Source organism: Passer montanus, unplaced genomic scaffold (assembly GCF_014805655.1).
Source record: "Passer montanus isolate IOZ18808 unplaced genomic scaffold, ASM1480565v1 scaffold39, whole genome shotgun sequence".
Classification (NCBI taxonomy): Eukaryota; Metazoa; Chordata; class Aves; order Passeriformes; family Passeridae; genus Passer; species Passer montanus.
Window position 1 is genome coordinate 8177127 of NW_024368707.1, and position 72089 is coordinate 8249215.

General features: G+C 43.1%; 2 protein-coding genes across 3 annotated transcripts in view; both read right to left on the reverse strand.

The window, feature by feature from the left end:
- The window catches only part of PLCXD2 (phosphatidylinositol specific phospholipase C X domain containing 2), a 25131-nt gene extending 23535 nt beyond the window's left edge, over window positions 1-1596 (reverse strand). The window contains exon 1 of one of the 2 annotated variants that reach the window (XM_039718137.1): window positions 1243-1596. In XM_039718137.1, coding sequence (XP_039574071.1) covers window positions 1243-1504 — 262 coding nt within the window. In that variant the 5' untranslated portion in view covers window positions 1505-1596. The remainder of the gene's footprint in view (window positions 1-1242) is intronic. The other variant, XM_039718136.1, reaches the window with a different exon arrangement.
- Window positions 1597-17489: 15893 nt separating this feature from the next.
- On the reverse strand, window positions 17490-44423 carry CD96 (CD96 molecule). Its single transcript, XM_039717749.1, is given in 14 exon segments — window positions 17490-17534; window positions 18697-18748; window positions 19801-19888; window positions 19891-19923; window positions 21007-21096; window positions 25589-25663; window positions 29079-29132; window positions 30303-30424; window positions 32602-32716; window positions 37213-37435; window positions 38888-38997; window positions 42963-43241; window positions 43244-43387; window positions 44357-44423. Coding segments are annotated over 14 exon segments (1497 nt in total).
- Between the last annotated feature and the right edge of the window lie 27666 nt (window positions 44424-72089).

Consider the following 72089-nt stretch of genomic DNA (forward strand, 5'->3'; position numbering starts at 1 on the left):
AGAGAAGTCTTTCTTTGCCGCAAGTTTCAAAATCTGCTGGCATTAGAATTTTATATGAACACTGAATTTACTTTCTGTCTCACCTCCTTGTTCAATAGAACAGGAGGCACATGAAATGTTTTTGCTACTGTCAAGATAGGAAAGAGCACCATTTTTGATTGAAACCTGGCATTTTAACTGTCCTGATTCAGGTAACACAGCAGTCAGGGCATAGGAGGTGCACAGTTCTTTCTCTACACACTTCACAGGCATTTGAACATGTAGAGAAGTGGTTATGTTCTGACACAAAAAGTTACTCTGTTTTTAGGGAGCTATCTCTGAATGTCTGCTATATAGAATCAGAAGAAGATTGGAAAACACTGCTGAGATTCAGAGAGCCCAACCCAAGCCCTAACACCACCTTGCCAACTGGACCATGGCACTGAGTGCTACAATCCACTCTTTACTTAAGACCTCCAGGGACAGTGATTCCATCACCTCCCTGGGCAGCCCCATCCAATGCCTAATCACCCTTTCTGTGAGGAAACTCCTTCTAATGCCTGTCCTGAACATCCCCAGAAACAACTTGAGACTGTATGGATGCTACAATACATACCCAAAGCGCTAGTGACAAGCTAAAGCAAACAAAAATCAAGCCTTTTCCAGAGTGTAACACCTAGCATCAGAAGGAGCTACAGTAACCATCCCTAAAATCTTCCCTATTGACATTTACAAGGACGAGTACTTTTTGCCCTTTAGAGACGGAAAATCAGTCTAAGTAAGTTTCAGGTTATCTGTTGTTGTCGTCATTTATAAGCTAATCTGTCCGTAAACCAGGCTATAAAAGACATGCCATATAATGGTCTGAAGATCACATAGTTCCAAGCCCTCCGACACGAGCAGGAACACTCCCCACGGGCGCAGGTTGCTCAGAGCCCCATCCCAGCAGACCTTCCACTTGACAAACCTCCAGTTGCTGGGTCAACGCAGCCAAGCCATTCTCCCCACCCGGCTTCAGCCTTACTTAAAGCAAACGCTCAGGTCACAGCTACCTTTTCTACAGGCAGTGAAAGCAGCGGGTCCATGGTTAGCATCTCACAGCAGTATTTATGGGAGATTAAGCCCGCCATTCTCTGCTGCCACGGACAGGGCTCCTTTCAGCCCCAGCACGTTAATACGGGGGACGCGACGCCGCGGCCGAAGCGGCTCCCCCACCACCGCCCGGGCAGCCCCGGCCCCGCACACCCTGTCCCGCCGCCCTACCCGGGATGGCGAGGTTGGAGAGCGGCAGGGAGCGCAGCGCGGGCGGCAGCGAGCCCATCCAGTCGGCGTTGCCGTCGGCCATGGCCCCCACAGCGCCGGCCCGCCAGCGTTCCTTCATGGCTGGCGGGCGGCGCGGCCGGGCCAGCACCGCCGGAGCAGCAGCGGCACCCGCCGCCCTTATGTAACCGGGGTGACGCCACGGGCCACGGCGGCTCACCATTGGCCGCTGCCCCGCGTCCCGGTGGGGTTGGTGGGCTGGCATTGCGGAATCTCGGCCGCGGGGTACGGCGGGGTTCTGCTTCCCACCGCCCGGCTCCCACCGCCCTGCTCCAGCAGGGACAGCTCGGGGCACACGGCACAGAATGGCGTCCTGACGGGCCTGGTGTGCCTCCAGTGTGCCACCCTCTGCGTGCAACCTGCTCCAGTGCCCTGCTACTGCACGGGAAGAAAGTTCTTTCTCGTGCTCAGCTGGAACTTCCTGGGACTCCGTTTCTGCCCATGGCCTCTGGTCCTGTTGCTGGGCACCACAGAGCAGAGCCTGGCTCCATGCTGTTGGCTCCCTCCCTTCAGATGCTGATAGACATGGATGAGGTCCCCTCTCAGGCTGCTCCAGACCAAACAGGCCCAGCTCCCTCAGCTGATGTCCCCTAAAATGCATCCATTCCCTCTACCATAGCACCTGAGAAGCCACCCCTGACACAGAGGGCCAGCACCTTGGTTTTATGATGCTGGCAGGTGAGTTAAGTGTGTTTTCTGGAGTGACTTACACACTGTGGCAAGAGCCAACACAGCAGCAGAAGGTTTAAGGAGCAAGATAACACAGGATCAATCCCCCACCACCTGCTCTTCCACAATTCCCTTCCCCTGACAGCCTCACACTTGACCTTTCACTGCATTTCGTTGTTGGAGAAAGAATTTTCTGGATTTGCCATGATACACAAAATTGATCTAAGATACACTTTTCCTCCCTTACGTTCTTATGTGACTTTGAAGAATAATGCTTTGTGAGCAAGTTTCCTTAACTGCTCCTTAAAAATATGTATAAACATACTATTTCCCTACTCTTTCCATAGGATATAGACATGACCAGGTATACAACACTGAGACCTACTCTATCACATTAGTGAAAAAAAAAACCAACCCAAAACAAAACCCACAAAACCACTAATGTAATTCTGAAATATTATTTTTCACTATCAAGTTACTAAAGGCTGAATACAAAACACTAAAGATATGTATTTTGGAAGTCGTCTGTTTTGTCTGTAAGGAAGTATCTTTTATTTAAGCAGGTACTTTTCATTTGGTATATTACAGTTGGCAAATTATTCACAGAATAATTGATATTCTGTGAATATCAATTCAGTGAAACTGCTGATTGAACTGTATATTTAAAGTATACATAAACTCAATGTATTTGTAAATACACATTAACTATATATTTCCATAGAATTGTTATAGGCAACAACCAGATCAGGCCAAATCAATAATTTGAGAAAGCCAGATTAAAATAAAAAGGAAATAAATTTTATTTAGCAAATCGAAATACAATCTGCCAGCCACAATCAAAGGGACAGTGTCGAGCCCGGGACTTGACACTGGGTGAACACAGTTCTGACCCCCTCTTGCATCAGACCTGTGGAGTTCACAAAGTCCATCTGGTGAGCCATGGTTATATACTGTTTTTCTTGCCCAGAGCTAGGTTTCTTTTGTTTCTTTCTCTGAATATTCACATGGTCCTCATCCCCTGTCCAGTGTTAGAAGAATTCTATCTTTGAGCTGACAGAACGGTGTCCAGGGAAGGACTCAAATATTCATGTAGTCCTCTGTCCTCCATCCGGTGTTGGAGGAATCCCGTCTCCTGCTTGGACAAAGCTGCCTTGGGACAAACAATACTGCATCCAGGAACCAACACCGCCGCCCTCCAAGCCATACTCTACAACCGAGTCGGAGATGTCGGCCTAATCCTGCGCCTTGGGACAAACAATGCTGCGTCCAGGAACCAACACCGCTGCCCTCCAAGCCATACTCTACAACCGAGTCGGAGATGTCGGCCTAATCCTGTGCACAGCATGACTAGCATCCACTATAAATACTTGAGAGATCCATCAACTCTCCTCTACATCCCAAACCCCCACACTCCCTCTACTAGGCCTCATCCTAGCTGCAACCGGCAAATCCGCCCAATTTGGCCTACATCCCTGACTACAAGCTGCCATAGAAGGACCAACCCCTGTATCCACCCTACTTCACTCCAGCACAATAGTAGTAGCCGGAATTTTTCTACTCATTCGAACCCATCCCCTATTCAGCAACAACCAAACCGCTCTAACCCTCTGCCTGTGCCTAGGGTCCCTATCTACACTATTTGCAGCCACATGCGCCCTCATCCAAAATTATATCAAAAAAATCATCGCCTTCTCCACTTCAAGCCAACTAGGTCTAATGATAGTTACAACTGGACTAAACCTCCCCAAACTGGCCTTCCTCCACATCTCAACTCACACATTCTTCAAAGCCATACTCCTCCTATGCTCAGACTCTATCATCCACAGCTTAAATGGCGAACAAGACATTCGAAAAATAGGTGGACTCCACAAAATATTACCCACAATGTCTCACTATCGGCAACCTAGCCCAAATGGGAACACCATTCCTAGCAGGATTCTACTCAAAAGACCAAATCATCGAAAGCCTAAACACATCCTACCTAAACACCTGAGCCCTCCTACTAACCCTTCTGGCCACAACATTCACTGCAGTCTACACAATCAGTATAACTGTTGGAGTTATGGGAACTGAGCATTTGCATGCTAGTCCAGAGCTGTCCTCAGTTGTTATTGGCCTGATGATGGCTTGAGCCCTCTGAGACTCGCTCAGAATTTCTGTAGGAGCTATTCCCTTCACACTTGCTAATTTGGACTCTTATCCAGTGAACACTTGTGTGTGCTACACAGATTTGGGGATCCCCAAACCAATTTCCCAATGCTTGTGTAAGATTTCTAAAAACCTGGGTGCTTTCTGTAACATATTCTAAAGCGTGATTTGATATATATTTCCCTAAGTACAAATATATTTATCATATTTCTATGAGCACTAATTTAATACATTTATTACAATCTCCCACCTTCTATATAAACACCCAAAATTCATGCTTTATTGATGACCTTTATCCCACACGCGTGATTACAAAAAATAAAAAAATCTCTAACATTTAACCTTTTGGTAATTTAATTTTTACTCCAATTCTAAATCTCAGTCCCAATCTTCTTGAGGTATCTCATGGTATACACTGTAGACTGTCTCATTATTTCTTACTTGCTTTTCAAATTTTGCTAAAGCCTCAGCTGCCAAGCTACTTGATTCTCTCTCTTCCAGCTTCATTATTTTAGATACTTGATTAATTTTACCCAAAGCTGCCTCTGGATCCATAGGCATTGTAGCAATCTGCGTGCCTTGTACTACCAAATGAATTAACCTAATAAAACAGGGAATTAGACAAGGTAAAAATATGATCCCAGCCACTGAGCACGATATGACAAACACCAATTTCTTCCACCATGACCCATTGAACAAATTATCCCACCAAAATGCTTGGAGGATAGAATTCCATTTTTGCACTGGTACGTGTGCTACTCATTTAATTTCAGCTGCAAGGCCCCTGATGGTCACCCCACAGTCTTTAATTTCAATACAACATTCTGATTCATTGAATTTTCCACACACACCCCCCTCTTCTGCCAAGAGATATTCCAGTCCATAATATTCTATGATTCTTTCTGCAGGCCATTCTTCCTCTCCCAATTTATGATTCCCACCCATGATAGGGAATTTTTTCCTTAATTCTCTTTTATTTCTATTAAGGATCTCGAATAAGGGTGCCCCCAATGAGCTGCTCTCTGATCTGGGTAGGGTAAAGAACACTGGCCTAATAATTCCTAAAGTGCGTGATCGCTTCCAATTTTGAGGTAATTCACTGTATGCTTTTCTCTCACATATCCAATACATACCACCAGGGGCTTTCCATTTTATTTTTGTATTCCCTGGGTCATTCCAATACTGTCTTAACTCTACCAGGGATTGGTAAGGGCTAACTCCAGAGCCTTTATTCCAGCAAAGTTCAGTTCTGTCACTCCATTCACAGGTAGTTTCTTTCTTCTGACTCCAGTACTCGGCAGGAGGTTCTGGTTGCCAGATGCTGCTTTTATCATTTGAGTCCACCGTCAAAGTGGATATACATGGAGTGTACCCCACAACTCTGGTGTACTCTTTTCCCTCCTAGCTGATACAAAAAGTTCCCATCACCCTCACTTGTTGTTTCAGTACCCAACTGTTGTAGTAATACTTTGTAATACTTTGTCATAGTTTTGGTTTTGTATCCCCTTATTTTCCCAAATGGTGTACCCCTTTTTGTATCCCCTTCCTCTACCTGTGTAATCATTCTTCTGTGTTGAGACCATCCCCAAATCTCCACCCTGGCTCTCTGTCAGTCACTCAGCATCCCATCCTCTCTATCTAAAACTTTCGGTCCAAGTCGTCGAGTGATTAGTCCAAGGCCAGGGGTCAGCCCCCTAAGTATTATTTTATACACTATCCCTAATGTCCATTCCTAAAGTTGCATTCCTGGAGGGTCTTTATTGGTCAACAAATGTATCTACCTTCAGTTTCCTCCCCTTAAATGTAACTTTGAGATTCCTTTTGTTTTACTCTAAGCAAGGCACCCACTGAGGTGTGGGGCTCCCTGGGGAGCTCCAAATAAACCTTGGACAGCTGAGAGTTGGCCTTTTATCCTCTACCGATGTCTCCAGCGTCTCCTCTGGCACAAAGCCGACTAGCCTAGCTGCCCTCAGTACCCTTGGGGCACCAGAGAGTGTCCCCCCGCTGTCGGTCACTTCGGGGCTGCCCCCCCGTTGTCTGCTGACCCGGGGCTGGCTGGGGCTCACTGGGAGGCACCCAGAGACGGAGACAGCTTGGCGGACCAACGTGGCACTCTGAGACCATCTCCAGATCCCACGAGGCTCGGACATTCCTTCAGACTGTTCAGCAAAGCCTCTGGCTGGCAAGCTACCTCAGTGAGGGCACACTCAGTTTTAGTGAGTGGAACTCTTGGGGATGAGATCGGGAACTCCTGACACCCCAGGAATCGATTTCAGGTGGAGGTCACTGTCCCAGGACCCACCTCTTTCCTGTTCTACAGCTGGATCGGTAAATTTGCCTTTTTTCTTCTATTTTTTATACCTTGCAGTGGAGAGGAAGTTTTTTTCTCTATTTTTGGCAGGCTACCAGCTGCAGGCATTTGTTTTTTCTCCCCCGCCTGGGCTGGTGAATCGCTGTCAGCCACTTTGGGGCTGCCCCCCCGTTGTCTGCTGACCCAGGGCTGGCTGGGGCTCACTGGGAGGCACCCAGAGACGGAGACAGCTTGGCGGACCAACGTGGCGCTCTGAGACCATCTCCAGATCCCACGGACGAGGCTCGGACATTCCTTCAGACTGTTCAGCAAAGCCTCTGGCTGGCAAGCTACCTCAGTGAGGGCACACTCAGTTTTAGTGAGTGGAACTCTTGGGGATGAGATCGGGAACTCCTGACACCCCAGGAATCGATTTCAGGTGGAGGTCACTGTCCCAGGACCCACCTCTTTCCTGTTCTACAGCTGGATCGGTAAATTTGCCTTTTTTCTTCTATTTTTTATACCTTGCAGTGGAGAGGAAGTTTTTTTCTCTATTTTTGGCAGGCTACCAGCTGCAGGCATTTGTTTTTTCTCCCCCGCCTGGGCTGGTGAAAGTTTTTGAGATACAAAACTTTACATCACAGCCACAATGGGTGTCTGTTTTTCTGTGTCTCATAAAGGTCTTTATTATAATTTGTTAGAATTACTTAAGGGTGAAGGAATTGGATTTTCAAAAAGAGAGGTGAAACAATTTGTTAGATGGCTGTTTCTTCACCTCCCTGATGTATCAGCTGAAAATACCCCTGTTTTAGCATTTTGGGACAAAATTGGCAATGAGTTACCGAAAGCAGGGTAGTCAGGTCATAAATCTTTGCAAAAAATTTGCTTTTCTAGCTATGCAAATCAGAAATGTTGTAAAATCCAAATCAGAAATGCAGGAATAGCCATCAGGAAGGAATTTCAATGTCTCTGCTTCCCAAAAACCCGATTTACCGCCCCTCAAGCTATTTTCTCCCTCTGCTACCCCTCCTTCCTCCCCCTCAGCCCCCAGACAGGGCACTCTGAGGAAAACTGCACTTTCTAGCTTCCATCAGAAATTCCCAGCCCCCAACCCGAAGGGTTCTGGACAAACTCTCTGAGATTTTACCCTCTCCCGCACTTCCCCGGTTTGTAATGCCCCGTCCCAAAGACCTTCAGTTCCTTTTGAGCCTCCTGTGTCACCTCCGGAGGCTCCCCCACAAGTTTATGATGGTGGAAACCACACTGTGTTTCCTGGTTTTCCTCATTCTTCTCCCCACAATCCTTTCCTCTCCTCTAACCCTTTCCGGTCAGAAACCCCTCCCCTGAAACCTCCCCTCCCAGCACTCTCCCCCTTTCTCTGTCACCACCCCCTCAGGGGCTGGCCCATCAGCTGTCCCCTCCCTTTGTCCTTCCCACAGCCTGCCCTCCAGCTCCCCGGGCAGGGACGGGGAGGGAGCAGAGCCAGGGAGCTGGAACCGGGAAACAACCCATGTCATCTCTGCAGCTCCGGGCACATGCATATCAGACCTGAATGGGGGAATTCAACGGCACTGGACCCCGTTCTCTTTTCAATCCACCAAAGAGCTAGTCAAGGCTCAGAAAGAATTGGGTAGAGACAGTGAATATTTCAGGGGACTTTTCAAATTTACCCTTTCTTCATCACATTTAACCCCTGCTGACATTAAACAGCTTTTTTCCTCCCTGCTAACTCAAACGGAGTACATCTTGTGGGAGACGGCATGGAAAAAAAAAGTGACAGCCAATTTGCCAATTCTATGGGGTGATGAGACCACTGCCACTGATGTTGTTGGAAAGTTACTCTCATTAGACCATTTATGTGGAGAAAGCGAATGGGGTGATGGAGCAAGTCAGGCAGAAAGCATTCCCAGAAAAGCTCTCAAAGAAAGTGTTAAAGCAGCTGAGAAAGCTTTCTTCCGGTTGCATCCTGCTGCTCCAATTTATAATTATTTGAAAATAACAAAATCTCCATTTGAGTCTTTCATGAGTTTTGTGGAAAGGTTGAGAAAAGCTGTGGACTTGCAAGTTCAGAATGAAAGGAGCAAGGCTGGAAATCCTCAACGAGATTGCTAAGCAAAATCCTAACGAAAAGTGTAAAGCTGCCATCCTGAGCCTGCCCCTCGATCTGAACTCAGCCCCCGTATCATCAGAATGAGCTCTGTCCTTCTGCTGCTCCTGTTGTCAGCCATCCATCCGAGTCAAATGTGGATCATTTCTCAGCCTCAGGCGAACGTATGGACCACTCTTGCCAAAGTCCTCAACCAAGGTCACATTTGCCTGTCCGCCTCCTCCGTGTCTGACCTGATGTCTACCTGCCTTGTGGGGATTCCCTCTAAATCCTCTGAGTTACCACAAGCAATCACAAACCCTCTTTATCTAATGAGTCCCACCAGTAACTCCCCCTTTTCCAGTATATAATCTATTAGCCCCTTGGGCAAAATTAATTCGCAGACTGACAGTAGCAGAAAAAGAACCCCAAGAATTCGAGCTCCTTGGTTCTGCAAAAGCATTCTCTTGTATTCAGTTTATGTTTGTGCCAAGGAACCAGGTAAATTTGTATCAGGAAATCAAACAGTTTAAACAAAACTACACAGCAAAAAATTGGTGTAAGAAAATTTCCCAGGTGGAAATGCCATCTACCCCTGATAATAAGCCCCGTGTTCTTCCTAAAGGCTTTTTTCTCATTTGTGGTGACAGAGTGTGGGCAGGTATCCCCTCTTGTCTAACTGGAGGTCCATGTACCCTTGGCAAGCTGAGCCTGTTTACGCCCAACAAGACCCAAATCGTGGATTGGTGAACCAAAACCAACACCCACAATTCGGCCAGCAAAAAGAGAGACTTAAGAGATTTAGATCCAAATTGTGATTCATTGGTCCAAACCAAAAGGGGTTGCAATCACCGTGTTTTTGCCATGGGTTTCTGCAGCCAAGGCTCTAGGTGAATTACTGCAGCTAGAATGTTGGGTGGCTAAACAGGCCAACATTACATCAGCTGTGCTTTCTGACCTCCTGTCAGGTGAAGAAACAACAAGGCAGGCTACCCTACATAATCGCACCGCAATTGATTTTCTTCTCCTACTACATAATCATCGGTGTGCAGAGTTTGAGGGTCTCTGCTGCCTGAACCTGTCATCTAAGGCTGAGGACATCCACAAAACCATGGGAAAGATGCAACAGATGGTCCATAACATCAAGCAGGAAACAGCAGACTGGATGGACGGACTTTTCCAAGGACGGGGACTCTCTGGCTGAGTCAAATCCATACTAAAGTCTGTACTTTTAGTTTTGCTTGTTTTTTGTTTTTTGGTTTTTTTTTGTTTTGATCAGCTTTGGGATCATCAAGAGCATCATGACCAAACTGATATTCAAAGCTGCTTCTTTAGAGATCCCTCTGCTCCCGAGGAAGAAACAGAAACTTTTGCAATACAGCCTTGGTTTGCCAATGCTTGAGATCAGCCCAAGATGAGTTTTGAATTTTTAGACTTAAGGTGCCTCTTCCTTTTTTATTCAAACTAAAAGAGGGAGATGTTGTAGTGTGCTTTTATATTTTGTAATACTTTGTCATAGTTTTGTTTTTGTATCCCCTTATTTTCCCATATGGTGTACCCCTTTTTGTATCCCCTTCCTCTCCCTGTGTAATCATTTTCCTGTGTTGAGAGCATCCCCAAATCCCTGCCCTGGCTCTCTGTCAGTCACTCAGCATCCCATCCCCTCTATCTAAAACTTTCAGCATAAGTCATCGAGTAATCGTCGAGTTGTCGTCCAAGGCCAGGGGTCAGCCCCCTAAGTGTTATTTTATACACTATCCCTAATGTCCATCCCTAAAGTTGCATCCCTGGAGGGTCGTTATTGGTCAACAAATGTATCTACCTTCGGTTTCCTCCCCCCCTTTAAAGGTAACCTTGAGATTCCTTTTGTTTTACTGTGAGCAAGGTGCACACTGAGGTGTGGGGCTCCCTGGGGAGCTCCGAATAAACCTTGGACTGGCCCCCTGCTGAGAGCTGGCCTTTTATTCTCTACTGATCTCTCCAGTGTCTCTTCAACTAAGGGAGTGGTTATGTTATGTAGGAGCTCCAAACAGTCGCTATCCCTGCAAGTGTATCTCCTTTAAATATCTCTTCTTCTGTATGTTATTCACTCTTGTGTGAAACAACTGCTCACTTAAAAAATTTAAAAAGGTTTATTAAACCTTAACAAAATACAACAAAAGGACTACATAAGGAAAAATTCACAACGCTGGGAACTTCCCTTGTGGATACCACGTGTCCAGTTTGTCTTCAAGATGGATGCTCAGTCTTTTATGCCCCTGGGGGTTGCATCAGCCAGCCCTGGACCCTCCTGAAGTCTGTTAGTCATCTCTTCTTTGCCATTTATCAGTGGAGACTGCTTTCTTGTAACTTGACTGGAGATCAGATGTTGCCATGCCTCACCCCCTAAGCAACAAGCTTTTCCATTCCCAACTGCCCCAGGTAAGGGACACATGTGCATGCCTTCTCTCTACTTGTCCTAGGCAACCCAAAGGACGTAAAGATGGGGTGTGTTTGTCAGGCGTCTGAAGAGGAACAGGAGGGTGTGCTCTGACATGGGAGAAGGAATCTAATCACATCTGTCACAAAAGCAGGTCTTAGCAGTCCTCTGTCATCAGATCAGCTAGAAAAGAGGGGTCTACATCTGAAGCAGGAAGAGTCTCAAACCTTCTCTCCTCACAGCTGCCCTAAAACCTCTGAGCATTTGCCATCACTCTCTGTGGTACTGGAGAATGTGACAGCATCGGGGTGTTTCCATGCTACCACAATGCAGTGACTTTCTGCCTTGTGCACAAGTAGTTTCAGCACCCCTGGGCTATGATGTGCCGGATGAGCACACCCTGGCTCTTGTGGTTAAGGCTGTATCCAGATCTCCAACCTGCAAAGGACATTTAGACTGCGTGGGACACCACCAGCTCACAACCAGAGCGGTAAGGGAAGGAGGACACACATCCATTCAGCATTGTGGGGTGAGACTTCAGCTGTGAGCATCAGATGTGGTGCACAGACACTTGCCAGCAGTAATGTTATATATGATTTAGAATAATTTGTGCTTATGTGAAATATACAGGGAAGTTGTTCTGTATCAAGACTAGTAGGTTGTTGTATTTTTCCATGTTGCTGGAGCATTCCCATATGAATCACATTCAGCAATGAGGATAGCCTGACTAAAATTTTACTATCAATTTTTCCCCATAGATTATACAGTCACATTTGTGCCTTATGTGGATTTACAGAGAACTCAGCTATTCCCTTTGCCTGGGTGCAGAGCACAAGCCAAGTCACAGGCACCCCAAACAACCTAGCAGCTCAGATTCCACTCCCATCCTCCCAACCCTCCTGTTTCAAATGCATAGTAAAAAGATTAGCTGTGCAGATCAGGCTGATGCTATTTATATGGTTTTCACTGTTAGCCAATTCCAAACACACAAATGTGGTTTATTTCAATTTTAATATGTGCACTGCCATATACAGAATATAAATCCAGAACAACGAACTTTTAAAAGAGCTTTAAAAGAAACTGAAAATAAGCTGATAATGTCAGGTGCTACAGGGAGCTTAGCCTCTTTCTCCTTACCACATTGAGTACCCTGATAACACGTCCCATTCTTAAACAGGCCACATTTACACTGTTAGAAAACTTTCTGTTAATGTTTTAAAAATCATCCTTTTCAGCCCAAAGTCAACGGTGCCATGTAAATTCCAAATCCTTACAATGCAATTAATCAGCAGGCAAGAGATCAGTAAGTTATTGGAACAGCTTCTGTGTCTTCCGTGTATTTGAAAGGTCACTTTGCTGCTGATGAGAAGAAAACTGCAGGATTCATTTGCAGAGAGAGAAGCTAATTGCTAAACATTTCATGTAAATATACTCAGACTCTTCCAAGCTGTTCATTACCATTTTTACTGTCACTGCAATGGAATAATTTAACATCTCAAACCATCAGACACACTCAATCACAAAGCTCTGCAGACGTCATTGCATTTAAAACACCACTTCTTTCAAGTGCACCACAAGCAGTGGTGTTCATTTTCCATTTTACATCCAGTCAGAAAACCACTGTTACTGTCACAGTTTTTGCACTTCCCAAGCCCATTGCAAATACTTAGATTTCTATCATACAAAATATACCCTATGTAATATTTACTTCCCTTTTCTGCCCACCACTCATAGTCTCACTGTCAGTTCTATCAATATATTGCCTGCTTCTCTCTCTCCCTTTGTTTGCTGTGAGCCAAGCCCTGGCATCTGCGAGCCTTATGTTTGACAATAGTGAGCTATTCAATTCTTTGTTTACACCACACGAGGGTGTTTCAGGCTGTGCAGCATGCCAGAATCAATCTGGAAGACACCCCGTTTGGAAAGGAACCAAGGGGCAAACAGATACATCATTTTTCCACTGATTAAAAGTTTTATCAGGGCAAACTGGTACAGGAGAAAGGAAAGGAAAAAGATGAAGCATCATAAACTAGAAAACAGATGGAAGAGGAATTTTAAAGATGTAATCAGATGTTCCCTGAAATAAAATACTCTTTACTGTGAACTTCGCTATCTTTCCCTGAGCTTTGTCTTGTCCTTAAAGAATAATTTCAAATATAATATGATTTCATATTATTTCTATTAAAATCTCCTTAGACAGGATTAAGCAATCATTATCCCCCTACATAGCTTTTCAGGAGCTTTCCATTGGTCTATTGGTCAAAAGTTAATTGCAGAGTCAGGAAGAATTGCTTACTAACATAATAAATAAAAACAAATTTCTCCTTTGTATCCTGCTTCTTCTGGAGTCAAAGCATACACAGATCTTTCTAATGTTTGCCACTTCTAACACGTGGTGCCTGTAAATCCAGTAAAGACCATGCAAACAATACCCTGTGCTGGTTAGCAGGTATAAATTTTGTGCATAGCTTTATCAAGCAAACACAGACAAGACACCAAACAAAGCTGGAGCAATTCTCAAGGCTTTCAACACAGCTGCAAGGAGGAGAACATTCCTGAAAAGAGAAAACTCCATACATCTGTATTAAGATGGGCGAAACAGCCTATCCCAGGAAATCCCAAGTGACAAAGCCTATATCAGCCACTGTTATCTAAAGAGTCTGGCACTGGGATGGCTGGGGAGTCCTTGCTCTCCCACAGCCTGCTCCCTGCTCCCAGGCACTGCCACACCTCTGCCTGCACTCCAATTACTGGAGCACACCATGCAAACAAGTTTATAGGGGTGATTCTTAAATAAACAAGCCAAGCTTAATTAATTTACAGGACCAAAAGGTGCCTTGTAAGTGAAGCTGCTGCACTACTGTTTAAAAAGGATGTGTCATTCAGAGTGAGGCAAAAGGTAATTCAGGGGGATTAAGGCTTGGGATAGCTGTGAGGTGTGCCAGGAGCAGGGCATCCTCTAAGCTCAGAGCTGTCCTCTCTCTTGTCAGAGAGGTGGACGCCAGGCTGAGGACACCTGTCTGCTCCACACACCCTATGGGCTTAGGGGTGGCAGCCTTTCCTGGACCTCCATCAGCAGGACCCAGCACTACCTGGATACAACAGGCAGGAATGCACACCACGGAGTTCTGGGAAGGGTCACTCACTCCACTGCAATGGCCAGGCCTTGCCACTGACTTCACAAGGCACCTTAGCAACTGCTAACAAATACTGAAAACAAATTCCTTCCTTTTGTGACTTTCCCCCCTCACCCTGCAGCATTCACCATCTCCTCAGTAGCAGAAGAAAACCACTTGTGCATAAAACCATCTAGCTGCTTAGCTTTCCAGTGTGTTGCTTTTATGGCTGTATAATGCAGGTATTAAAGACCATATACAGCAGGCACAGCTAATTTCACAGTATGACATTACATGTTATTACGTGACCTCAGATTCTAACTTGGGTCTGCTTTACAGGTTTTATTATGTCATGGATTTACATTTAGCAATGTGGTTTTGGTTGGGGTAGAGTTCATTCTTTTCATAGGATCTGGTATGAAGATTTATGAGCTAGTGTTTTGGATTTATGATAGAAACAGTGTTGATAATGCAGAGATATTTCCATTACTGCTGAGCAGTGCTTACACAATGTCAAAGCTTTACTGCTTCTCACCCCACCACTGAGTGGGCTAGGGCTGCTCAAGGAGTTGTGAGGTGATACAGTTGGGACAGCTGGCCCCAAGTGACCACAGTGATGTCCCACACCATACGGTGTCATGTTTGGAATATAAAGCTTGGGATGAAGAAAGAAGAGGGAGACATTGAGAGTGATGGTGTTTTGCCTTCCCAATTCACCATTACACTTGATAGAGTCTGGCTTTCCTGTAATTGACTGAACATATGCCTGCCCATATGAAGCAGTGAATATTTTCCTTGTTTCTCTTTGATAGTGTGCAGCTTCTACTTTCCCTATGAAACTGTCTTTATCTCAGCCCATGATTTTTCTCACTTTTATTCTTCCAGTTCTCTCTGCATCCTACTGGTGCAAGTGATCAGCCAGCTGGGGTTAAACCATGACAAACATTTAAGACTCTCTTAAAAAATCTTTATCCACACAGCAAGCTTTGAATGTTTTCCACTTAGAGAAAAGTTTTTATCTAATACTTCCATAGCCACCTTCAAGCATCTGGTAACTTGATCCGGCCAAATAATTTCAGAGTTGACAGAACCCAAGTCCAAGCCAATGATTCCAGCTTTCATAGTGGGGCAGCAGCTGCCAAAAATAATCACTGAATCATAGAATGGTCTAGGTTTAAAGAAATCCCAAAGTTATCATCAAGTTCCAACCCCTTTGCCATAGTCAGGGACATTTTCCACTAGACAAGGTTACTCAATGCCCCATCCAGCCTGGCCTTGAACACTTCCAGGGATGGGACAGCTGAAGTTGCTGCAGTTGAGTAGGGTTTTTTTTGGTTTGAGTTGGTATTTGTTTGTTTGTTTGTTTGTTCTTTGGTTTGTTGTTGTGGGTTTTTTTGTGTGTGTGTGGGGGTTAATTTTTTTTTTTTCCTTTAAGGCAGGGGTCAGTTTTGAAGTAAATTACAATTCTCGAGTAATCGATATGTTCCATTCTTATCGTGGTGGGGAGCAGATAGAGGCAAACAGAAACATAAACCATCCTACACCAAATTTACCTGCAGAAAACCAGGACGACGGGGCTGGCACGGGGCGGGGGGGCGGGGAAATTTCCTCTCTGGGGTCCCAGTCTGTTGGCTGCCCCTTTCCCTGTTCCTTCTCTGAAGCCGGCAGAGGAGAGCAGGCGCCCTCGCTGTGCCCGGGAGGGACACCGCCGCATCGCCGGGCGCGGTGCTGCGGTGCCACCAGCTGGTGAGTGGCGGCAGCACGGCCTTTGGTTTGGTGGTTTTGGTTTTTTTTTTGGTTTTTTTTTTTTTTTTTTTTTAATTGTCTGTTGTTTGTGGGTTTTTTCCAATTTCCAATTTTTTAAGGCGAACAACCTGCCTTCTTCTGCAGTGATGGACCATGTGACAAAAGTTAAACTACTGTGCTTCGACAACACAGACAAGAAACGCTCAAATTAACATCGACCCTTCCAGGCATATAAGGTCGGTATAGTTTTGTAGGAAACAAAGTGTTTTCTATTCAGCACAGATGATGGATTTAGAACTGCTTGTACGACAACATAAATAATACAATGAACTACTCCAAAAAAGGTCTGTTAGATCATTCTTTCCAGTAAGCCATTAACTTAATCTAAAGTTCTAGGAAATGCAATGTTCTGAACCCTGACACTCATTGACCAGTGTTTAGCAGTAAATAAAGCAAATCCCATTCCTAAATCAAAATATCAGTTTTAAGCCTGACATGACTGAAATTAGCTCATTTGCATTAATTACAGAAATAGCATTGTGGTAACAATACATTTCCAAACAAGCTTAGAGGGATGGTTTCTTGGCTGCCTGAAGGTACCACAATTGCTGCCAAAAGCAGTGCTCCTCCTGCAGCTCTGGTGCCTTGCACTGGTGATCACACAGCTGCTGACCTGGCTGAGAGCTGTGCAGAGGGCCAAGCCGAGCCCACCCTCTGCACCATCATTTATTCATTAGTGTCAATATGAGGAAATCTGTAGCTTGGGCAGGACAGGAGGGGAAGATTGGGTCATCTTACACAGGCTTAAGCCATCTGGGAAACTACCGCTGAGGTCTTGGAAAATGTGAAGATAGCAAGTGATGGAAGCTCATTAAGACCAAAGAAAAAAAAAAATTATTACTTTTTTTTCCTTCACGTATACTGTAAATATAATTCCTGAAAAGCAGACTTAAAAGTATTATTTCAAATGCATAGCACTTCCAAAAGGACTAGAATTTTCCATTATCTTTAGGCTTGCTTCAGTCCTTAAGTCTCTGGACCAAAACTGACTTTCTTGTGACTTCACCAATGACAGCTGGGACTTCTTTGCATACACTTGCACCAGGGCTGGTGATCCTTCATCTCACCAAGCACCCTCCTAAATCCAGTGCTGCAAACCTGTGCCAAGAGATGCAGGTTATTTTCTGTCTGTGTATGGTGCTGATCCTTTCTTTTGGTTTCACAGTGATAGAAAATTATATGTTGGGTTATGTTAGTCCACAGTAAAAACAAATAATTGCAAGAACAGCACGAGTAGGTCTCAAAATCTTGTGTTCAGCCACTGTTTGCTGTGTAACTGTGATGTCCATATGGCAGAGATGTCATCTCTATACATTGAATAGATGGACAAGCTTCGACACTCTTCTGTCAGGATGGCAGACTCACATGTTAATCTGCTACCATAGACGAAACAACAAATTCCCAGTTCATCACCCAGTTCAAATTAAGCACATGTAATCTCACAGCGACACTCACTACGAACATAGTGCATACACAGAGATACACAGGATGAAAGGAGTGTCCCAAGGAATGCTCAGCTTCCAAAATTAATGTCATGTAGGAGCTCTGAATTTTAATATGGGTCATTATCACCAAGCTCCTGTAACCACTGTTCCAAAAGCAGAGCCTTTTAACTGTGCCATTCTTCTGTGTGCTACACAAGGGGTGCAGGTGGTGTTACAGGCTTTCCAGTTCGTGGCAGGATGGGGGAGTCCCATCAGACTGTGTACTTTATTGGAGGTGGCAGTGGCTTGAAAGATGGAGGTCTGTTCATACTGAAATAGAAGAGAGAAAATGCACTATCACACAAAAGTAGCATAAAAGACAGTTGTAAAATGGTCACAGGAGGAGGTGGATTGGCACTAAGTCATTACAAGAGCACCTGACATTAGCTCTTACATACTGCAACTTCCCTGAGTCTGTTTTATAACCCCAGCACATCCTACCGCTGAGGTCTTGGAAAATGTGAAGATAGCAAGTGATGGAAGCTCATTAAGTCCAAATAAAAATAAAATTATTACTTTTTTTCCTTCACGTATACTGTAAATATAATTCCTGAAAAGCAGACTTAAAAGTATTATTTCAAATGCATAGCACTTCCAAAAGGACTAGAATTTTCCATTATCTTTAGGCTTGCTTCAGTCCTTAAGTCTCTGGACCAAAACTGACTTTCTTGTGACTTCACCAATGACAGCTGGGACTTCTTTGCATACACTTGCACCAGGGCTGGTGATCCTTCATCTCACCAAGCACCCTCCTAAATCCAGTGCTGCAAACCTGTGCCAAGAGATGCAGGTTATTTTCTGTCTGTGTATGGTGGTGATCCTTTCTTTTGGTTTCACAGTGATAGAAAATTATATGTTGGGTTATGTTAGTCCACAGTAAAAACAAATAATTGCAAGAACAGCACGAGTAGGTCTCAAAATCTTGTGTTCAGCCACTGTTTGCTGTGTAACTGTGATGTCCATATGGCAGAGATGTCATCTCTATACATTGAATAGATGGACAAGCTTCGACACTCTTCTGTCAGGATGGCAGACTCACATGTTAATAATCTGCTACCATAGATGAGACAACAAATTCCCAGTTCATCACCCAATTCAAATTAAGCACATGTAATCTCACAGCGACACTCACTACGAACATAGTGCATACACAGAGATACACAGGATGAAAGGAGTGTCCCAAGGAATGCTCAGCTTCCAAAATTAATGTCATGTAGGAGCTCTGAATTTTAATATGGGTCATTATCACCAAGCTCCTGTAACCACTGTTCCAAAAGCAGAGCCTTTTAACTGTGCCATTCTTCTGTGTGCTGCACAAGGGGTGCAGGTGGTGTTACAGGCTTTCCAGTTCGTGGCAGGATGGGGGAGTCCCATCAGACTGTGTACTTTATTGGAGGTGGCAGTGGCTTGAAAGATGGAGGTCTGTTCATACTGAAATAGAAGAGAGAAAATGCACTATCACACAAAAGTAGCATAAAAGACAGTTGTAAAATGGTCACAGGAGGAGGTGGATTGGCACTAAGTCATTACAAGAGCACCTGACATTAGCTCTTACATACTGCAACTTCCCTGAGTCTGTTTTATAACCCCAGCACATCTCCTGCTATTCATTTGGCTTTCTTAGCTTCCACCTACAGTTTTATTTCATTCATGTTTTAAAAGAACCGAACATGGTCCTGATGAACTGTTCAAAATCCTTGCATGGGCCTTTTGCTCACACTGCTCTCTCAAAGTATATTTAAAGACTCATAACTTTTTTGGGGATCAATTTATAAATAAAGGTCCCACCTCAAATTAGTTTAAAAAAAATCCTGGTTTTATCTTTGATATACAGGATTTGCAGTTGAGTTTTAAGAGATTTTTCCAGAATCATAGGTGATTAATTATGTTTATGATTTTTTGAGTATTTTAATAATGTTAGTAAGATTCGAAATAATTGTCTCTTAGATATTGCTTTTACCAGTAGATCTTGGAGTGTTTTAGTAGGGAATCAAACTTTGGTAATAATTACATACTCAATGCTTCTTTGACTGGGATTGATTTTCGGGTAGCCTACTTTCACCATATATTATTCAAAACTCAAATAGAGCTGCCCTAGAAGTACAATTTCATTAAAACATGTCCTCAAGTAACCATAGGAAATGAGAGAGCAAAAGCAGCTGGCAGGGAGGCTAATAGAAATGGGGGGCTCTGGGGACAAAAACTGACTGTAATTTTCCCCTTACACCCTGAAGCTGCACTGCAGCTCTTTTCTTAAAGTTTATTTTAAAGATAACCCACAGAACAGATGAAAGGACTGAGAACATTCTACTTTACATACTGCTGTATGAGAAAAATGGCATTAGTGATCTATGTACTTAAAGGCTTTGTGTGCTATGCGTCGTCTCAAATGAAAAGGTGTAAATCCAAACAGCTGGGTTAGAGTTGGTGCTGCCCTCTGTGCCACCTCTCCCATCCCTGTGGCTCCATTCACTGGTACTCACAGCTCTTTCTGGTACTGACACCATTTCCTGAAGCCTAAAGGTACCAGAGCTCTGCAGAAGAGGAGCAGGACAGCTACGACTGTTGGCCGGGGAAGTGACTGGCTTTGGTGTTCCTCCTGTCACCTGTAAGGGACACATAGAGCTCATCTGAACCCCTCTGAAGAGGGGGGAAATCGGGGCTTGATGCCTGGGGCTCACTGCTCCCTCCCCTGCACAGCGCTGGTGTCAGTGCAGCCCCTCATCACCAGGCTGAGGATCCCAAACTCCGAGCATTGCAGCTTTGATTTATGGACTTAGCCCACTTTTGTTCTGACTGGGTGTGTGAGCTGATTTCAGCCAGCCACTGGCTCACTGGACAAGATTATTTAGGCGCAGCCCAGAGAGCATTTAATCCAAAACCCATTGGCTTTCTCTGTTCCCCTGTGAGCTGCTCTGCAAGAAGCTGCATGTCACAGTGCAGACAGGCACATCTGCCCACCCCAGCCCTCCTCCCAGTGGTTTATTTTTCACTGACACCAGACACCAGACCCTGCTAAAGCGTCTGGCCAAGGGCTCAGCTGCCTTTTGAGGTGAGCTCTTGTCAGCAGCAGAGCATCCCAGTCCCACTCCAGCTGCCTTTCCCCACTGCAGTGCTGGGATTCCCCTCCCCTTCCCCCTTCTGCACAGCCACCCTTGGGGGTGCTGACAGAGGTGACCTCAGGTCCTGGGTATGGAGAAGAAGGAGAGAAGGAGCACAGTCCTCCTCCAGCTGCCAGAGGGTGCAGCAGTGGCCTGGGTGCCAGAGAGATCCATGGGTGATACACCTCAGTGTCACCTCCCATTGTGCTGGCATCACCACCCTGTGCAAGGCTGGCCACACTGGTGTGTTGCCCAGGCTGGGTCTTACCCACCATGGCAACCAGTGCTGTGGCCAGTCCACCATGCTGCATGGGCCATGAGCTTTCCTTGGGGCACAACAGTATCACTGGCCAGATTTTGTTGCTGGAAGAAAGCATGCACTGGAATTTTGCTTGCAGATGGAGGGAGAAAGCTGGAATGCCAAAAGCCTGTGACAACCTGTGGTATGAGGATACAGCAGCTATGACTCCTCTTTTCATCTGTTTTCCCTTATTTTGGAATCCTCTGGTCAAATGTACATGATCCTCCAGGTTTCGTGCTTCTGTAGTGGCATGCTGAAAGAAGAGGATTTGTAGGATAATGTCTCACCAGTTCTGTTCAGCAGGCTGCTGGTAGGAAAGAAATCTTTTCTTCTGGTAACTGAAATTGTCTGGTCTGTGATGCTGTAGGATAGGTCACCTATAAAGATAAGGGCACAGAACATTTTTAGTAACTTAATTTTTTTTTTTAAATGAAAAGTTGTTTTGAGCCCTCTGTTATTCACCCAGATGAAAATTCCAAAGCAGAAATTTCCAGGATCAGGGTGTAAAAATTTTCTTGGCAAGATGCCTACATTTTTGTCTTATGACCTGGTGTTGGATCAAAAAAAAAGTGTGTTTATCAAATGAAATATTATAAGAAGGGAAGGGGAGGGGAGGGGGAAGAGGAAGGAAGGAAGGAAGGAAGGAGAGCAGTAGAGCTGTCTGTGAGAATTATAAGCTTTTTACTTCTTTGATAGTAATGAGAAACATAAAGATGTTAAGTGGCTTGGCAGCAACTTAGAGTCTGCCTTTGTCGTGACTGAGCAAAACCTCAGTCTCCTCTGTCAAGTACTGTTTGAACCACAAAAATCATCTATCATCTGTTTATAGACAGTTTTTTTTTCCCTTCCTACTGATGCTTAAGATCAGTGATCCATAAGGACACATTTCTGTTTTTTCTAGCCATCTCTGCATTCACAGCTTTTGAAATAATAGTTAAATACACAACTAGACAATGGCACAGCATTTCCAGAGCTCCCATGGCACTTCTGATGTGGGGATTCAGTGGTGGAATCATTCAAATTTGTACAAAAAGAAATAATGACCTTCAGTTATCTTACAAGCCTGTACATGACTACTTCATTAGGCTCTACTGTGGCTATTTTGGACTCTTTGACTTTCTCTGATGCACACAACGAATGAAACAACAGAAGAACCTTACAGTCTCTGATAAAAGTGCTGATTTATAAATCCAAGACAAAACCCCAGCTTTAAATGAAGTAAATAACTAACCAGACCAAGAACCAAGAAAATCTCTTTAGTGTGAGATGCTTGCTGGCTTTGGCTGAAATTGAGTGTTCAAGAGTATGTGTGTGTGTGTGTGTGTGTGTGTGTGTGTGGTGTGTGTATGTATGTGTGCATTAAAAAGATGTATGAAAATCAGTTCACTTTACGGCACTCTAAAAATTCACTGAGATTTTTGGATATTAATTCAGTTTTTTTCTACTTGCTTATTAGGTGTTTGATTTTATGTGAATAGGTATGACACATCTTACATTTGTAAAATGCATGGCATTTTACAAACTTATATGCAAAAAAAAAGGATATACACTTAGGGATCCGATAGCACTGTGCTCTATACAGCACATTGATGAGCACTATTTATTCTTATTTACATTATGGCTTATGTTAGAGCATCCCAAGACCACAATGATAATGGTAATCATGTTGTTGGAGCCCAGTGGCCCTGGGAGGGCACAGGGATACATGTGTATGCCTCAGCAGACTCACTGGTGCCTGTGTGCTCTGAAACTGCCCTCAACTACAGCTGCTGGACCAAGGACCCTTCAAGGCTATTATATCTTAGCTGGTGTTCAGGCAGGCACAGGTGTAGGGAAGCAGTGGCAGGGATATGGGGATGAGTGGAGCAACACAGACTATCCCCTGCAAATAGTAGAGTAATTCAGCATGCTTTTAGAAAAAAATGCAACCAGCAAGCTGTGGAAGAGCAGAATTATGAAGCATTAGAAGCTGTCAGAAGGTTCTGGTATAAATGCATTGTTGTGGGTGCTACCAAAAATACATTCACAAAATGGAAAGCGGCTGCTACATTTGTGCTTCAGCCAAAAGACAGCTCCCATGGAAATACAAAAGCACATTGACAGGTTCTGCCTGTTCCAAAAGCACAAAGGCAAACCAAGATGTTAAATAAACAAGTCACTTTGGGCTTTATACTGCTGAGTAGAGATTTTCTAAAGGGAAAGACTAGTGAAAAAATGTTCACCCTAGGGGTTTTTTAATTGATTTATTGATCTTTAATGAGGCTGTCTTTAAATGTTCTATTTGCCAGCCTTTATTACTCCACATTATCTCATTATTTCACTGCTGCTCTGCAATTTTATTTAGCTTCTCTGGCAATTTATTTCATCCATAAACTACCTTCAGCACTCACTACATTTGCCTAGCAACTATCTCAATTGTAATATTATGAAAAGAAATATGTCTAATGAAACCAGGATACGGAAATGTTTTTTCATTCCTCCTTTGCCACTGCAAATCCTTGGCAGCTTGGAAAACCCAAGCCTTGATCTTCTAACTCAGTGGAACTCAACAGGGAAATTGCTTCTGTGAAGTATTGAAAATCTGGTACACGTTACTCCACATGACTTTGGCCTTTGATCAGAGACAACTTTTCTATGCTTAGTAATAATTTTTGCATGGTAATGTGGTGACTCTCAACTAGCAGCTGAAAATAAGCACCACAGAACTAATGCTCTGAGAGAAGGCATCACAAATTGAGGACCTGCTGCTGTGGGTTTTGCAAGATGCTCCAGATTACTGTAGGTTTGCAACCCAGCATTCACTAAGCTGATGCCTCATTTGCACTTTGGCTACATCAACTCCTCTGTTGCAGTCCTGTGAAGCAAAGAAGATGAGTTGTCTACTCATGTGCTGTTGTCAAAGTCTTGCAGAATGCTGTGGCACTGGTATAGCCTTTTGCCTCTGTGGTAGAAATTAGCGCTCCTGCTGAAAAGCACAAAGGCTTGTAAAAATTGCTGTAGGGAACCATATTATTTGTTTTTCATTTCTCTCCCCTCTTTCTTCCCTGTTTTCTGACTAATGAGGTCAAACAGCTGTAGCCCACCACTCAAGATGCTGGCTTCCTTCAGACAGGCATTACCCAATGCTGTGTCTGGTTTGAAAGCTAGAAACTGAAGAGGACTTTTACTGAGATAGGAAAATAAACTTAGACAGAACATTTGAAGCATTTTTGTATTTCAGCTTAGTTTCAGACAAACCTCAGGAGCTTGACTGCACTGGCTGGTTTCGACCTGAAACCAGTAGAGCAGTGAACAAACATACATAAATCAGAATTTAGACAGGATGTCACCAGCTCCAGTGAAATAGAACTGTTTTCCCAACTATCAAAAGGAAGTTCTGAAAAAGTTAGAGTACTAGAGTCACACCTGTAATGTGTGATGCCAAATACCAACTTATTTGACATTTTCCTTTAAGCGTTTTTTTAAGTGCTAAGATTTCTAGAGCTCAGCTAGGTATTTGTCTGATATTCAAACACAGACAGATGGTGGCTAGCATGTAGGCCTTCATTTTCCCAAGAGAACTATTTAACATTTACTAAAAAGAAACCATATTTCTTAACAACTGTCTCATTCTGGAAAAATATCAAGCCATCTGAACAAACCTGCAGAGGTGAACTGCAGCTGTAACTGATCACTCAAAGCCTAAGCATCTCTGGCTCAGTGACGGAGCAGTTGTAGAAACCAAGCAAAACCAGGCTACAGTTTTAGCAGCCTTGGTTTTGCTTCCTCTCTTCCTCTTCTTGCCTCTATATGTGCACTCTTGTCTCATATCCATTCTCAGCCATCTCCTAGATTTTCACTTGCAAAATAACAGGAACTGAACCAAACCTAGACTTCTGTAGACTAAAACAGAAGGCTTGGCCTTGGTGTCTTGTCTTGACTGCAGCCCAGAGGACTTGCTCAAGAAGCTGATCTTGAGCCCACTGGTGGCACCAGTGTGAGGACCATTAGTGAGCCAGAGAGAAGTGCTAACCCAGGGCTGTCATACCATAACTGGCACATTTTGGGACCACTGGTTAAAAGGCAATTGCTTCCCGGGCTACCTGCAGAAGAAAAATGGCTCAGATCCATCTTACATTACAAGTTTGACCTCATACCACCTTAACCAAGGAAAATGTGTAATTCAGCGAGGATAAACCCTCTCTCTTCACATTGTTTATGTTATGCCTTTGTTGTGAATTTTTTTGTTGAGATGGAAGGGCTTTCAGTCCACTTGGACAAGCAGCTTTGCTGTTCTGCCTTCAGCCAGGCAAGTGTCTCTGTTTTGGGGATGGGGAAGGCAGTTTGAGAAGCAGCAATCTTTCATTTCAGCACTGCTGCAATCTGTGTTCCTGCCTTGGCATATCTCAGTCAAGCCTTTGCAAGCTCCTGGGCTTTACATTGAGTGATTCAGCTCCCAAAGAGCACTCTTTAGGGAAGGCCAAAGCCTTGTGTTTAGTATCTTCGTCCAGTGTTCTATTTAGGCTTGATATTTAACTAAAGACAGTAGGTGTTCTTCATAAACACTATAATAACACTAATTAACTTCTTTGTAAACACTAATAACACTCAATGTCTGTTCAGTTGCCAAAATTAATGAATGTATCCTAAACAGAGCATTAAAAAAGATAAAACCAAGACCGTATTTCCTCATATATTTATTCCTGAACGGTGGTTACACTGACAGTAGTTAGTGTAACCAGTAGTTAGTGTGTAAAGCACTAGGAAAAGAACTTCAATGGACATTACATTTCTTTCTTGCTTAAAAAAAATAAGATAGCTATTGTGTTTATGTGTCTTTTTATTACATTGTTGAAACAATAGAGAAAACAGTTTGATTCAATTGATTACCTTTTGTTGTGGCAGCAGGAGTCAAATTTGCTGGACTTATGAAATCCAGAGAGGCTACAGATGTCGACTGGTGCTCTAAAGACAATTAACATGGTATCACACTTAGTCAATAGGTTCTTCAGAAAATAATGTTAATAAATCACAAAACAACCTAGATCGAAGAGCTTGCAGTAGCTGTTGGGTAAATGCAGACTGAGCAGCAGAAATCCTGCTGTGGGAGTTAAGGCTAAATGCTCAAAGCACAAATCCAGTGGGCACTTGCAAGGCAGCTGATGCTATCAATGCTGACCCTTTTCTGCTGGCTGGCTGCAGGCATTGCTTATTTGTGCTTCTATACACAGGGTTTGGTTTAACTGCTGTGGGGTGGATTGTGGACTTGAATGTGGTGCTCCCCAGCTAAGCCAGGGCCTTGCCAAAAATCATCCATGACAACAGGCCACAGCCACATCAGCCCAGGAGATCACCTGCTCTCGTGAGTTTTCCTCTCAATTGCTGAAGATAGTTCTATGTAATTATCCAAATCCATGTTCTGGTAAAACAGTTCGTTATATAATTAATGAATGGGAATGATGCCCTGCTGTTGGGTCAAGGAAAAGTGATGGCTTTAACTTTTCTATCATATGCACCTCTCTGTCACAATAGGACAAATTTAGTTACAGTTTTATTGGCAAATGATTCAATTTTATAAAAATATGTAAGAATGATATATAATATTCAGCATGCCATTTAACATGCTGTCCTAACATGGCAGTTTTAGCAAGATTTCTGTCAGATGTCTGCTTGGGTGACCTCACAGTTCACAGGTTCACAAGCAGCAGCACATTGGTGCTGTCAGCACCAGCGCATATTGACCTTGCCTGTCACACCTCTGACTCTGGGTGCATGACATTTAGGCAGTGGAGCCTCACAGCTCACAAGTTCCCAAGGAGCTGTCAGTATTGGTGCCGTCAGCACCAGCACATATTGACCTTTGCCTGTCACACCTCTGACTCTGGGTGCATGACATTTAGGCAGTGATAAAGTACAGATCCTACATATATTGAATAAGTAATATTTTCCTGTAGCAGGCCCAGGGCCCGCAAGGCCTCCTTGGAGGTCAGAAGCCTGAGTTAGGAAATGCCAAGTCATGATGACGGGGTGTTAGAAGCCCCTCTCTTCCACCTTTCGGACTCTGCTTATCTTATAGATCGCTTTCCCTTGACCCTTACTATTGGACAATTTCCAAAACCCCTGTAAGGCAAACCCCTACTTCTGCCTGGTTTGGCAGAAAAGCTGTCACTGAGAACCTTCGTAGACCAATAATGAATTCTTCGGAACCTCACACAGCACTTCTCCTCTCTCTCCCGGGCGTTTGCAGCGACACCTAGCAAGCTAAAGAGCTGAAATCACAAAGATCTGATAATCACTAAGAGCTGATATCACTATATCTTGCTTAGGTTGCCTGTGGCTGGGAGCTGCTTGGGAAATTGGATGCTGTGCTGAGCACCACTGAGCTATCCTGGCCACAGCAGCCCATCGGGCATAGCCTGGCTGGAAGCCACCTTCAATATTTTCCCCCTTGCCTGAGGCTGTCATGACAGCTGATGTAAGTGTTGAATTACCGAAGTCTATAACAAATCAAAGTAATCATTCAGCATGGCAGCCCATCGGGCATAACCCGGCTGGAAGCCGCCTTCATTATTTTCCCCCTGATATGAGTGTTGAATTACCGAAGTCTATAACAAATCAAAGTAATCATTCAGCATGAAAAAGGTGTTTGTTCTGCTTTAGGAAAGTGGATGATTGAAAGGTTCAGGAGCAAGAAAGTGTATCACACCTAAATTCCAAATAATATTTCCATGTGCAACTCAGACAAGTAGTCCAGAAGGAAACACAAAATACCTGACGTAACTGTGCTGAGAAATCCCTAGAGAAACAAAGGTTTTGGGGAAAAAACTTTGGAGCCCTTGGCGCCTCAACTTAAAAACCAGAAATGAATCACATGGGTTTATTCCATACAAAGAGATGCACCATATTAGCACAGATGCTGAAACAACATTTATGACCTGGTGGGGGCACCTGCACAGTTTCATACATGAGGCACTTCAGATGCTGCAACTCTGAGCGGAAATTTCAGAGACACTCTGCACTGAAACATGCTCACTGAGTCCTCAGAGAAGGAGGAGGAGGAGGCATTATTCCTTCTAATTAAAAACTGTTAACCACACAGGCAAGCTCAGCAGAGACACCATCCTGCCTAAGCAGACCTAGATGTCTGTTTTCTTTCCTATTTTTTCCCAGCAGGAGAGGCAAAGTACTTCCTGAGTGGGCCAGGAGGATGGATAATGTCCCCCTCAAAGAGGTCCATGAAGGAACTGATCACACATTTCATTAGAAAAATATACCTGGGAAGGCAGCCAGACAGTACCTCTGTCTCGTCAGGCACGTGTAGAGGGCATTGAGTGGCACTGCAGACTGGATCTTAGCATAGGCAGGTGACCATCCACCCTCCAGCTGCTTTTTTGTGCTAATACTTGTACCTCCTGTGACTGCTGCTCTTTCATTTGCATTTCAGCTTAGCCTTGCCTGCACTAACAGGGATTTCACAGTAGCTGGCTGACATAAAGGACTCCTTACCAAAAATGCAACAGGTCTAAAAACCAGAGCAGTGTGGCTCTTTGAGATGTGCCTGGCTCCCAGAGGGTTCTGCAGAGTGTGCAAGACAAAGCAGGGTGGTGGCCTGATGTGAGCTGCTAGGCTTCCTTTGAGTTCACCTTGCAGAGGCCAGCAGAGGAAAAATAATCCCTCTCTCAGGGCCCCCAATATGTGGGATGCTTTTCTGTGGGGTATTGGCTGAGCCCCCAGTGCTACAACCTGCACTTGCTGAAGTTTTTCACAAAACCCATACTTTTTTTCATGCCATCTACTTACAGCATTTCTCTGACAAACTCATGTAACCCCCTGCTACATGCTGCCTCCCATGCAGAGCAGAGGAAAGCAAACTGCTTCAGGAGAGATGTTTCCAAAGGGATTCAGCTGAGGTGTGGAGGGAACATTTATCTGTCTGCAATAAGCTGATAGTAAGACAAACTTGCAGGGGAAGAGCTGGGATTTACCAAATTTACACAAATTAAGAAACATTATATCAGTTCTTTAACATGGCAAAAATGTTGAGGATCTTGGCTCTGTGCTTAAACAGAAGGTAGAGCCATTAGCAGGGCTGTTATTTTTACTTACTAGTTCAGTACTGAAAGAGCTATATTCAGATGCCAGCTGAAGCATCAGAAATAACATTAAATGCCTCTCAAGGATGGAGTTTAAGTATGCTTGGTCTTAATTATAATAGATTACATCACCAAAATATTGGTTTATAGTATTTTCTCTGAAGTCAAAACTGCAGAAAGGGGTTCCTTACTACCCATTTAGAGTAGTAAATGCTACAACAGCTTTAGGACTTTATAAACACACCTCAAACACAACCCAGGTTATTTTATTCTCTAATTTATACTACCATCTGAAACCGTGGTAGCAAAAACTTCAGCTGAGGCTTCATTAGACTTATTGTCTGTGATGGGAGAAAAAAGAGAAAGATTAATGCAGTTCTTAAAAGTAGTTATAAAGGCTGAAAATTTAGTTTGGGCTTGTGTCATATTGTGCACCTCTGCAGAAGGCATGGCTGAGAATTAATGTAATTCTTTCCTTTCTGTCACATCTAAATACTTTAACATTTTTATACAGAGTGGATCTATCTTAGCATTAGCATAGCCTGCAGGCAAGAACACAGACTGCTTTGACTGACAGCTCTTCGATATGAATAAATTTTCTAGAAAACAGAAAATTGGGGGAAATAAGTAATTTTTGAGAAAAAAATTACGATTTATCTCCCTCCCTTCTGAAGTTATGCTTCCAGAGGAGTAAGCTGTGCCTTTTGCTGCAGTCTTACTTTGTGGAAAAACATATCAATAGGAATATACACAGCCACAAGAGAACTCAGCTGAGCTGCAAATAGTTGCCATGGTAGGTGACATATCCCTAGATGCTGCTAAGGGGTCAGCAGCTCAGTTTTTTCTGTGCAGCAGGGAGCATGCATATTTAAAAAAAAAAAAGGTATAAATATGCATTTGCACCTAAGAGGAGACATGCACAAGAGGGTGCTAAAGGAAATCTGTCTGCCCTTCTCACCAGTCACCCTGCATCATCAGAGGTACTGAAAACTACCGCCGAGTCTCCTGCTTTTACCAAAAAAGCAGGACAATATTTCTCCCCACTTCCTTAATCATGTAGCTAAATCTTACAGTACAGATTATAAAGGAGTTTCTTCATTATCCATAGAGGTGCAGCCTTTTGCAGGTTTTACTGAAGGTGTATAACATAGCCCTGAGTCTGAGGATTTGATTTCTCAGGAAGCCACGAGTGCTCCATGAGAAACACATAATTATAATAGCTCACTGGTGCCATGTGGCTGTGCTAAGAGTATCTTTGGGTATGGGAAGTACAGCAAGATTCTGGTTAAACAAATAAGTGTCTTCTGCTTGTGCAGAAGTTTCTTAGCTCATTCAGAGGCTTGAGCAAATATTTCAGCCAAAAAACCTGCCAGAGAGTTCAAACTGTGTGATGAACTTGTACAAAAAAGCTTTTATACTATTGGCATTTCTTCAGTATTTTAAATAACAAGAGAATACATGTGTTTGGTGTTCTTAACATTTTAGATGTGTCCTATCTAAGAAAAATCTACCAAAGGAAACAAATATTTCTTCAGATGATATATTCCTTGTTTCATTTTCCGGGAAGGGAAACAGACACACATGAGAATTTCTGACGTGTCTTATGGGTCCCACTGTATAGATCAGTGTTAATCTAGGCAGTTGTTAGGTTACATATACACACACACACAGAGATATATATATATGTATATATGTTAGGTGAGCCTCTGACATTTCCCTTCTGGCTGCCAGCTTCCAAACTCCTGTATGGACAGTGCTTGCTTACTCCCAATCCTGCTCTGGACGGAAGCACTTGCTTTCTCCTTATTGTGTTTCTTGCCCCCTCCCCTCATTTTTCTGATTGCAGACACTGTTGAATGAGAGCCCAGGGACAGCCCTGTTGCCCTGGGTGTAGGGACTCCAACTCCCTCCAGTCCTGTGCTGTGGCTGGAGAGATGTAGAGTGACCCCCACTCTCCTGTGCCCACTCTCCTGCTCCCAGTGACAAACACTCACATGGAAAAACACCGGAACTGGTAATGGGCACAGTGTGTGTGATGAGAATAAGACACTTTCTGATTGCCATGTAAATCCTTTCTTCATTAGGCAGCTAAAGAGACAATTCCTATGAAAAAGACTGCCTAGCCCAATGATATGTTGAATATAAAAAAGAGGATGCCTTTGTAGCAGACAGAATATGCCATTTCCAGAAATCACAAGTAGATACTTTAGATGCAGTAGTCCTGGTTATATGCCAATTGTTCCAAAGATCTGTGTTTGTGCTCTGTTTAATTTCTCAGCAAACAATAGATGGGCAGGACATCAAAGTCAAGGCTAGGTGAAGGGTTGGACACTAGCAGGGTGAGAAGTCTCATCCTCATGCTGCCCAGACATTCCCAAGTATGTTTATTTAGCAGGTTATGATGCTGTTAAGTACTAAACACTGTTATAAGAGAAATGGCCTTGTTCATTTCAAGAGAAGAAAAGAGCGTGTGCTACTCATGCAGCACAAACCTCTCTTGTTCCCTCATTCAAAGAAAGTGGTTCCCACATTAAGTTGGAAGCAAGCTTGATGTATTGAAGCCAGCAGAAGTCAGTCATTCAGTATGAAGACTGAAACTATCCAGCTGAAACTCTTTCCCTGCCATGGTAAATAACACCTGAGCTTGTAGTGTAATTGCTTTCTCCTATTTTCCTCTTCATTATTCCCTTATTTTTCAGGCACTTTTATATCATAATACTTTATCAATTCTTCCTATGAAGAAATAGACATCTGATATCCTCACTAGATTTAAGCCCTGCAAAAAAAGGCAGAAAAGAGAAGTAAAGAAGTCAGCGTTTGTTTGGAGATGAAGAACAGACAGAGGCTCTTGAGGGAGTTTCTATTTCCCAGTCCTGTGATAGCACGCATCCTGTGCTCTGTTCAACAGGACAGTGCAGACAAAAGCCTGCAATATCCAACACCACACCCAGAAACAGGTCACCAGGAAAATTATACCAGTTTGCAAAACCAACTGACTCATGGATTGTGTGGAGTGGGTGGTTATGGATAGTACAAAGTTCTGCCTGCCCACAAGCTCTGTTTCCAAGGAAAACCTTCTTGATTTGAGATTTACTTGCAGCTCAAAAGGTTTAACTTGGAGAGATGGAACAGGAACAAAGCACCATAGCTAATAGCCAGAGAGGCTTACTAGTCAGTCATATAAGCCATAAATATGTTTTATACAAAGCATGGGTAGTGCAATTCAGCAGGCTTTTAGGTTTTGCTGTTACCAAAACTGAAACAGAGGCCCACACAGCAGAGGAGGTAACTTGGAGAGATGGAACAGGAAGCAAAGCACCATAGCTAATAGCCAGAGGGGCTTACTAGTCAGTCATATGAGCCATAAATATGTTTTATACAAGGCATGGGTAGTGCAATTCAGCAGGCTTTTAGGTTTTGCTGTTACCAAAACTGAAACAGAGGCCCACACAGCAGAGGAGTCCTTAGAAGTCCCTGGTTTGTGCCCACTGCTGTGGGGGTGGCAGTCGCTCAGAGGAAAGGGTGTGAGCACCTGGTGTTAACTCAATGCCTTGTCTGTCTGCTGCCCTGCAAGCTCTGTCAGTTTGGAGGATGCCTCTGTCCTGGGTTGACTATATGATGCTTTTATCTCAAATCGTCTTGTTCTGTTTATACTGAATAATAAGTTTTACACCTTTAAGACTCTCTTAAAGGTGTAAAACTTAAAGTCTTAAAGGTGTAAAACTTATTATTCAGTATAAACAGAACAAGACGATTTGAGATAAAAGCATCATATAGTCAACCCAGGACAGCCTCCTATGCCTGATTCACCTTGCTGGGGTGGCATGGTGGCAGTCACAGGCATCACTCTTTGCTCCAAAATTGCACACCTCCTGTGAGGTGCTGGCCGATCCCTCCTCCAGGCTAATGAAGATCTCAGGGTAAGCTGGAAAGCAAACATAAATGTATTAGTGAAATGGACACTGCAGATCACAGTAACAGCTTCTAATAACACTTAACAGCCTTCTATTGTAAGAAGAGTGGAAATTAAATCCTACCTCCAGCCACACATCAAGCAAGATAAAAGTGTTTACAGCTGCAATTTGAGGTCAGTGAAATGGTTTACAAGACTATATCACCATCTATTGCCACAGGATCCAGGATACATTTCACTGCCTACCTCAACTAGACTTGGGTGGCTTTGCTGGGGAAACAAATCGAAACCATCCTGCAGTCACAGCTCCAGCAGCAGAGCCACCCTTCCCGGGCCCCATGAAATCCCACATACCCCTGTTCCTGCTTCCTCTGTGTGCTTGCCAAAGGTATCTCCAAAGGCTTTAGTCATCCCCCAAATGTTGATTGATTTTGGATGTCAGCTACCCAGATGCTGTTGCCTGGACAGACGTGTGACAGTGTCCCCACAGATTCTTCTTGCCTTGCCAGGAAGCCCAGAGCTCGCCCTCACAGCAGAGCAGCAGGGCACTGATGACCACATCCACATGAAACAAAAAACTGTTTTCTTCTGGTTTTTGCAGCATTTTGGTTCTGAGCACAGCTGATTGTATAAATTAAAGCTATCAGGTACCCTAAGCCTCTCTAAACTGCATTTCCAAATTAGCCATTGGGATGTCTGGTTTGGAGCAACATTGGCTGACTTGTTAAGTAAGGACTATTGAAACTGTGTTAATGTATAACAAATCTCAAAAGCTTCAGATAAATTTGGCTTCTGGCCCTTTCTGAGACCTGAAACTGGACTGGAAACAAATGCTCTCCCTGAATTACTTAGGAGGTCCTAAATTCTTTATCTTTCCAACCTAAACTTCACTTTAATCTCTACCATTAAAATAATTTTCTATTTTTCTTTCCCTGTTAATTGCTATAGGACTACCTCAGTTAATTACAATCCCCCCTGAGGTGAACTATCTAAGTTTCCCTCTTTTAAATAGCTAATCCACCAAGGACTCTCCTGACTTTATTTTAAATTTCCATTTTTCTGCCTGATGTTACTGATGGATTCTGCCTGGGCATGACTTACATTTAGTTATCATGGCCTTCTGGTTTTCTGGACTTATGGTAATTTTTTTTAGTGGAATTTCCTGTTTTTTTAAATCTCTTCTGGGTTTTGAATTTTTCTGCTTTTTTGGAGGGTGGGGCAGGGGTTATAGATTCTTCCTATCAGGAAATGAGTGTCCTAAGATTTCATTCCTTCTTCTTTGCTAAAACTGTACAGATGGTAGTGGAGCTGGCAGAAGACAGAGAGACTTTTTCAGATGCAGGGAAAAGTCTGGTAAACTGGATCCTCTAATTGCTGTAGAAGTTGGCTGGGAGGCTAAATGATGTCTGGTCTAGTGCATTCTCTTCCTTTTGTCTTTTTCATGAGAATGGGTATGCTTTGCCACACCTGTAATTGAGCGCTGTCCTCTGCTTTCTCAGATGTGTTTGCTGGGTTGCTGTTCTGGCAGGCAGCTTTCATGCAGAGCTCTGAATGGTCTAATAGATCTTTTCCAATTAACATCTCAGCCCCTGTTAACACTTTGACATTAATTTGTCTTGCTAGGATATTTACCAACGTTTTGGATCTAGCAGAAATTCAATATTTAGTTCAGTAGTTTCTGCTGTTAAGCTTTTACTCTTACAAAATACTATATTTTCTTCCTCAAACCAGGTCTTATAAGCTCTCGGAGGAATACAAAACACCCAAGATACCTCAGCTACCTTTGGAGGCATAAAACAAGCAGGATGTCTTCTGTTGCAGTGTTGGAAACAAAAAGGTTTAATAAAAGGCAAAATAACAAACAGAAAAAACTGAGCCAGGTGCAACAGATCTGCTCCTGGTAAAAACACTTCACAAAAGCCCCTAGTTCCTTTGTTCTCTTCTTTTTCTACCCAATTAGTCAGAAAATTTGTCAAATTAGGACTTTTTGGCTTCTATCCAATTAGCTGCCCTTAAGTTTGAGGTGAAGTCCCTGAGGTCCTATGAGGTGGCTTTTTACCTAATCCATAAGAGAAACTTCTGGGCTTCTTTCCTTTTTAGGGAGACAAAGCATAGTTTTGTCACTCTGTCAACAGGAGGCACACTCCTACACCAAAAAGGAGAAATCAATATTTGGCAAAGTTGGACATAAAAAGGCCATACCTTTTCACAGTATCTTGTATCTAAAAGAACTCTATTCTAGAAGAGAAATATTTAAAAGTATTTCAATCCAAAAGTACCCTCTTAAAAAAAGCTATCTTGATTGAATGTCTGTTTTTACCCAACATACCAAGACTCTCAATTTCCTTGAGAGATCTTTTCATGCCTTCTCCATTCTCTCCGGTTCAATTCTCAGCCCCATTCGGCCACCTCAAGCAGCTGTGAGGGAAAACCATTTGGCACTCCTCAGACTTGGCCTGCCTCTGCTGTGTTTAGCCCTGCCTGAAGTATTTTCCAGAGGGATCCTGCATGAGGAGTTTCCCACAGACACCTTCTCAGCCTCCTGTCCCTTTCAGCTCTGTGCTGCGATAGCTGCCTGCCCTCCCTGCCCTACTTTTAAGCCACCCAGCCTGAGGGGTTCAATTGCATGAGTGTTTGGGTGACAGGGGTAATGCTGGCTTGCCAAGATGGGAAAACCTGCACAGGTTTCCACTGGGCTTTTTCCCTAGCTGTGCCCTTGCTAATGGCCAGAAAGACAGATATAATCAACATTATATCTGCTGTTGACTTGTATGCATATACTATCTTCAGGTTCTGTCCCACCCATTTGAGGCTGGATCTAACTGCCAGAATACAAATATTCATTTCTTTATGAATATTTGGAACAAGGAACAAGAGAGGTGCTGCCATCTGAAAGAGCTCTTTGTCCCCAGATGTCACCTAGAGAATGCTTGGATTATCTTGGGCAGTGTCTCTGCCAGTGCTGTGCAGGGATATGGGCTGGCTCGGGGCACAAGGGAGTACATGGAGATAGTCTGGGAGGGTGCAATCAAAAGTGGCGTGACTTCAGCAAATGGTAACAGGAAAGTGTGAGACAAGATGCAAAATAGTTATTTCACCTGCAAAATTCAGACATGAAAGGGCTAGGAGCACATTTCCTCCGAGTGGTGGACTTTACTTATCTGAGGTCTAAGAGACTTTTTTCCTCAGTACCCACTGCAAACCTCAAGGCTCTCAGGGAGCCAGCTCTGCCCTTGAGACCCCTGCGAGAGAGGCTGGTGGCACAGTGCCCTGGTCCAAAGTCAGCCAGCACCTACGGGGAAATGCAGACTGTTCACCACCAAGGGCCACAGCTGCTTTCTCCAGTTTGCCTCTCTACCCTCCTGTACTGATATTTTGATGTGGGTTCTTGCATAGCTAAGCACGTATCTCTCAGTAATTCAGAGAAAAAGCTAAAAAAAGCAACCTCTTAGTAAGAGATACACAAATCGAGGCAAGAGCATCAGCAGTGATGGAAGAGAGAGTTCAAGTATATTAGTGTCCTTTAATGATTACCCAGGTAACACTGTTGCTATTTCAGACATGTTGATTTCAAAAAGTGTCTGAATCATGCAAACGCAAGAGGAGGTTTCAGATCATTAACGTCTATTTTTATTTCTTTTACCTCAGTGACCAACAGCCCTCAGACACATTTTGGTTTTTTTCAGCTGCTCCCTGTTGAACTTTTCTTTGAATTCAGAGCATCAGCCTTGAATGGCCATGCCATCCTCAAGCTGTGGGCTTCCTTGGACAATCAGCTACAGTCAAGGGCCTAAACACAGGCCCAGTGTCTAACTCTCATTTACTTTCAAAGCTTTGGAAATATGTTTTCCTGACCAGCTGATATCTAAAGAGAAAATAAAGCCTGGTTTTCAAGTGGGTAGCAATTTTCTGATTCAGTTAGTGATAAGCCACTTGAAATGGAACAAGGCAAGTAACTAAAAATGGGAAAGGCTTACAAAATCAAATGCCAGCCCACATGTTTGCAGTACACAGGCTCTGCCACTCCTGGCCAATTTGAGACCCCCACCGGGACCCTCATTTCCTCATTTTGGCAGCAGTTGAATGTCACATGCGTTTGAGGATGTGATTTTGCTACAATTGTAGTCCCAAACTGCTTACTAAATTATGGCCATGATTTCCTGACCACAGACAGCATGGTTATTGGGACATGGAGATCTTGATGATCAGTGTGCTTCCCTGTAACCCACAGAATCCCAACATAAGCCTATACATCAGGGTAGATTATTGCCATGTGCATCACAGTGTGCATATATGAACCTACTATTTTTTCTTGCCAGAAACTGAAGGAAGGGACTAAAATTCTTCTAAGAACTCCAGGGTTCACTACCATTTACTAATATTTTATGTCATTGCAGCTGAAAAAAATGACAAGGTGAATATGTTTACATTTAAAGATAACTCAGTATTCAGAACCAGGCAGGAGTGTCACCTTTCCAAGTGCAAGGCAGTTGGCATAAGCCCCTTACCAAATGCTCTCACAGTGGTGCTTCTCTTCTGGACTCTCTCTGGGTGGTACAGCATGTGGCAGGAAAAGATTCTGCCATCATCAGTAATTTTGGTGGGGAAAATCTTTAGGGCATTGCTCAAACCCAGGAGGACTGCTTGCCCATACGGCATCCTGCTGTTCCTGTACACAGCAGGACAGGAGAGCTCCTTGGTCACAATTTCCTCTTTCCTCCCATTTTCATCCTGTGTACAGAAAAACCAACAAAATTGTGAAGTTCGGACACACACACAGAGAAATGTTTTTGTAAGCAAGCTCTATTCCCACTATGAAAAGCTTCCCTTGCACATTGTGTAGCAGCAATATTTGCAACATCTGGGGTTTTTTTTCCCAAATATATTCTCTCAGAATTTCAATACCAAGAGCAGTCGTCATCTTGACAATAAAATATGGAATAAATAGCTGTGTCTTGTGAGTTCTGATCTCTGTATCCTGCAGAGAGAGCAACACAGGTGCTTTCTCACTGCACCAGTCTTTAAGTTATGCTGAACATCCCATACATATTAAATGCAACTGAAATTTCAAGGAAAACTTTGCTCTTTTAGAATTTTAAGTAGAAAACCCTGATAATAATAACTAAAATTTATCTATCTCTCTTATTGTCTGTGTGGCAGCCGCCCTTCGTTATAAGTACAGCCAACATGTCCTGGACATCTGTGCTTCAGTACATATTTGCAAGTTTTACTCTGTACGATGCCTGGCAACCCACATATATAATTGTGCTGATCTTTGGGGGTTTTTTCTCCTTTCCTCTGCTACTTTGTAGAGTGAACCAGCAAAACTGATGTAGTAAAGGTAAGGGTGTTCCCTACAAAATGATTTAAAATTTTAATTTTAAGAATGACCTGCAGAAGGGAGATCTAAATAGATAATGAACCAGGACAGAAGGTTTAAAAACCTACACTATATGAAAATCACCTTTAAGGAAATCCTCAACAGTTACAGCTTCTCAGTGACAACATATATAAATGAACAGGAAAAGCTCAAGGACACTGCTCACTGATACTTGTCTCTACACACTGAAATGAATGCTAAAAGGTTGCATTAAAACATACATATAAATATTTATCCAGAAAGTGAGACGAAGTACAAAAATACAGCAAGCTTTGTATCTGACAGAAAATTGCTTAAAACCAGTTTTTCATGTGGTTGGCTTGATAACTGGGTTTGCATGTCTTCAGCAGCATCTGTGACACAGAGGTTCACAAAACCAAATACATTAGCCAGTACCTTTCTTTTCTGTGTCAAAGCAGCCTGATATCTCACTGTCCTACACAGTAACCATGTCTTTTTCAGATACTAAAGCTTCACTACAGAAAAACTCACTGGAAATCCAATACAAGAAATATTTTAGTTTTGTTATATTAGCCACTTTCTCTAGACCTGCTCTGTATGTGCTCCTGAAAAAGTCAAAGCAATTAAGATGGAAATTTTCCTCTTTGCTTCTTTAACAGCTATTATTTGCAATGTATCTATGGTTATACTTTTCCCCTTTATTATCATAGTCCAATATGACTGATAAGTTTTTTAGCAGATTCTGCAGACAGGACACACTGGAGTAGAATATTTTCATTTCAATCTACAAAAATACCCTGTAGTTCTTTCTGAACTTTATATCTCAGATGAAAAATACTTACCACTAACCATTTCAAAGGATAAGTGGACAAATTTTCTGAGGTCTCATCCTCAAGGCATGGAATTTCTAAAGTCTGCTTTAACCACACTTTCTTCAGGTAGTGCCTTTCCTCTTTTATCACTGGAACAACAACAACAAAACAGAAGAAGGAAAATTAGAAACATGATGTTCATTGTGCTTTGACAACCAATGCTGACTAGTCTTCTATTCAAGGAACGGGCACTTTTTGGTTTAGAAGGGAACTGTAATTTTCAACCATTACCCCTAGACACATTTTTTAAGTGAAAGCCCTGCATCTGATTCTAGTTACAGTTTCATGACTCAATTCACAGCATTACCAGAACTTTTTGGCAATTCTTAAAAAAGCTTTTCTTAACTGCAGGATCACAATGTCTCCTTTAGGAGCTGAGAATAATTGGAAGCTACAATTTTTATCTACAATTCTTTTTTTCTGTGGCAATAAACCTTCACATCAATTTTGTGCACCTCTATTTCCTTTTCTCTGAAGATATCTTCAGAGACCTTCTTTTCACTAAGCAACCTATTCAGCATGTCAGTTAGGTTAAGACTAACTCTGTTTTTCAGTGTAAGTGCTCCTTTTGTTATTCTCCAACCTGCCCACTACCACAAAACTTGTCACTCTTTCCTTTCTTATCCATTTCAAAAGCCATTTCACCACCTCCTACCCTACCCATTCTCAATCCAGGGCTCCATCCAGCTGTGGAGGCTGGCCAGAGTGCTGCAGTGAACAGTGCCCTGCTGTGATCCAGATGTTGGGTCTGTGATTGTTCACATGTGTATTTAAGCAGGAAGAGCAGTGGTGATGGGGGGGGAGATGCTCTGAGTGCCATGGTCAGCACAGACCTCTCTGACCCTTGGCCACAGGGCAGGCAGGCATGTGGCACATCCTGCCATCCTCCCTTGCCCTCAGATCTGCCTTCCTTGGAGGCAAGGCATCAGCACACAACACAGGGAAACTCCTCAGCTCTGCTCCCCTGGTAGCTCTGGCTTGCATGTCGAGATAGAAGAGGTATGTATTTAATTTATTTCTTATCTTGAGGGGAGTGAGAATATCCAGCTGTCCCAGACTGCCATGTTATTTGTCAGTGGGGACTTTGTGGTGATTGAAACTTCCTTTGTACCTGGCACCCAAACACAGAGCAATAGTGCCAGCATCAGCCTGTGCCACAAAGATGTGAAGAAAGGCAGTGCCCTGAGCTGTGCCCGGGAGACCCAGCAGCAGAAGCAGCTTCCCTCCACTGTCCCTGAGAGTGAGGGACCTGGGGAGCCAGCTCTTGCTGCAGGACAGAGAGCACAGAAGCCCTAACAGGGCTGGGTAGTGCAGAGAGGATAATGAAAGGACAAAGCAAGTAAATCTATAGTAAATCTATAGTTTCTCCAGGAACAAAACTGTACAGAAGATTTTGCTGTGACAAACCACCATGCAAAAGTGCTGTGCACAGTATAGCAAGCGTGGAGATGAGCAGTCAACCCAGAGTTCAGTCTGGGAACAGCTTCTGCCTACTCTCACAGTCACATGTCCCAGCTGCTTGCTTCCCCTCCCATCTCTGACTCCAATCTCCATTAACAGCCTGTTGGCTAGAGTCCTCTGTGTCTGTCTGTCTGTCCTATGAAGGCCTGCTGCTCTGTGAGCTTTTTACAAGTTGACTGCATCTGGATTCACTTCACTTTGATGTAAATAAAAACTGTACTTCATCATAGACTGTCACCTTTATTCATCCCACTCACTCATAGGCTGGGTTAAGGTTTTTTGCCTTCTTTTGAGTCAGAGTGGTTTATTGCAAAAGATCGGGTTACCTTAAAACACAAACCTGCAAAAGGTGGCAAACTCAATTTTTTAGTTCTCTCTAGCAAGCAGTCATCAATAGCACAGCTTGCTACCTCTTGTAGTTACTGAAAAAAGCCAGAATGATGCTGATATGAACAAGGGCTGCCCAAACTGTAGACAGCAATAACAGCATTGAACCCATCTGTATCAATGAGGAGCAGAAGAAGAGAAGCAATGCCTGATTAGCTCAGTTGCTGTACTAAGAAAGAGACAGAGAAACTTTGCATGAAGAACAGAAGCATGGGAGGGTTTCACAGGGCTACCAGCATGGTTTGTACCTCACTGTGCTCCCTTTGATCCCTCTGCCCTGTGGAGCACAAGGAAATTCCAAAAGGGTAGCCTACCACAACACACACCCATACAGCAGGCAGAGTGGCAGCTTCAGCTTTGGCACATTTATTTGGCATGCACTGTTTAAACACACCCATCCTCTGTGAGCTGGGCAGAGATGCTGGCTTTCATTTGCCTCTGCGAGTTCATCAGGGCAGGCAGGTGCCACAGGGTTGCCCCAGATATGTCTCCAGGATAACAGCCCCAAAATTCTTGGAACCACTGCCATGCAGGGGCCATCAGTGTTAAACATCCCCAAGTATGAGTCTTGTTAAACATCCCTGAGTATGACCTCCTCTTGCTACAGGAGCAACATGGTCCAGCGTGGGACTACCAGTCTGGCCTTGTGATGTAGGTAAAAGGGCAGTGGGAGCACATCAAAATACCTCTAAAATAACCTGCACTCACCCTACTTCTAACTCTTGAATGTGTGCTGTGTCTACAGCCTTGGGCCCAAGCAGAGTGAGCACATTGGCCTTGCTGCTCTGAACTGACACAGTGCCAGGTTTGCTGTTTACTTTAATCCTTCTTGAGTTGTTAGCAGAAACCTGGGTCAGAAGGAGGTTTCTGAGGTCATCAAATCCAGTTCCCCATGTGCACAACAACAGGCTTGTTCAACATCCATGCCAAGTTCCACCTTCACAGCAGTTTGGGTTTTGCCCTCACTGCTGACACTAAATAGCTGTTCCCAAAATTGCTACCCTGACAGCTGCCACTGTTTTTTAATTTGTTGTCAAATCCATGCTCATCTGATTTAAATAAGTTTGTTCCCTTACCAGAATAATTTAAATATCCTCCCTGGAGTTTACACTCTCCCCCCCTGAGGCTTACTTACCAAAGAGCAGTCATGCTACTTTCCAGCTTCCTTTTGCTTGACAGAAAGCAAAATCTCCATTCCTGTGATTATACTACACAATTCCTCACTTTGCTCCAGTGTATTTTTGGTGGTGATTCCTTAAGTTTTAACTTTTAGATTTTTCAGATTCTGTACTGCTTTAGTGTATAGTTCTGAACTTCACATTAAGGCTTGGTAAACTCTCTTCACAGAGTAGGTAGACAAAATAATTCCTTTTCTAGCTTGGGACCAAGGACAATCAATACTAGTTTCAGGCCCAAGAGCATAAACAATGTGGACTGAAGAGAGAAAAACAAGAAGGATGGGACTTCATAACCTAAAGCTATAACTGGACAATTAACTTGAATATACAAATGGACCAAAACTTACAAAAATGTGAGACCTTGTGACTGGTCATCCATTTTGTGACCATTTTGGGTTCATCTTGGCTGCAGCCCTGTCTGGGCTCTTGTACTGCCCAAGGTGTATCTTGGCACCTTGTTGAGGCCTTTTAATAAATACCTACTTTATTCTTTAACTCTGTCTAGCCTCTGTTCTAGGTCAGCCTTCACAAGGTATCGGTGGGGACACTCATCCTTCCATGGAGCTAACACCGAGCATGCTCTGCAGATGCCAGCCCTCAGCCTCAATCAGACAAGGGTGTTTTCTCTTTCTGGTGCCCAGTGCTGCACGCCCACAGCAGCAGCAGCCCATGATTTGAAGATCCAACATCCTTAGTCCCACCATATCCTAAGCTGTTCATCCAGTCTCCTCCACAATGTTTATCCAAAATGAAAATGCAGAAACTGCCCACCTCACCACCTTTTTTTACCTTACTATCGAACTTTTTATTCCACCAAACAATTAAGATTTCCTAATCATTAGTTGGATAAAAGAGCTAAAGAGTGCCTGGTAAATAGGAAACTGTAAAAGCAACATTCAGTGCCACTACTGTGAATCCCAAAAAAGTCACCATCACCAACCAAGAAGTGTTCATTTATCCTGATATCTTCCCCCACCTCATTAGGAAACAGCAAAATCTCTTACATTGCAATCACTTACCTTCTGTCTTGACAGTAAGTTGAATTTTTGTGGCCTTTATCCCATATGGGTAAGTAGCAAAAGTGCATTCGTACTGCCCAGTAAGTGACACGGTAATATTTTCCAGATGCAGCATCCACCAATTGCATTCAGATGTGACATCTGGATCGGCGGAACACAAGGACCCTGTGTCGTCCCCACTGCAGCACATCCTCGTGCTGAAGAACACTGAAAATTTGTAAGAAGCCTCAGAAAACTTGAAGTAATGGGTGCCATAGATGGGGTGACATACAGCTATTTGGTAGAGGGGCTGCCATCAGTCTTGGACCACTGTGTCTGTGTGATGTGGGTGCTGTGTGGTTTTGGGAACAAGCACACCAGGGTCACGTCAGTACCTGGCAGAGCATGGACCACTTCTGTCTGGGTAATGACATCTGCAGTCTGGCCTTAAAAACAAACAGGATCATCTTCAGTGCAAGTAATATTTAAACAAAGCTTTTCCTAATCCATTTTTGACGTGATTTGGTGCCTTAGCCACAGACAGCTACAAAGGCCCTACAACTTTAACCACAGGCTTCCCAGCAAATCTCCACCAATACAGACTGCAGAGAGAAAACTGGGAAAACAAATGCATGTGTGTCTGGAAGAGGCCAGGGAGATCCTGTCACACTTCTTGGAGAGAAATGAGAGCTCTGAGGGCCTCTGTGAAAATGAAAATCTTTCAAGTAATATAAATAATGCAGAAGCTGGACACAGTTATTCCCCAGTTCTTTTTGCAAGAACAAATGTGCTATCCCTGCTGGCTAATTCCCTGCACCACCCCCCTGCCCATTGCCCTTGTGGCTTCAGCAGAGAAAGCTGTTCTCCGTGTTATTAAAGAGCTCCTGCATGTCCTAAACCAGTGTCTGTCTCAGTGTCAAAGTGAGCTGCTCTGGTGTGTGTGTTTTCTTCCTCTATTAATTTCATAAAGCAGGTGGCAGTCCTTAGTGTGCCATATAAAGGAGTAATGGATCGATGAAATGAAGGGGCATTCAGCAGGAGCCTGTACCACTTGGTTTAGCTGCTGTTGTAGTAGAATTGATTTATATCCCTTTCTCCCTCCTCTAAGTAAGAGTCTGGCAGTCCCCAAACCCCTGAATGCAGGGCACTGACAAACTCAAGGAGATGAAGAATTTATGGAGGAGGTTCTTGCAGTTACATGAATCACTTTCATAGAGCCATACACAAAAAGTCCCCTTTCCAAAAGAACATCCAGGTCCACAAAAAAATTAGTTGTGCGTTTGTCCTTAGGTACAGACCTGTTTCCCCCCATTTACATTCCATTTTATCATCCTCCCTGTGTATCATAACATCCCCATATATTTGCTGGGGAATTTGCTCTGCAGCCCTGCCAGCTGCAAGTGCCCACTGCTCACCTTCTTTCCTTGAAAAAGCTGGGTACCAATTCCCTTGCTTTGGCACTGGCTCTGCTGTGTGGTACATGGCTCTGGGGCACCTGAGCCAGGGGGGCCCTGCCAGGGCTCAAGCATCCTCAGTGGGGCTGCAGTGTGCCCCACACTCCCCTCAGCTCAGCCAGGAAGGAGCCAGGCAGGGACTCTGTGTGCCCTCAGCTCTGGCTTGATGGGGAGAAGGCACAAAGGCAGTGTGACACATCCTCACAGAGGTGGCTCTGATTTGGTATCTGTACACTGAAGGGTGACATGGACACTTGGAGACAAGATGTGTGGAGAACAAAGCTACTCAATTGCCATGGCCAACATTAATCTCTGCTGTTTCATTGCTGCATGTCTTCTGCTCATCTTTTATTCTAAAAGATGTGATGATGTAAGAGGGCAAATAAAAATAAGCCTGAATGACAAGTCTCACAGCCTTTTTCTGAGAGAAAAATTACTAAAACTATTTTTGTCAGTCCAAGGAGCTTATTATAGGAAATGCTCTCTGATTTCACTGCAAGTTTTGCATCAGTAAAAGTTAAGGGAAAAGCAATTAGGAATCTAGCAATCAGACTATCAAGCAAAAGACACACAGCATTTTTTCTCTCATATTCTTGCTGCCTTAGGTCTAAGGATCATATAAATAATGTCTATGAAGAACCACTTGAGTAACTTATATTAAGTTGAAAAAGTTATATATGTAGAAATAATTTGATTTGCATTATTTCTTAGTAGCCTAGCACAGTAGATTATTTTAACTTAAAACATTTTGTACAAAAGTGTTCTTAACTTTTTGCTAGCATCTCAATATAAATAATCTCATTTTATGTCAACTTTATTTTTCAAAATCAAATAGTGTCCATTAGTGCATACCTGTGCTCCAGCTGAAATATCTTAGAGTAGCTCCCAGACATTTAAGTGTCTGATCCCACAAAGGGCATAGAGGCCTCCACTTTCACCTTTGAGTGACTTCAATGAGGATTTAATCTCAGAGGAAAAAACCCCTCCAATTCCTATTTTTCTGTAATTGCTATTTCTTTCTTACATGTGCATGTTGTGAGGTTTCTATTCCTTTCTTTGCACTTGAGATTTTCTATTTTCTATGAATATATGTATGAATTATTTTTATTTTAAGAACCAGTTTGCCTCAGTGATGTAGCAAAAAAAACAAACCAGCCTATGCCAGGTTGTGAGATGCATCCTTCCATGCTAGTGAAATACATCCAGTTTTTCCCTTAACTGGAAAATTGTGTATCCTATAAAATTGTTGTTACTAGCTGGTAATAAGTATTCCTGCATTTATCATGGTCAGAATTTTAGGGAGCGGGGGTGGGGGTTTTTGAACATACTTTTTCTTGGTTTTCTTCAGATTGCTTTTGGTTTAAATTTCCTCTCTGACAAAGGTGCAGCCCTTCTTAGTCAGCTTTTCTGAGTGTTTTACTTGAATGACAAACTTGTTTCTCTAGATATTAGCCCATGGGGCTAGGTGGAGAAGAGGAAGGGAGGAATCTGTTTAAAGGGGTTATACCTGTACAATTTACTCTTGCCTTGAAGTATTTCAATTCTTTCTCTCTCTGCATACACAGGTATGTAAGACAGAGACATAGCGATGTTTTTTATTTTCCCATTGAAAGCTGTTTTCCTTTTGGCCCATTGAGAGGAGCACACATCGCCCTACTTCAAGTGAGCTCATCCCAGTGATTATTCCAGCAGGTTAAGCATATTGAATTAAGTAATCTGCTCAGCACAAGGCATTTACTCCTTACTAGCTGCACATTATAATTAGGGTTATTAGAAAGTTGTCAAGAAATAGAAAATCATCACCAGTAGCTACATCTCACCCTAGTGAGACCCACTAATCCCAGCCTGCCCCTCATCACCCACCATCATAAAATGAGTCAAGGTGTCCCCCTGACACTCTTAGCTGTGACACTGGGCACTATCTTCACTAGATGAAGTTCTGTGAATATCTAGCTGTCTTGGTGCTCCCTCAGAAAAAGAAGTTGAAGTGGCCTGACCCATGCAGACAGGCAGATGTGCAGCACAGTCACTCAGCATGACTTCAGAGAAATGCTTCATTAAACCGAAAGCCTCATTTTCCTGCCAGACTGATAAAATAGGTAAATCTTGTGAAACCTTTAAGAAAAAAACATTACCTACATTTCAGCCCATGTTGAAAACAATTATTTTTTCCTTTGTCTTTTCAGATTAACTCAGAGTAAGCAGTTTACCAGTTTACACACTCTCAAAAATATGCCAGGTACCTAAGTTTGAATATATAATTTTTGGGGATATGGTTTTTAGGGGTGATTATGGTGATGCCAGGTTAGTTGTTGGAATTCTTCTTGAACGTCTCTCCCAACACTGATGATTCTGTATGCTCTGTGTGCTATAAGGTAGATTAATGGATTTTACCAATACTACTGAACGGGACTGCCTTGGTCTGTCTGGCCTCAGCTGCTGACCCAATCGTGGCACCTGTGGTGTTTTTCCCCCAGAGGCGCCCTGGCTAGCTGTGAGCACGTGGGGACAAGTCCAGGCACATCCCGAGCTCCAGTGCTTACGGCTGGAGCTTGCTGTTGATGAGGGTCCCTCCTCAGGCCTCCCTGAGCTGGAGAAACCTTTAAGGGGATGGTGAAGGAAGGAGTGGATCCTGGTGGAGAGTTTTTAATCCAGAGTTTTTATTCTGGGCTGCATGGCCGCTGAATCCTGCAACAACTCCAACAGAACTCCCACCGCGTGGTGTGCTTGCCCTTTTACCTGGGGAGAGGGGCAGGGGAGGGAACACAGGGAGCACCAACCAGGCACAGGGGGAGGGGGTCTCAGGTGAGAGGGACACCTGGGTGGGCAATGGCCCCCCAGGGGGTGGAGAGCATCCTTTGAACCTGCCCCTTGATGCTCCCCTTGGAATTTCTGGTTTGATAGACAGTGCCCAGCAGGGGTCAAGGGTGGAGAAAAGGAGAGGTGGTGATTGACACACCACCTGGGGAAGGAAACTTCAGGGGAGGGACTAGGGAAACTGAGGCACACCATGACAACACACTGCAACAGTAGATAGCATACAAAAAAGCTGGTTTTCTTTCTTCCTTAACTTCCTTCATGTGCTAGTCTCACATATGCTATTTCTATACTCTCTACACTGAGTATCTTTTAAAAACACAGCAAAACATCATAAACAATCTCCAGAAACTAATATGGATTGAAATAAGGATTTCTACATTCACTTTCCCCCCCATTTCCATTTTCTTCCTAAGAAGAACACCAATCATTTTCTGCAGTTTGATAAATTCCAATATCCTGTGTGACAACGTCCCTTGGTGTGGTTAAAGTCCTTCAGCAGCTGGTTTTGGTAATGGCAGCACCTTCAGGTGGAGGGGCGTGATTCCTGGCAGTCCTGTCACCTGTCTTTATTGCCAGTCACTTGTACATGCTACTGAGCTGCCCTGGAAGCACACTGCATTTCCACGAGCTAGGCACAGGCCTGTCAGCAAAGCATCTCATTGCAGGCAAATCATGCAAATTTTCTGCTGTTGGCAGCTTTACAGAAAGAAACAGGTTTGAGTTCTTGCTTATCAGGCCAAAGAGCAGGGCAGGATACCTCACATACACAGTGTGGATATATGTTATGTGCTGGCTCTTCACAGTGTGGATGTTTAGCAGTATGGATGGCAGGACGCTTGTTGCCCCTGATAGCTCCATCCTCGGGAGCCCAAGGACAACAAATTTGGACTTTGTGACAGAGCCTATTATGGCCCATTCCTCAGGGAAGAGAAAGCAAGGGTCACAGTCCCTTAAACAGTGACCTCTCTCTACCAGCAGTGCCCTCCCTCAGGAGGGAGTCCTTGACTGAGCTGAGTCCTGACGTGTTTTTTCCTGACTGTCAACTTTTGCTAACCATGGAGCTCCCCATACCTCTGTAATGCAAACTAAAAAGTAAAAGCTGAAAAAGGAGGACTCTGGTAATTTTCCTATTTGGTGACCTGCCAGGTGTTAACAACATCTATACCACATCCCCAATTTGTGCATATGCAAACTTTTGATGTCACATTTAAATAGGCTCCAGCTGGAGCTGGTAGTGCTGGCCAGGCTACGTCATGGCTCCACATCTTTTGGAGAATAAATGCTGCTGCACAGTCTTCTTTTTGGTTGCATTGCTTTTCTACCCGAGGAAATGTACTAAGAGCACTTGTAGGAAATGCACTGGATGCCCAGGTTACTGCTAAAGGAATTTTCCCTGGGGATGAAATCTCTGCTTGTCATTCAGAAATCTGACAAAGATCTGTCCCAGATGATCAAGAAGTCCTGAAGCTGAGGACGAACAGAATATTCAAGCCATGGTTATTGACAGCCACAGAAGGGAATTGTTCTGGTTTCCACTTCAGAGCAAGGACCACAAAGAACACAGAGATTACCTGCAGATACTAGAGTCCAAGAAAATCTGACTTCAGTCCAAAATTTTGATTTTCATTTATAATTGCAGTTACCTTTGCTTCTCCTGTTGATCAGGTCATGTAAGCTTTGTACCATGAGAGAATGTATTTTGTCTTAAATGAGATATTTTATTGATCTGAAACACACACCACAAATTGACACGATAGCCTAAGCGCTGTGTGGCATATTCAGGAGACAAAGAAATCCCAGAGCAGCTTGTTTGAGTTTCTAGATCCCTGTATCTTGCCCTTAGAATCTGTTTCCCCCACTAAAATAACATCCTAAAAATATACTGCTGCCATGTTTCATTGTGTTGACTGAATGCAGCCACCCAGCTCTATTGCTGTGCTTGGTGATTAAAGACAGACAAGAAAGAAACCTCCCAGCATGATAGAATTTTGTTCCATTCAGAGCTGCGTTTTGCCCCAGTTTCTACCTTAAGCCCAGGCCCTGAAACACTCATCCTGCTGCCGACATTCATGTGCATGAGCAGCATAGCCCTGCCTCTGCAAATGACGGCAAAACCCATCCTGAGACACACCACTTATCTCACCTACTGGCAGGGAGACATCTCTTACCCAGAGCCAGACTTGAGGTCCTGCTCACAGCAAATTATTATGAGAGTTTCTGTTTCTTCCCCCTCTAACCTCTCTAAAGTTACTTACAGACAGCTTTGCAAAAGCCACAGCTGGATGTTACACACCAGGTTACAGATGCCGAGGATGTGAGGAAGTACTGAAACATGTCCAGGGGTGGTGGATGATGCTCGTTGGCAGCTGGAAGGAGGATGCACCTGTATTTGGCTTTTCCTTGGTGAAGAAGCTACAGGGATGATTGTCTCAGATCTGGGATGTGCAGGTTTTTCCTGCCATTCCAGGGACACCCAGAAATAGCTGCAAGGCTGGGAGGTTTCAGAGGAAAAGAAGCTGTGCTCAAACAAGTGACACACCTTGTCAGTGGATGTGTTTTCTTTTAGGCTGGACAAGCATTTGACCTGGTTGATAGTTCCCTGTGTTCAGGTGGTGTCAGGAACAGATGGGCTCTGAATAACATCAAGGATGTGTCCTTGGCAGTGCACTGCAGCGAGGGGCTGTGTCCACTGCACAGGAACACCTCATGCAGCATTAATTTTTTTTCCATTCTGGTGGGAGTAGAGGATGGCAGTGGGAGATCTGTTACTTATTTTCTGCAGATCTGTTCACAACTGAAGGAAGTATTTTAAATGCTACAAATTACTCTTTCCATTGTAATCACCCTATTAGGCATCGTGCTCACAAAACCCTCCACTGCAATACATTTCTTCTGCCTCAATTATAGTAAGCTGTACCTAAGGAGGAAGCGCAGCTACAGTCAGTCCCACAGAAAAAGAAATCTTGAACTCGAGAGACAAATTCAATTATTCACAAAGAGAGACTTTTTAGAAATGCTAGTGCACGAGCTGTTTCTGCCAGAGGCGAGGATGATTACCCTTGCAGACTGGTGTCCTCTAAACATTGCTTAAAGAAAGCACAGGTCCCCGGTGGAAAAGAGAGGAAGACTTTGAAGCAGGAATTTCATTAAAGACTAAACTAACCTTTCAGGTTCGCTTGGCACTTGGTACAGAAACTCCTACTTCACCACTATATTTTGGTTTTGAACTTCTTTGAAACCTGCAGTAATGACTCCACAGCCAGCAGGCCCCTCTGACCACAGCACCTCATGCGGGGTTGGATGAGTGGGTGGCATGGGCTGGGGGGGGCAGCTTTGCAGGGGACAGGGCACTGAACTGGCAGTGGTACACCCACTAGGCTTGTTCTGTGACCCCCTCCTTCCTCTGTCACCCCTTCCCACTCCCAGCTCTGGTGGCTCTCTCCTGCTCGCAGTATTGCCTCTTCTGCATGTGGGGGACAAGAGGGAAGAGGGTTTCTTCCTCTGCTTCCTCCTTGTACTCCTCCTTCCTCACAGCTGCACGTGGCAATCCAGCCCCAGTTCCAGCCAGGGTCTGGAGGCAGCATGGCGAGGCATACACCCTTCCTTCTCACCAGCAGTTTCTCCATCTGAAAGATGTTAATGCTCTGAGTGAATTTTTGTTCACTGACAGGTCAGTTATGGGAGAAAACCAAGAACAGCTCAGGCCTAGGTGCCTTTGTCCTTCAACTTTCTAATGACTTTTTCTAATTAGAAGGCCTAACTTACAGGTCATGTTTCAGAGAAAGAGAGCAAATGTTTGGGGGTAAACAGAGGAGAATGAGCTTCCTCACTTTCTCCGCCATTCCAGCCACAGGTTCCTGTGGTACTCTGCTCCCATTTAATGCAATTTCTGACCAATGATGTTCTGTTGGGGTAAGCTGTTGAGCATTTTGTTGTGCAAAGTGCAAGTTGCTGAAAAAGCAGAGTACAAATGCGCAACCAATGAGCAAAACAAAACAATAACAGGCACATTGACCCAACAATTACCCACTAATGAAATACCAGCGTGTGAAATCCAGCTGGATATTTCCATCAAAATTAAGGACTCTACACAGCCATTACTTCTAAAATAAAAGGGAAGGCACACATGAGACCAGCCCTGCTTTCTTTGATACTTTCTTTTTTCTAGATAGAGCACAAGCTGTGATTCCCCACTGTTTCCAACAACATCAGCTAAAGGCTTTTTTCTTGTACATCTCATCTTCCAGGTTTTGTAAGAAAATGTTTCAAAGTAGATGAAGAACTGTGTAACAAAATGTAATGGCACCCATAGCTTTGAAAAAGACATTTGTTTGGAAAGGATAACCCACTGCCAGTGCTGGGAAACACCTGCTCATGTGAGACTACATGGATAAGATTCCACTGAAGCCTCCCAGAAGGGCCATGTCATCCCTTGGTCACTTTGGCAGCAGCTTGAGAAACTTGGAGCAGCTTTTGTGAATCACTCCAGCAAGAGGAGTCTGCTTGTGAAAGATTTTTCCCCAGACACAGCTTGTGGGGCTTTATTTTGAGTGGTGCATGACAGAGGGAGTTAATAAGACAAGCAACAGACCACCTGGTCAGAACTGGAAAGTTTATGCTCACTTCTGAAGTGATGTAAACCTAGATGGTCTGCACAGCTCATTTTGCTATGCAGACTATCTCCAATGGGTTGTGTTCCCCAACTAATTTAAATTCATCCATACTATTGTATGAAAATACCTTCTTGAAGGCACACAGCCACCTGGTGAGGGCACAACATGGCACCCTGGTTAGAATTCCTTATCACTGAGGAAACACATCAAACAGAAAAGATTAAAGATGTGAACAAATAGAAATATTGAAGTGTGAAAGTTAACTTTAGATGCAGTAGCAGTGACAATTTGAGGGCAGCAGAGCTGTCTTTATTAGAAAATAAATAAAATAATTTACAACAATAAAAGGCCACATTTACAGTGACACTGAGAACCATAACTCAGATTTTTTTTTTTTTGGACAGAATATTTTGGAAGCATGAGATGTTAATGAATTTGTTTGCATGCTGAAAGGCATTGCATACCTTTCACATTATCAGCATGTCAGAAGCAACCACAGGAAAATGAGGTATCACTCCCATCACATCCATTATCTATTAAATTGTCCACTAAACTGTAATTTCCTGTCTCTTTAGAAGTTTGTGAAGTACAAATCAAAAAAGCAAAACAGAGGTTGTCTCTCATGTTGCGCCTGACTCTGCAGAGAAGAAAGTCTATCTCAGTGGAACCTATTTTAGGACTCTTGAGGTGCTTTAGCCCAGAGCTTTGCATAGCAGGACACCTCACCCTTTCCTGGGAAGATCAGGATCATCTCCAGGAGGTTCTGCAGAGCTGAGTGTTCCTTATATGAGCCCAGCGTGGGATATGAAGTGTGATAATCACATATTCTCTGAAGAGAGAGTGACATAGTTCTCCCAGCATTTTCCTGGGAAACGAAGAAGCTGTGGGAAACTCAGAGAGAAGAACTGAAACAATTCTTATCTCTCTTTCTGTAATTGTTGTTTATAGACATGGTTCTCCAGAGTGTGCTATTCATAGTTCACCAATGGTGTGAGAGGTTTTCACTTTGAGACCAATCAGGTCTCAGCTTAGTGAGTCAGACTATAAAAGTCACACCTTCTTCCTAATAAAGGTTCTATTTCACCTTCTGATGACTGAGCTCATTCACTTCATCCCTGCCTCAACAGTGTCAATGAAGCATTCCTGAATCAGGGCATCTCAATAGACTTAGCAGCCTGCAGTCAGGTGGGATAAACACAACACAGCAGATGATACAAGGCAAAATGGAGAGTAGGAAACTTCTTGGAGATTTCTGCATACTATTATTTTCCACACCATAAGCAGAGTAACATGTAGCTACTGCAAATGTGAATCTTTTTGGTTCACTCTGTGCTCAAAGGTATAATGTGAACACGCCCTGAGGAGCCTAGAAGGAGTTTTCCGAGTGGCAACATGCACTGAGTCCTTCCAGAGCACACCTGGCCAAGTAGTTGAAGAAAAGGATGGAGAATTAAGATGGGTTTTAACAAAAACTCCTTCTTTCAGCATTCAATATGACTTACTAAAGTTTCAACCACCACTAAAATTAACAAAGACTTCTACTTTTAGGTTGATTTATAAGGGTCACTGTCCATGTAAAATACACGTTCAGTTTCTAGCTGAATCTGTCACCTCCCAAAACAATACTAGCCAGTGCTGCTGCTTCTTTCAGTGAAATTTCATATCTCAGCTAATGGGGATTTAAAAAGACACTGCTCACACATTTTTTCCATAAAACAGAGAAAGGACGACCAAGTAATGAAAACCATCCTTAAGTGCCACCTGAACTGGAGTTTTGGTTGTGAACAAAGAGTAGGTTAGTAGTCATCACCTCTAGCCCTCTTCCCAGTCTGACCCCTTGTCCTCAACACTATTTCCATCCCAGTCACTGATGTGTTACCTAACCATTCTCAGGAGCCCGCTTGTGACCCACTGACACACAGGCACCACTCTACTGAATGCTGTTCTTCCTCTGCCTGAAATGAGATTATGCTTTAACTTCTCCACAGCTGATTAAGCTTAGCAATGCTGCTAATGGCAATGAAATCATTTGAGACCTCTAGCAGAGCAGTTAACTTCTATTTTGCATGATTGCCTCCATTTTCAAAATGAGTATGTAGTGGCTCAGTGGGTTTAACTGCCCAAGTTGATGCGTAGCTCCTGGGTGCTTCCAGACTGTGTCCCAAAAAGAGCACGACAAGGAAAGCCACTCATGTTACCCAAGCCTTCTTTACCAAAAGGCTGAAGCCACCTTCTGCCTCTTGGAAAATCAATAATTTCAGTAAATGAATTTCAGTCTGTTACTGTAATTTGATTTGAAAAAACGGCAGCATCTTGCAAGACTTATGAAAGTCAGTAAGCTGGAGAATTGCACTGTGACTGAGCACAAATCAAATAGTCTATTTGACATTTTAATTACAAATAAGAAAAAAAAAATCCCTCATTACAGAACTGAACAAAGTTGACTTCTGTGACTCACACTCTCCGGAGAACTCTTTCCTCCCCTGTCCTCTGCTCAGCTGGATGGCAGCTGCAGCACCAAACATCATGCAGCTGTGGCCATTACTGGTCATCCCTTCTCCCTATAAAATTGCACTGACTCACATGGTAAAGAGCATGTCAAGGAGGAATGAAACAAGCCCACTGTGGCAGTGGGGTTTTGAAGATTATATGTTTAGTCTCACCCTAAAGTTGTTTACCACCTGTCTTCCCGCCTTTTCCCTGTGGCAGTTATGATAATTCCAGATTCTTCCCTGTCTGTTCTCCAAAATCCTTTCTCTGCAGCCTATCTGTCACAATTTGCTACACCCATTTATACAGAAGCTTCCGTGTCAGTTATATTTCCCTTCTCTCATTGGTATGCACCTTTCCCGTCCCCTTTTCCATCGGTATTATATTTACATTTGTATCCCCCAGACCCCTCCTATCTAGTCCTTGATTCATTAGATGGTCTCCTCCAGGGAATCCGCCCCCTCCCCCCAATAAAAGCTGCTGGTTTTGGTTGTTTCCTGCTCTTTTGCCGCAGCACTGCTTCGAGCCGCGCCTCTCTCGTGCAGCGCTGCCATTCCCACGTGGCGCTGTAGCCCCAGCACCGCTCCTGGGTGGGAAAGAATAAAGATGGCTCAGAGAAGCAAACAAAGAGTCCTTCCTTTGCCTCGATCTTTAGACATGGGCCCACATTTATCGGCCGCTCCCGGTGATCCAGCGAGTGGTCGAACCGCGATCCTGCCTGCCGACGGCTCCCGCAGGACATGGTCACTCCTGGCGCTCATGCCCAAAGCGACCGGCGCCGCCGCCCTTCCCATGATCAGGATACAACGGCCCACCACAGAACTGCATGAAAAGCACAAGTTTAGGAGCCACAGATCTGTTTGCAGGAGGCTGGATCAAAATTGCGTCAGGCTCATTTCAGTGATGTACCTGAACACACCAGAGACATGTTCAGCTCGCAGTGTTTCTGCCACGTCTTGGCTGTGGTCTTTCAAGATGCAGGAGCAAGTACTGAGCCTGGAGATCAGTATAGCTGACCAGCTGCTCTCAGTACAGGTACAATTTTAGAAGTCTGATTTAATATCTGGTTCAAACAAAAATGCTCATGGCTAAATTGGAAACAAAACTAATCTATCCTTATTAGATTGGGGCTGTAATCTCATAACACCCTCAGATATTGGACTTCCCTGACAGACTTCCTGCTTTGTACTGGCTCTCATTCCCAAGAAGCTGAAGAGAGTGAAGTGAATAATGAAAGAAATGTAAGTTCAAAGAAAATTCATATATGGTTCAGTGGCTTGTACAACAGAAGCCTGTAACAACCTATATAAGAAACAAAAAGGGAAAGAAGCAGTCTGTGAATGTGGTCCGTTCACCCAGAAGGTAAGTTTTATTATACCAGTGTGAATGCTGCCCAGATTTGAAAACATTGGGTGCAACAACTGTGTGCCTTGGGATCCTAGGGAGGATTGCTTAACTTTTCCCGAACAGAAAAAGCACATGCTCAGCTTTATGGCTTTGGTACACTGGTTGGCCACAGGACAGGGCTAGGATTTTTTTTTTCAGGGAAGTAACCAGCTGCTTCAAAAAGGACAATATATTGAACAGAGCAACTATATTATCTGTCTTATTATTAGAATTATTACCTCAAAAAATAGCTTAGGTGCTGTTAGTCTGACTTTGGCAAAACATGAAGAATTAGATCTCTTGACAGGCTCTCCAGCATGTTTTCCTGCAATGTTCCATTTTCAGTTGCCATTTTCAGCAGTATTTCTTGATGGCTGACTTTTCCTTCTCTCACCAGAATCATGTTTTGCCAGCCCCTGACTTGCTCTGTGTACAATAGCTCCAGTAGCCAGTCTGTTCCTCTGGAGAGGAGGTTCCCAGACTTCAGAGTTACAGCGAGACCTCACCCACCACCCCCCAACAGGCATGGATGACCTTCTGTTTTGTCTTGTTTAATCCCCACACCAATTCTCAGAAAAAAACTTCACCATCCATCCATCATCTGTACAAAACAACACAAGTTCCTTGCCAACAGCAACAACTTTTCCATAGGACCTGAGGTGCACCTAAAAGCTTGACATTTACTGCTTTGCATTTTTGAGGAAGCAGGATTTCACAACCCACATTTAAACACCACAGAGAAGCCTGTATGTTTTTTCCTGGTTCTCCATGCTGTGTACTTTCTCTTTGGGAAACTGCCAAAGTCTATCTTGGGAGGTTGTTATTTTGCTGCAAGAGACCAAAATCAACCAATCTGTGACTTGGTGGAGTCAGAAGATGTGGGAAGGTATGGGCCAGACATCAAAGCAGGGACCCATGCTGTGTACTTTTTCTCTGGGAAACTGCCAAAGTCTGTCTCAGGAGGTTGTTTTTACTGCAAGAGACCAAAATCAACCAATCTGTTGACTTGGTGGAGTCAGAAGATGTAGGAAGGTATGGGCCAGACATCAAAGCAGGGATGTCTTGGGAAGACTCTCCCATGTAGTTTAGAGGGAGGGGCTTGAAATTTTCCCAGAGCCCTCTGTTTCTTCTATGTAAAACAACCTGCCACTCAAATTATGTGTAACTCCCCTTTTTAAAGCCACTGCTTTGCAGGCCAAGGCTGTGTTCCTGCTGTGGTTTGGGGAGAAGATCTGGTTAGGGCACCTCTGTCATCACCCTTCACAACCTCCCACAGCTCTCACGTGAGAGAGCTCCCTGATCCCTACCCTCTGCATGGAGCATCAGTTGAAGGAATCGTGTTGTGCCTGTGTAGTTTAATCCATAATTACACACCTCTCAGAGAATTTTAAGCACCCAGTTTTCTGGGCCTGAAGAAGCTTGCCAGAACACAGGAATTTTTTCCTACTGGAAAGCAAGAACAAAACTTGCCCTGAAATTGCTCTGACTCCTTAGTCCTGATGCAGTTTTGCTGCCATTAGGATCATCATTCTCAAAATGCCCTTCCATAATAGCCCATTGCATTTTTAACAATAGAACTTCACCTGCCTTGTTCCAGAATTCTTCAGGATTTAGCCTTAAAATTATGTCACCTACAGCTAATCTTACTACAGAAACTTGTCAAGAGGATGGAAGCTATATATGGAAGTCACACTTTTTGGGTCTCAGACCCTGCACATAAAGGCCAGTTTCCCTTGCTGATTCATGCCATGCCTAAGAGGTAGCTTCTTCTTTTGATCCTCATGGGATCAGGCTCTCTGTATGAAAAATTAAGGTATTCATGGCTCTGTCAGAAGGACTCAGAAAACAAAGCACTTAATACTGAGTGTAGACTGGATTCCCCTTCAAGAGTTCAAAGCGAAGAAACTGAACTGTGGCCCAGAAGGACTGAAATTGGTTAAAAAATGTCCTGTTCAATGACACAGCACTATATGCATGCTTCTTGCTCAGCAATAATTTATTAAAACTCTTTACTGCCTGAACAACATTTAATGGCAGCTCCATGAGCAGCAGCACTGGCAGGCAGGACTCTGGACTGTCCTATTGGGTGATTAAAACTGTGCCCAGCAAGTGTTTGGTTTAACCTTTTTGTCAGGGCCCTGTAGCCTGTTGAAAACCACGCAAGATCCTGGCAATACTGCTGACCTCCAGAAAAAGAGCCCCAAATAGTTCACCTGTGAGAGGCTGGCAGATGGACCTTCTCCAGTGGCTGATGTACTTGGCACAGCCTGAAGAGTGACTGGGAGCAGCCCAGTGAGGGGAGGGAAGGGCTGTCAAGCAGCTGAAGACACCCAGATGCTCTCAGCAAGGAAGATGACATGTCAGCAAGACCCACCAGTGACATGTGTGACTGGCTAGGAGCAGTGACAGCTTGAGGCCAAAACTGATTCTTGCACTCATCCATCTGGATAAATATTTGCTGCTGCTAAGTGTGCTCACCAATGGGAATGCATGATTAAAACATTATTAATAATTTTTGTTGCTGGTCTTGTGTTAGCACCTTTTTGTTCTGCTCAACACCCCAGCTTGGTAGTGTATGACCAGGGTTCTTACCTAATGCTGACTGCTCGCAGTGGTGATGCTTTCTTTCTTACACCTCCTTTTTCTGGTCTTTACACAATACCAGCCAGACCAGAAAAGCAGGAAGCCTAATTGCTGGAGCTGTGCAACTGAAATGATGGAGTTTCCTGAGATAAGAAGCTGCCTAATAAGCAAACAAACAGGATGTCTGTAGTCCATCAGAGAATAATCAAAGCCTGGATAAGACATTTGGTGTACTTTAAGACAAAGCTGTGCAGACTTGGAAAAGTCCAATTAAAGCATCTCAACTTATATAGAATAAATTGAAGACAACAGGGCTGATGGTGAACAGACCTGGAATGAAAGCTGAGCACTTGGCAGAAGTCAGCGATTGACAAGGACAGAGAATTCTCTGTGTATTCCTGTAAGAAGGGATTCCCTGTACTGATACTCAGTTTATATAGAAGCAAAGCCCAGCTCCAGTCTTTAGACAGGCATTTCTCCAGTGTTGGACCCCACCAGCTGCAGTGTTGTGTTTGCTGCTTTTCAGCCAGTGAATCAAGAAAGCTGGGGATGACAAATACAATACTAAATCAGACCTGTGCTAAAAGACAGCTGAGTACATTAGGAATCCTGGCTGGGGAACTGGAGGGGGCAGAAGGGGCAAGGACAGCCTGCTGAGCACTCATTATGACCAGCCTATGATTTCATGCAGGCAGCCTGGCAGAGCTCATCAAATCACCTCCGTGCTGGTGGTGACTGAGGGAAGGCAGCTCCTGGGGAGAAAGCAGCAGCTGAGGCTACATAGCAGCACTTGCTAAGTCCAGCACAGCTTCCTGACAAGCAAGGTTTGAAGCATTCCTAATTAGAGAGGCTGCACAGTCATAAGGATTTTATCCATTTTAATTTCTGTTGGTGATTAAGAAAAAAAATGTAAACAGGCTACCCAATCTTTTTTTCTTAGTATAGAAAACTGTCTAGGAAAATGGACTTTGAAATAATAATTTCCAGGAATATACCTTTAATCATAAGAGCTCTGGTGGTATAGAAAAAGGGTACAGGTCTTGAGCTGCTCTGGCTGATGCCAAAGTGCCTCCTCCCCACTCCCCATGGGCTCTGACGTACTTATCTGAGGCATCCAGCTCCTGCATGCCCAAGGTGAAGATGGGGGAAACAACATTGGTACAGTCATTGTGCCCTAAAAAAGGACGTGACCAGACACCATCCCAGACCTCATCATCCCCACAGGTGCTCCCCAGCTTTCATGACGCTTGTGACTTTTCCCCCCTCTCAGCTAAAGGTACAGGTATATGCTGCCTGTAACATTATGCCTGAAACCATGCTCAGACCTTTAGCTACTCAAAGAAATAGACTATGCAGGTATATGCTGCCTGCAACATTATGCCTGAAACCTCAGACCTTTAGCTACTCAAAGAAATAGACTCTTTTTGAGATGTCCTGAGGACACACTCAGCTGAACCCCATGGCTCTGCCTGGCCCCAGCCAAGGCAGCAATCCTACAGGTCTCTCTCCCAGCCCTCATATTTGTAATCAGTGCCTCAACGAGATGCTAATGGGTAAGACAAGCAATTCTGAAGGTTAAACATTTTTGCAGCTGGCAATGCTGTTCCTCTACAATTAAAGGCAAATGTCTCAAAGGTACTTAAATCCTTGTTTGCTGCCAAGACAACTACAGTTCTCAGAATGACAGGCTTAGATTTTTCACGAGAACTCACATTGCTGTGCCTCTGTCATTTATGGGCTTTTCAAAGATAAAATAATTGTTATGCTTCGGGCAAAACCATGTAAAACAAAAACAGCAACAAAAACCTAACTTATTCAGGCTAAACCATCTACAACAACAACAACAAAAGCCTAACTTATTCATGAATAAGAAGTACTTTCCTTCAAGAAGAGTAGAGTCATTAATAGCAGCAACAGTGTTAATATGTGCTAATGACATGTTTAGTAAATGTTTTCCTGGAAAGAGACACAAGGCAGTGCCACAGCCCAAGCCAGTAACATTCAAGGCTTTACCTTTAAAACAGAGACTTGGTTTACAGCTATTTTGCCTGGTTGTAATTTCTCCCACCACCTCAGCAGGGCCATCAGCTGGACACTCTTGGATTTTTGTTCATACTTAGTGCCATTCTCCAAGCTCAGCTCTCCATGAGTCTGGGCTGAGACCAGCTTCTGCTTCTTACTTTAATTTCTCCAGTTAAGTTGTTTGGGCTCTCCTTGGGCCCATACCACTTTGAAACCTCAAGTTTCTCACTGCTTCTTACCTCATAGCAACCTTCTACCATTTCCAAAACTCCATCTTCCATTCTTAGTGTTTGCTATTGAGATCTGGGGAGTAACCCACAGAATCCATTTTTTTACAAAGATGGATTTGTTCTGTTCATTTAATATAGGACTTTTTAGTATGGAAAAATTGTCTGCATGTTCAGTCCTTGCAAAGGACTTATACAAAAAACAGTTTAGCTGAACTTCGGCTCAGCAGTATTTGTGCCCATTTAGGGAGAGCAGGTGCTCCTGAATGACGTGTACTGACCTAGGATATTTTATTCCTGCTTGTTGTGTATCCAAGAACTATTCTCATCCCAAAATCTACAGAAGACAAATCTAGTAAATGCTGCATCCCCTCAGTGCTTTGTAGAGAATTATCTTTAGAATCTCAACTCATCAAGGATTAGGAATTCTGTCAGGTAACCCCATCTATCCACTGCTCTATCCAGAGTACATCCAAACACATTGTGCTTGTTCTCTACACACTAAAAAAAAATTTTAAAAAATTCCATAATTCCCATACTTCCTTTAATGCTGGGTCATTTCCCTCGTCCAGTGAACAGTATTGTGCACAATTGGTTATATGGGAGCAGTAGTGTGGGCAGAGCAGAAGCAGGGACAGCTGGAACTCCTGTGGTCATCGGAGGAGACAATAGCTCCTGAAACAGTCTGTTGGCACCACGAGGTGGGGACATGGAGTAAAAGAAACCCAAACTCACACATAAATTACCTCTGGAAATGTGCCAGCAATTTCTTCAAAATAAGTCTTACGGGAAAGCTTTCCCTATCTCTCCCTCAACGCTTGTCTGACTGCTGAGTGCAGTGTGTCTCAAAGCTAAAGTTTGCTGGTGCCTGTGGTTTTCCAGCCACAAGGTTAGCTCATTCAGTCTTTGTCTGGGGCTTTGTCCAGAGAAAGTATCTGTGACCTGCAACAGAAGTTGGTTTCCCCTTTGCTGTTTATCTGGCTATTGTGAGCCCACCAGTGAATTATTTTTTTCCTGCCTGGCATTTCGCAGTCACGTCTGCTGCTTCAGTAGTGACAGTGCATTTCCAAAGAAGCTTAACATTCAAATTGACTCAAATTATCTCAAGTTAATTTACCCATAAACTGCCAAGGTAAGAGCATCAGACTGTCCAGGTATCACTGAAGGTAAAGGAACAAAACTATTCTGAGCACACAGGAGCAAGCTGCTCGTAGGTCGTGCCTTCAATTGCTTTTAGTCCAACAATTCACCTTAAAGCAGGCACAGTGCAGATTATCACCCTTACTGCCTCCTAAAGTACTTTGCAGTGAATTAGGTTTTAATATCAGAATGTTACAGTTTCCAGTACCAAGAGATAATGGGTGAAACACAGGGTTTTCATGAGCATTGGTGTATATCGTCTTTACGTTTGCTCTGAGCTTTGCCTTGGTCACACAATATGCTGATTACCATTACCATAAATTAAATTGTTCACACATTCTCTCTCAATTTTCCATCCTCTGGCAATAAAGCTACATTTTAAAAGGGCTGTCTTTAGCAATTGCTTACTATCCTTTTATTGATTGATTCTCAGAGCATCTCATTGCACTGTTTTTCTATTATCCAATGAATGGTTTTTCATTTACTCCAACATAGATGGACCAAGGAATGTTTTACCACAATTGCTGCCACTTCCATTGGGCGTATGCTGTGGAGCGGATTTTGTCCATGATTTAATTTTTAAATTAACTCTACTTTTATATACTACATCCTTACTGCCCAGAAGAGTTTTCTTATTCCCTGCCCCTCAAATATAGGAATCATGAATTTCAAACTGACATTTAGAATTCTGCTAAAATAAGTGTTGGCTGTTTAAACATCTGCTTTGTATCACAAAGAACTCAAACAAAAAAAAAATTTAAAAATTATTTTGACCAGATTTAACTTACTAAACTTACCCTAAGACATTGATGTTACTGGTAAAATCAGGTGAATTACCATTGTTTACTGTTTGTTGTCATGAGTCTTGTTGCATCCGGTTGACCAAATAGGATGTATCTGAATTAGGGAGGCACTACTGTTTTTTAGAAATACAGTGGTCCATAGATATAAGTGAGATCTGCAAGGAAAAGGACTATCTTTCACAAAACCAGATGACAAAATAATTAAAAAACCCACAAGAAGAAGGCACACAGCTCAGCACCTGAGACTTCTGGTATGGAATATAAAAAGCTATGAACAGTTTTAATTATGATATACAAAACATGTAAGAATGAAATGACAGTGGACAAACCACTGTTTCATTATTCTTAGCTTATTTTATTCAGCCAACTTGCTCTGCTGTTTAATAAACACAGTCTAGTCTAACAAAGCAGTATCTCTATGGCTTCAGCAAAATCCCACAATCTGAAGGAATACTTTTTCTTTTGTTAAGACATTTAACATCCATCTGCCTGCCTATCAACAGGCTTGGCCCTCACGTGGCTCAGAATCCTTCTTACCACTGCTTTGCTGCTATTGCACAGAGATAAATTGAGAAAATGCCTCTCTTTTTCGCCATGTTTATAGTAAAAGGGTGTGTATTTCTTCAGGAGGCTCACCCAAAGTACTCACTACCTGAACTCCTGCACAATGGACAGGAACACAGGAATTACTCCATGCGCTTTCAGGCTGAATCTGTCTTATTAAGTGCATTTTCAAGAGGCTATTTTCTGTTCTCATGGTGGGGTGTGAGCAGGAATTAGCTCCCAGGTTCCCTCAGTTGAGATATTCATTCAGACCTGTGGGAAGCCAGGCACATGGGAGCTGTGCCATCAGCCTCTGAGGGACTTAATGCAGACTGATGCTGGGATGAGAGAACTCAGTTCTGGCCACAGAAAGGCAAACTGGCCAAGGCAGACAGAGGATTGTCTTCTCAGCGATTGAGTAGAAACGGATACAAATTAAATCTGGCCTACTGAAGTACTGAGATGACATACCTAACACCAAAAACCAGAAATTACATTTAAAAACATTTTTAAAAAGCAATTAAATCTCAGTTTAGGGTTAAACAATCACCACTTCAATAATGTTTGAATACTGGATTAAATAATATTTATATGGCTGGAACAAGAAGTAGCCATCAAAATAGAAGATACAGGCAGATATTTACCTGTTGTGTTTGAAGGTGCTTTTGTCATTGAAACAAGAATCTAAGACATGTACTAGATGTCTTCTTCAAAAGTTTATTAAAAAAATAGTTGAAGGCTGAATAATTCTCCACAGCATTGTCTCTGGGAAAAAAACAAAACGACCCACCCAAAAACCCCCCTGACCAACCTCAACAAAATACCACCCTCCTGCTACTCTTTTTTCTAATGTGCAACAACATAATCTTCCATTTCAGGATTATGTGGGGTTGTGTGCAAGGGCAGCCTCGGGCCCCCAGGGGTTGCCAGATGTGTTTAGCAGAGGGACAAACCTGGCACCCCTGAGCCAATGTGCCTGATGACACTTGCCCAGACTGGTTACAGGTGAATTGTTTAGAGCTCATGAGCTCATTTACAGAAAAATCCTTCAGGACACAGATCACCTCATCCCACCTTAGCTAAAAAATGCACAGGCTGACTGGCTGAAACCCTGAATTCCTGAATAATAATTCCTGAACTAACTGAATAATCATTCAAAGGGTGAGACTGGACTGCAGCAGATTCAGAAGTTTCTGTGTTTGACCACACAGAAATAATTTTATTGTCACTGTTCTGCAACTGAGAAAATCATCATCTTGTCATGAATTTAGAGATCGTTTCATTCCTGCAACAAAAGAAAAAACACCTGGGTAGCATGATCTCTTTGTTTGAACTCAATCATTCATTCTGCTCAATATTATTCCAGGCTGAAATTAAGTATTTTCCTCTTCTCCACCTAAATAAAATGTGATCCAACATATTATGCAGGTCTAATCTATTTTGGCCAGCTACATTTTTGTGCTGATAATGGAAAATTAATTTAACCATATATGCCTAGGAATATCATCACATTTTGCATGGAAGATAAAATCTCATGAGGCACTTGATTCGTGAATGTAGCTTCCAGGAAGATGTTAATTTCCAATTGCATTTTCCCCCCAGTAGATTCTTAATTTGCCTTGTTCTATATGGTTTCCAGTTATCATTTTGTATGGCAATAAAAATCAGTGAAGCAGCAAAAGCTTATAGGCCCCTGCCTAGGTTTGATTTGTATAATGAATGGCACAATATCCTTGGTCTGCGTAATTGAAATTCATTCATCTCCCACTGTCTGTAATGCAGTCATAAAGTGCTTTATGAATTTATTGATAAACAATCACTTTATTTGCATTTCTTGGGGAAAAGAAACATGCTATCTTCATTTTATTGTTCCATGTATGTTTTCAATGTGTGAAATTTGTAGATCTATGTAAAACCTGTTTATTCCCACCACCTTCTTTTTTAAAGCCTTTCAAAAGGTCCTTGTAAAGCACCATTAATCTAAAAAAAAAAAAGGCCATGGCAAAAATATAATTTTTCTGATACATTTCCTGTCAGAATTTGTTTACAAAAATAACATTTGTTTAAATAAAAATTTGAAGTCTCACTTGAGAAACCTCAACTGCCTCTTGCACAAATGAAATCAGGTGTTTTAATCCTACTGTCAGGGAAAATTACAGGTGCTTCCCCCACCACCTCTTTTCTTTTGGAAATGCTATGTTCTATATTTATATCTCTGAAGGCATCATTTTACCATTCTGCTTTCCTCTATTGTCCCCTTTTCCTCATGTGCAATTAAACAAAATAATATTTTCCATAAAAGAATTATTAATTCTGGCAGGGGTCATTAGACTGACAGCTTTGAAGTGTGAAGTATTTGAAGTGAAGAAATATTCATTTACCCTACAAGAAACCAGGAGAAAAGCAATAACATGCCTTTATCCTAACCCTGAATGAACTGCTTCTGAAGACTGTTCAGAGCACACACAGTCTCGAGGGCCTGCTCCAGTTCATGACACCTCTCTGGGAGTGCTTGAAAGGATCATTAGAATTTCCTGTACAATGAGAATTCAATAACATGTCCCTTTCTATGAGGGATGTGCCCGTCTCCAAAAAAACTTATTTCATAACAGCCAAATCTAAGTCGCTGAAAGGTCATCACTTTAATTTAGGTCTGGATTGTACTGGGTACTTTCAAAGTTCTGTTTTTTGAAAATGTGGCATTTTACTACACGAGATCCTCGATTTACCACATGAAGGTTTCAGTAGGTTTTACTCTGTGGCAGAAAAGACAATTTATTGTATTTTACTCCTTGGCTTCAACTGGAAATCTTTTGGAGATGTCTCAGGCCAGCATTTAGACTTGGCAATCTCCTGCACTGTGTCCTAACATTGGAATCTGTGTCCACACCTTTCAATGTACTCTGCTTCTTAATAAATGACACAAATGGGAACTGATACCTTTGGTGCCTAAAGCCAGTGCTGAAACGTGCTGCAGGGCAGGGTAAAGAAAGTGTTGTTGATTACTGTCTATCCCACTGCCTGCGGGAAAAGGACCTGGTGGTAAAGGGAGAGGAGACTTCCTTTTTCGTAGCAACTAAACTTGCTATCCAAAAGCGTTGTCTGAAGCACTGCACACCAACATTTGCCTTTACAGCAGACTGCAGCACTAGAGGCAGCATCTCTCTTTACTGCTCCTAGCAGACACATGAGAGCATTGCCCCTGAAACAAACAAACAAGCAAAACCCAAAGCTTAAATCTAGACACAGCCTGGTATCTCTTGACATCTTCTGACCAAACCTCCTCTCCTTCTAGCAAGCTAGAGGATTGATTTATGGTGTTCAAATGTCATTCCTGACACACACAGAGCCATTGGTATTGGCACGCAGTGTTATTTCAAATGGAAATTACTACTTTTGCTCTTTTAAATGTTGGTGGCAGTTGGATTTAGGCAATTTCAGCTGCTACACTCAAAAGTGTATATGGACTGTGCTATTTTCTTATTTGTCTTTGATTTCTTGCCATTCAACAAAAGATTTAGGAGGTTCATGGGGGTCTGGTTGATACAGCAGGGTACCACACCACTTTTTTTGGATACCAGATCTCTCACATGGGGTTTCTTATGGTGGTGTTTGACTTCAGAAAGCTGGTCTCACTGCCTCCCTCCATGACAGCAGTGATGCTCTGAGGACAGGGAAAGTTCCCAGACATTTGAGAGCTGGATGCCAAGACGAAAAGTCCAGAGACAAGGGACCATCAGGGATAATCTGCTTTTACAAGCAGCCCTAGCAAGGAGCCACCCCACACTCCTTGGTCACAGTGTTGATGACAGAGGGAAATTGCAGGGATGGCAAGATGAAGAAATCAAAAATATACAATTTTTCAGGGGCAGAGCTCTGTTCTGGTGGTTCCTGACAAGATGACACGAGCACCAGTGAGCAGATATAGGTTTGCTCCACCATGACTAGAGTTATGTTCAGTTGGATTTGGTCCAAGAGGTATCAGAACTGAGGCTGGGCCAGACCATTTTTTTGCTAGCTAGTGAAATCTGGAAAACAATGGTTCCCCTGTTCATCCATCTCCCCCACAAATATGTGGTAAAAAAGTAATTAATTTTGCTTCATGTAAAGAAAACTCTATATTTAGGATGGTTTTAAATATTAAAAGAAGCTTGAAATTGAACTAGTATATGGTTTTTGGTTTTTTAATATATTGAAAAGTAACATTCGGTTGTACAAATATTTCTCTTCCTCAGATTAAACTAAAAGCTGGATTTCTCAATTACTTTGGTCATCTTTAAATTACTTGGTCAATTCAAACATTTATTTGGAAATCCTCATGGATCTTTTGCTAACATTTAATGACATTTAAAAAAAAAAGTTATTTTACATCCCAAGTGCCATAAATCTCCTTCCCTTTCCTATACTTTGTTTGATATTCTCATTTGAATCCTTACATCTTGTACCTGCCAACTTCACTGACCAATGTGTACATGAGCAGCTATCTGTGATTTTTGGTGCAAGGAAAATAATAGCACACAATATAGGGCACTGAGAAACTGAGCACAGAAAATTTTAGCACATGAAGTGAAGAATGTATTTGAATGTTTGCAGCTTAAAAAGAGATACCTTGGACTGGGAATTTTTTTTCTAGGATGTGGTTTCCTTCCCCCCACTAGAGAATATAAATAATTTTTTACAGTTGTCATTCAAAATTACAGCATGTGGATTTGTTAGTGTTGACCTTCCTTTCCCCTACTTAACTATCAAATTTTGTTGCTTGTAACACAGAACAAGCCTCAAATGGCTCACCAAATTCTAAATAAAAGAACTGGAAGAAATGGTGAGTTCTTCCTCCCCACATCCAAAAAATCAAAACTAATCATTTACACTGAGTGAGAATAACAGAGAAACCCTTCTTAAAATTCTGGTACCTTGCACACTGCTGTAGTTTAGAACTGTAGCATGCAGTTCTCAAGACACTCTAGCATGTACTAAAATCCTGCTTTCAATAATGTGTCAAAAAAGAATTCTCAATTAAAAAAAAGATGAGTTGCAAAGAGGGATTGGTGAAGTTTAATGATAGAAGAGTTTATGCCCTTTCTAGAAATGTTTCTCTAGGAGAAGATAAGTAATTATACACGAGAATTATTAAAATGAGGTGGGTAAGCTTGTCTCTCTCAAGTTTGCTTGTGATTTATAAGACTCTACTCAAAACAAGAATTCAGCTTTTGTAGGCCATTTATTTACAAATTAAAATGGAAAAGATGGACATATTTAAGTTCTTTGCTGGCATCATACCCAAAAATATGCACCTTCCTCCACTTTCCTGTAACAACGCTGACTGACTGAATGTGCTGTTCAGATATGAGATGGTTCCAAAATAGTCATACTTCATCAAAGATGATGATGGCCACAAGGAACTAGGTTTTTGGATGATTCACTGCTTTGGAAACTGAGTGTGCAGTAGCTGACAGGGATAGCTGCCTGATGACCAGCAGAACACTGCCAATACTTTTTAAAGGGATTTCTACAACTTTTCCCTTGACACGAGGAACTTGTGCTCCAAAGCACAGAGCTGGGGATGCTGGTTGACATCCAGCTGAATGTGAGCCAGCATCTACCCAGGTTTCCAAGGAGGCCAATGGGACCTGGCCTGTATCAGCAGGAGTGTGGCCAGCAGGACCAGGGCAGTGATTGTCCCCCTGTATTTGGCACTGCTGCACTGGTAAGGCCACACCTTGTGTGCTGTGCTAGTTCTGGGACCATCACTACAAGAAGGACACTGAAGTGCTGGAGTGAGTCCACAGAAGGTCAATGGACCTGGGAAAGGGTCTGGAGCACAGGTTCTGTAAGGAGCATCTGAGAGAACAGGGGTTGTTCAGCTTAGAGAAAAAGAGGTTCAGGGGTGACCTTATCCCTCTCTACAACCACCTGGAAGGAGGGAGGGTGTTGGTCTCTTCTCCTAGGAGAAGTGACAGAACAGTAGAAAAAGGCCTCAAGTTGTGGCAGGAGAGGGTTAGATTGGATAGTAGGGAAAATTTCTTCACTGAAAATATGGAGAACATTGGAATAGGCTGTCCAGGGATATGGTGGAATCTCCATTCCTGCAAGCATTCAGAAAAAAAGGTCTGGATGTGGCACACAGGGATATAGATAAAGCACATATGCTTTAGCAGTGAACAGAACAGCACTGGGTTACTGGTTGGACTGGAGGAAGGTAGAGGCCTTTTCCATCCTCATTGATACTATGGCTCTAAAGCTGGTGACCAGATGAAAACTGTCTGACAGACCAAAACTCCTCAATGACTGGTTGGAACAGGCATGGTAGAGACTGGTCGTGTGAGACCAGGTTTCACATACACTTGAAAGAGCTAATTGTCTTTCAGGTTGTCAAAGAAAGCCTTGAATCGGTCAGGAGCATATTTGGGAAAGTATGATGACGATGAAGCTTCACACCTTGGGTTCAGTCCTTTTTGTGTTTTCACGTGGTTAAATGCGTACATGAAGATCCCTGAATGTGTATCCAGATACCAAGCATGTCCAGGGAGCAATAAACCCATGTAGGAAGCTGTGCAGCACGTAGGATGGAAAGAATGGCACCTAATTGTGTGATAAACTACTGACTAAACACAAACAGGGAGATGACAGAATTTTGAAAAGCTCCAGTTGTGATTCTACAAAAGGAGGTTTTGATTCTCTCATCCCGACATTATGTATCTGAGCACTGGAGATGACCCAGCGAGTATCATATCACATCCTCTTCTAACTGAACCATAGCATCCCTGACTTCAGAATGCAAAAAGAAGCCATATCCACAGTAACTGTTTACAATGAATAATTCAGCAAGCTCCAGCCATGAAACCCACAGCAAGCACTGCAAGGAAGATGAGCATTTTTGTTGCCCATCATTATGTATGTTCATGCCACAGGGATTTTTCAATTATTGAACAGTGTAGAGTTGCCTTTGTTTGTAGAAAATGTCAATTTCAATTGTGTGGCTTCTACACATTTGTTTATGTTTGCCAAAGGCTGCTTAATATTAGCTTGGCTTTTTACTCCTTTGCCACATGAAGGTGCAAATCAAAAGTACTGAACGATTACTAACATTTTACAAAGCATCTTAAGTTGGATGCTTTAACTGTCAAGACATTTCCAATAATTTCTTCTGATGTTTTCTTATCAGAAAAAGCCCTGTTAACGTTATTTTTATCCACCAACTGTCACCATTATATTTTATGAAAAATCCTCTGCTAGGATTTTTCCCTCCTGGGAGCTGAGGGCCTCAGGAAAGAAATGTAAACAATTAACTATCTGCTGCTGTGGAATGCAACAGGTGCATCTGTGACTGGTGCATGTTGGTTGTTTCTAATTAATGGCCAATCACAGATGCAGCTGCATCGGACTCTGAAAGTCACAAGATTTTGTTATGCATTCTATTATATTCTTGTTCTTTGTAGCCTTCTGGTGGTATTTTCTCTCTGTTCTTTTAGTATAGTTTTAATGTAGTATTTTAGTATAATATATAAGATAATAAATCAGCCTTCTGAGAAAATGGAGTCAAGCCTCATGTCTCCACATACGGAGTGTTCACCTCAACAACAAATCTATTATAAACAGCTTCTAATGTTACAAAAGTTCAAGAGTCACAAGTAACAAGACATGAAAGGTGAAGTAGCTACAATTAAGTTTATAAGCTCATAACTGCAATATGTTGTTGCTCATGCTTAATTAATCTTGAAATTCAGACCACAGCTTAAGAAGGAACTGTCTTTTCAGTTTACAATGGGCATGAGAACAGTGATTTGTGCAACAATATTGTGCATGCAGATATACTGAACTTCAGTTTGGTGGTGCAAATTACTTATTTTAGCCAGCAATGGTAGAAATGAGGGAGTTCCTGATGTGTAAGCTTGGAGGCAAGCATCTCCTTTTCTCCTTTGATTGGAGGCAACACAACTAACTGTCTCAGGAGCTATTCAGAATGGAATTTTGGAAAATGTTACATTCCCCCAGGTAGATCCCTGCTATGGGTAGAGCAATGTCTGTGCTTCGGTGTGCTGATGAGCACCCGAGGTGGGGATCTGGCTGTCCCAGGGACTCCCCAGGCAGCTCCTGCTGCATAATTGAACAATTTCTTCACAGTGAGACTCTTGGAAATAGTAGAAGCGTCTTCTGCTCGTGCAGAAATGATCACCAATGCTTGAACAGTTCAGTGCTCTGAGTGTAGTTTAGACACTCAATAGCAATGGATAAAATGCTGATACAAAGGCCCTCCAGTGGAGAGCTCTGTTGCCATCCTGACTACAAACAACCATCCTGTTCAAGAGATTTGAGTCCGTCACAGCCATTACCTTTACTCAAAGGATACTGAGTTGATTTTCTAAGTTAAGTTTTCAAAATTGGTTTTGCTTTGGTCTGGTTTTTTAAGCACTTCATACACATCTGCATCACCTGAGTGCAATAGAACTGAACTTACTGCTCTCCTCTGGATGGTTCCTCCACTGGATCAGAAAGTCTGAGCATATGCCATAAGTCTCATGTTAAGTAGAGTTTTCTATTAGCCAGACAAGTCCAAGAGATCATGAAAATCACAGATTTTTAATGAAACAGAACTGAAAAATGTGAAGCGACAAGTTTGTTGAACCAGGACATCCCAGAAGGGTCGTTTATTTCACAACCTCTGTATCATCAACATCTACATATCATAAATCACACTCCAGAGCAAGCTATGGCCAACAAAGCAATAACAAAAATCACAAATAGAAATTTTCCTATTAATTTAAACTTAAAAATAGTCTCCATAGCCTGAGATTGATCACTCTTGACATTGAATGAGCTGGTAAACATTAAGCACCAGATCTTCATGATCAGCTTCAATGAGTAAAAGCCCAGAGAATAGTTCCTTTCAAAGACAATCCACACTTTCCTACTTGTTTAGTAACTGATATGGAACAAAATCATCCCTGTACAGCTGAACACTGTTAGCTTTCTTAACACTAAAATAAACTTTGAGGTTCCTTGATGTAGTTTGTTTGGGGGGGCACGCCGGGGAGTCCCCGGAGGGCTCCCTAAGCTGTGAGTTGGC